Source organism: Panicum hallii, chromosome 4 (assembly GCF_002211085.1).
Source record: "Panicum hallii strain FIL2 chromosome 4, PHallii_v3.1, whole genome shotgun sequence".
Taxonomy (NCBI): domain Eukaryota; kingdom Viridiplantae; phylum Streptophyta; class Magnoliopsida; order Poales; family Poaceae; genus Panicum; species Panicum hallii.
The window spans coordinates 40,100,287-40,161,234 of record NC_038045.1 but is presented as its reverse complement, the minus strand read 5'-3'; the positions used below and the strand labels follow the sequence as shown (position 1 = coordinate 40,161,234).

General features: G+C 44.5%; 5 protein-coding genes across 10 annotated transcripts; 2 read left to right on the top strand and 3 right to left on the bottom strand.

Annotated features, from left to right (window-relative positions):
* Window positions 1-825: 825 nt before the first annotated feature.
* Window positions 826-3,861, bottom strand: LOC112890807. Its single transcript, XM_025957669.1, has 2 exons — window positions 1,857-3,861; window positions 826-1,172 (listed from the first exon to the last, which is right to left on the bottom strand). The coding sequence occupies exons 1-2, from the start codon at window positions 3,717-3,719 to the stop codon at window positions 1,074-1,076; spliced, it is 1,962 nt and encodes a 653-aa protein (XP_025813454.1). The 5' UTR covers window positions 3,720-3,861; the 3' UTR covers window positions 826-1,073.
* Window positions 3,862-9,616: 5,755 nt separating this feature from the next.
* LOC112890476 lies at window positions 9,617-11,380 on the top strand. The gene is made up of 3 exons (XM_025957359.1): window positions 9,617-9,646; window positions 10,662-10,863; window positions 10,942-11,380. The coding sequence occupies exons 1-3, from the start codon at window positions 9,617-9,619 to the stop codon at window positions 11,148-11,150; spliced, it is 441 nt and encodes a 146-aa protein (XP_025813144.1). The 3' UTR covers window positions 11,151-11,380.
* A 579-nt stretch (window positions 11,381-11,959) lies between these two features.
* LOC112889412 (nucleotide-sugar uncharacterized transporter 2) lies at window positions 11,960-15,827 on the top strand. Of its 4 annotated transcripts, none has more exons than XM_025956031.1 (7): window positions 11,960-12,216; window positions 13,392-13,539; window positions 13,623-13,831; window positions 13,938-14,031; window positions 14,160-14,326; window positions 14,404-14,574; window positions 15,230-15,827. In XM_025956031.1, the coding sequence occupies exons 2-7, from the start codon at window positions 13,525-13,527 to the stop codon at window positions 15,510-15,512; spliced, it is 939 nt and encodes a 312-aa protein (XP_025811816.1). In that variant the 5' UTR covers window positions 11,960-12,216; window positions 13,392-13,524; the 3' UTR covers window positions 15,513-15,827. The 4 variants fall into 4 exon arrangements, with proteins under 4 accessions (XP_025811816.1, XP_025811813.1, XP_025811815.1 ...); XM_025956028.1 differs by having other exon boundaries at window positions 13,388-13,539; XM_025956030.1 differs by having other exon boundaries at window positions 11,960-12,305.
* A 334-nt stretch (window positions 15,828-16,161) lies between these two features.
* LOC112889411 lies at window positions 16,162-19,150 on the bottom strand. Its single transcript, XM_025956027.1, has one exon. The coding sequence runs from the start codon at window positions 19,126-19,128 to the stop codon at window positions 16,324-16,326; it is 2,805 nt and encodes a 934-aa protein (XP_025811812.1). The 5' UTR covers window positions 19,129-19,150; the 3' UTR covers window positions 16,162-16,323.
* On the bottom strand, window positions 19,122-24,278 carry LOC112889410. 3 transcript variants are annotated; one of them, XM_025956025.1, is made up of 3 exons: window positions 21,185-24,277; window positions 19,488-19,532; window positions 19,122-19,131 (listed from the first exon to the last, which is right to left on the bottom strand). In XM_025956025.1, the coding sequence occupies exons 1-2, from the start codon at window positions 24,015-24,017 to the stop codon at window positions 19,525-19,527; spliced, it is 2,841 nt and encodes a 946-aa protein (XP_025811810.1). In that variant the 5' UTR covers window positions 24,018-24,277; the 3' UTR covers window positions 19,122-19,131; window positions 19,488-19,524. The 3 variants fall into 3 exon arrangements, with proteins under 3 accessions (XP_025811810.1, XP_025811809.1, XP_025811808.1); XM_025956024.1 differs by lacking the exon at window positions 19,122-19,131 and having other exon boundaries at window positions 19,400-19,532; XM_025956023.1 differs by lacking the exon at window positions 19,122-19,131 and having other exon boundaries at window positions 19,434-19,527; window positions 21,185-24,278.
* Window positions 24,279-60,948: the final 36,670 nt, after the last annotated feature.

Genomic DNA, 60,948 nt, shown 5'->3' with positions numbered 1-60,948 from the left:
CAACGTCAATGGCTTGTCGATGAACAGTTCAACAAACACGGAAATAATTAAAAGATACGCCAGAGTCGACCACCCAGAACATCAGCAAGAAGATGGAGACTAGTCAAAAAGGCAAATATTTTCATTAATAATAATCCAGTATGGCCTCTGCCATGTAGATTCTAGAGCAGAGACTTCAGATGAACAAGTCACACAAGGTACTACTAAGAAATCCTAATGAAGAAAAGTTCGGAAAGAACTTAATTACATTACATTCCCAGTTTTTTCCTTCTAAAGGAATGGCAACTTTTATCCACCCAAAAAGTTGTGTGTAACCGGAAACGAAGTTAACTCCAGAATTCTAGATCACTCAAGGACAAGAAAAGTTCATATCATAAGTAAAGTCACGAAGCTTTCTGGCTCGCAAGTTAACATTAGTACAGAACATATGATAAATCAACCCATAGGAACAAGTGAACATTCAGAACTGCTCTCAGGACTCGCAGAATTAGGGTGCCACGCAAAGAACTGAATGGAAAAGACACGGGTAGGTGCAGACATGCACAGACGAGAGTGTCAATTATCAAACCTGACCTGGTTTAGCTGTCTGAACTCCGAAGCCCTGATAGTTGCCTTTTGTAGTTCAAGTGCAGGGTACCTGGGTCTCTTTGCCTCACGGGCTGGTCCTGTTATCTCTTCCAAACCGTATGCTATCAGATCCTTTAAGGAAGCACAGCAGAAAACCGCCTAACATAGTATTACTTGTACTGAAAGTTTCAAGAGTTGGATGCATGTAAGCTATATATGAACCAATATGGCAAAAAAAAAAAACTGCACAACTTCAGGTTCAACTGGACAGAGAGGTCATTCAGCACTCAGCGGATATCAAAACCAAATCTATGGACGATCCCATAGATATTAAATACAGCTACAGAGATGGCAGGTTGCAACAAGAAGGAAAAGATCACAACTGCTGCAATAGCTGTTCATATACTCTGGTATGATACAGGAGCAAAACCATCAAATATAGCAGGTAAAAAATCCTACACATGTATTTCTCTCAAAATACGAGCAATTTAGCCTTGGATCTGATGCTAGCTGCTGGTCTCCTCTGCATCAGCAAGCACAAACTCAGTGTACAAGTTCTTCAATGCTATCACAACTGTCATTATAAGGGGACCTAATATTGCTCCCTGCAAAACAGCAACAAAAAAAAAACATCAGCCCAATTTGAGGTTAAGAAAAAGCTCCATATCACTATGTGAGGATTATTGCTATGCTCCAGCTCCCAAGAATCAGGATGGTGTTTGAAGCAATTTAGTGAACAACCGACCACAGAAAAGAATTCTCTACTTCCTATTTATAAACAGCTGTTGCATCTTCTAACTTTCACAAACACAAATTATTTACACAATTACGTAGCTGTATGACACATAATTTATGGAAAATTGTTCAACACGACAACATTGTTGCCAATTTTTTTGTAGCCTAGAAGAATATACTTGTAGTTCAGTGCAGGTAAGTATGTAGAAATGCAATAAGCAGAAAAATATGTGGAGAAAATATTTTTTTTCTAGAACACAACAATCTAGATCACAAAAAAAAGGGATGGAGAAATACACTACTATGTAGAACACAAAAGAAGTTTTCTATTGTATCTCAAAACGAAACAAAGAGTTGCAGAAGGGATTGTATCTCACAACATAAAAAAAGGTTCTTCTAATTGCATCTTGGGAAAAGATATCTTTGGTTCTAAACGGATGATGTAGCTTCTAATAGCTTTCGAAACATAATATGCAAGACAACTCCTACAAAATTTAACTTTTCATAAAAGCACTTTTCATGGCGAAATGAGTAGCATGCAACAAAATTAGTACCTCCAGAGCATTGGGAAACAGAGTCATGCCACCAATTATGCTGAGGCCGGTGAGATATCCATTGTACCCAGGTATATCCTCCAGAATGGTAGTTGTTCCATAATCCATCAGTGTGAGATGTATTACAGTTACCACCAGTGCAAGAACATATCTCCCTTCCATGAGCAGCTGCCCTGCAGCGAATATTGAAGACAGCCAAAATGGAAGTATTGGCACAAGTGCGCTGATGAATCCAAGCACAGTTGATGCATACACAAAGTGCACCTTGAAGAACTTGAACAAGAGCCATGTCAGGCCTCCTTGGAATATGGCAATCTTGGCAGTGGCCAACAAGACACTACTAATGGCATGGTCGATGACCTCAACACAGCGATCCTTTACTTGTTTTGACACTGGTAAAAGATCAATGATCTGCTCTGTAGCTCCACCTCCCTCTACTGTAATGAGGTAATACAACACCCACAAGAAGACCATCAGCTGCGATAAAAAATTGACCACCTCAGCCGCACCTGAGACAATGTGGAGAGCGATGGATAACATCAAATTAGCACTACCACCAAGCACCGATGTGCTACTCGACAACAGCCTCTTTGCGATCTCTGTTCCCTGCAAAGCCAGCTCCTTGGCCTTGATCACCAAATCCTCCCTTGTGATCAACAGCTCCCTAAAGAACGAGTCCAGCTCTCTGTAAATCTCCACCCACTCCCTTTTCTTCACACGCGCGGCAATTGATTGCAGCTTCATTGAGTATGGGTGCGGTCTGGAACTGATGAGTGCCTTGCTCTTTGGGTCAACTGATTGGCTGATCAAGAAATGTCGGAATCCGCTGGTGAAATCGGTAAGGTTGTACTGCACTGCCAATTGGTCCACCTGCTCCCAGACTGTGTCATAAATCTTGGCGGAGTACTGATCGATCAAGCCGGGGATGTCATTGTCGTCAAGCCACTTCTTGAGCCCAATCTTCTCAGAGTAGTTGCCATTCTCGACATGGGACTTGAGGGACATGACGGCGTCCTTGCCCTCGAGCCCAATCTTGTAGGAGAAGAAGATGCTGCCGGTTATGAACCCGGCGATCATGCCGAGCATGAGGCCGACAGCGACGAGCGTCTTGAGGTGGCGCAGGATGCCTCCAGTTAAGAGGAGGCCGCGCGAGGAGGGGCGGCGACCGGAGATGCGCGAGGAGGCGGCGCGGGTGAGCTTGGGGGTCGCGGCGAAGAAGGCGAGCGCGAGCACAAGGAGCAGCAGCGCGGCGGCGGGGCCGAGGCGCTCGAAGAGGACGAGGAAGAAGAAGGAGGAGACGAGCCAGCGGAGGAGGCGCGGGAAGGCGGGGGAGTGCGGGAGCGGGCGGCGCAGGAGCGCGGCGCGCGCGTCGGCGAGCGTGGCGCCGGAGGAGCGGAGCGCGGCGAGCGGGAGCGCGAGCACGGCGACGCTGAGCCCGCCCCGGAGCGGGGGCTCCCAGAAGGCGACGAGCGCGCGCTGCGTCTCCCGGAGCGGGACGGAGCAGAGCAGCGCCCACTGCAGCGGTCGGAGGAAGTCTGCGAGCAGCATGTAGAGGCCGTAGAGCAAGAGCAACGCCGTGGCGAGCCCCGCGTGCGCCATGGCGATGTAGAGCGCCAGGCGCGCGTCGGGCTCCAGCGACAGCCCCCCGATGTCGCCCCCCGCCGCTGCAGCCGCCTTGGGCTTCCCCTCCTTCAGAGCCGGCTTCAGCGCTCGAGGCGGCGGCTTCTTGGCCGGCGCGTCGTCGGGCTCCTGCTTGGGCCGGAGCCGCGAGGCGGAGCGGAACATCTCGGACCACGGCAGGCCGAAGGCGGCCTCGTCCTTGCCCTTGCCCGCGCCCGCACCGCCGCGGGGCACGAGCGCCATGTGCTCGAGGAAATGCCGCTGCCGCTGCTGCGGCGGCGGCGGCGGCGGCGGGCGGTGGCTGGGGCGGGGGCAGCGTCGCCTGCCCTGCGCCTCTCGCGCTGTCGGGGATCCGATGGGATGGGTGGTGGATTTGGGGTGTGATTAGTGAGGGTGGGCCAGCCATGGTGGCGATTAATCACGGGGGGAGATTAACCAGGAAGGGGATGAATTAACCGGTGCCCAGCCACCGACATGTGGGCCCACGTGCGGCGACGGCGACACGTGGCGACCTTTGTGACAGCCTGAGCGAGCGCGATATGGTGCGACAATGACAGCTACGGCGTGTCCCGGCTGTCTGAAGACGACTGGCCTGGGAAAAAAAGGACCAAAAAGACCTTACTGTTTGGGCTTCTACTCACGAAAAGATGAAGCCCAAAAACAGACAGTTACTGTTTGTACAAAATTAGCTTTTTCAAAAGCCATCTCCCCCTCCTTGTAACTGAAGCTAGAAGCCCGCAAGCTATGCTTCAAAAGCCACGAAAACAGGGTTGCAAAACCGTTACAACTTGAAGGGAGAAAAGTGGCTTTTTGCAAAGAAAAGCAACATCTCCGGGTCTAAATCAGTTTGTACTTGTTTTGTTTTACTTCTACAGAATAATCTAATTCATAAAAATATATGAGAATTAGACAAGTTTGTCCCGAAAGTAATATATTTAAAAGTGAATGTAGTATATACGAGCGCTTTCTGAAACCCTAAGTAATATACACTGGCATTTGAGAAATGCTCTAGATATAACTATTTGAGTATAATCATACATTAAACTAAATGATTGTTTGGTGTACTTCTAATGGTTTTTTACTATTTTAATGTGGGACAGATCAGCTCAAGAAGATGGCAAAACTTACCTTCGATCGTTATAAAAAAAAACTACTTTCGATTGGCAATTTACAGTACATAGTTACAAAAATCTGAAAGATTAATGCACGAAATGTTACCTACCGATCCAAATTTCGCAAGAAAAAATCTATAGCTATCAATGTTCACAGTCACAACCCTGAAACTATCTACCATCAACACTAAACAAAATGGGACATCTGCACATCAAGAAACCGAAGTTACATTCACACGGCATAAAAAAAAAAGGTTGTTGCCTTTGTTGAAGTCGGCTTAGTAGCTTCTCCAGCGCCGGATTCGGGAACGAGCCACACGACACGACGTTGTAAGTATTTTGTGAACAAATAAAAGCAATAGGCTAGGCCCCTGGGAAAGCTTACATACAATATTTGGGCAATTGAGCTATTGCATATCTTTCTATTTTTTTTCATGGAACACATCATCCACAGAGCATAATAAAATACATATATACATCCAGTGGGATCTTAATTTGCTCACTGACGTCTTTTCATTTAGCTAATGATTATTGTTATGTGTTTATTCTGTGTCGGTAGGGTGGATGTGAAGTCATTTTCGGGCAGACGAGAGATATGATGGAGCGGGAGCACCTTGTATGGGGTATGATTTAATTACTTACAATCGTGGCATTTTCTCACTATAATTGCCATGCATGCATGCACTTGGAACCATCAACTGATTTAGAACTGAAGTGCATGCTCTCGAAGTACTATTGACACGCCGTTATTTTTTTAAAAAGGAAAATTTTATTAATATCAAGTAGCGTTACATCAAGGTGATACAACAACGTTTGAAAAAAATTCCAGCCCCTGCTAGAAAAGCACATAACCTTTCATTTGAAGGGAAGAAACATGCACTGACCGTCAATCCGTAGACTAGACCGTTACCCATATGTATGGGTAAAAAAATCTTTAACCATTTGTGCCAACGCATGCCGGTTTCTAGCTGTTTATAATATGGATGCTCTTGAAGTACCAGTGACACGTCGGTTTCTAGTGATTTATATTACGGTACAAAAGCAATGGTTCAAAATTAATATCGAACCGCTATATACTTCCTCCTTTTTAAATTATAGGTTGTTTTGGCATTTCTATGTGCATAGTTTTTCTATATATATAGACATGGTGTATATCTAGGTGCATAGTAAAAATTATACACTTATAATACCAAAACGACCTATAATTTAGAACGGAGGGAGTATTTTCAAGCAGAGTGGAGCCAGCCATGAGCCATGGAGCCTACGGATCGCAGGGATCCTACATCTCAACCAGAAAAGTGTCAATTAGTCTGTATATTTCTCTTTAGCACCTCTAGGCTAGCTGGACCCATGCAATAAGAGTACATCTAAATATTATGTGATCCACATCTTCCTCTTTATCACAGAGCTTACACTGTTTGAGCTACTGCATATCTTTCAGTTTTTCATGGAACATCAACCACAGAAAGAAGAATGCATAGGTGCAGTCGCATCTTTGTTTGCCGATGTCTTTTCACTTAGCTAATGATTATCTTTAATGTGTTTATTTTGTGTCGATAGGTGGATGTGAAGTCATTTTCGGACAGATGGGATATGATTGCGCGGGAGCATGATCCGGTTTACAATCGTGTCATTTTTCTCGCTATGATTGCCATGAATGCACTTGAAAGTTGGAACCTAAGTGAACTGAACGCTCTCGAAGCGAATTGGTGAAACTCAGTGGAATTGCTGTCTTTTTTTTATCTTTGAAGAATATTTAAGTCGGTGTGCGCTATACTTTCAAGAATGCTCAAAAGTGTCCCGGAGTATGTTTGAGTGGCCCTTGAGATAAAAAATTAGCTGGATGGTCAAGCTAAAAATTTGCATACATGCGGTGTCATTTTCTTGGATTTTGGGCTGAAATTAGGGGGCCGGTCCAGCCCAACAATAAAAATCTCATCCCGATTTCTCAAAAAAAAAAACATCTCATCCCGAGCCTGCTCGATGCCCTGGTAAGATCGAGCTAGTTTTTAGCGGGTTGGATTGGGTGGCCCGAGTTGCTCCGCATCGGCCTTTTGCTTCACCAAACTATTCCTAAAATTGTTGGAAGTATCTGTGTTATTCTAATTCTAAATTTTATTTGAAGACATATTTCGTGGGGAAAATATATGTAGTGGAAACCTCAAAGTTCATGAAAAATCACAAACGCTCCATAAATCAAAACTCAAGCCTTAGTGTGTCCAAAAAACGAAACTCAGGTCTTAGTGGATCAGCCCTTGATTACGTATCCTATTGAAACTGAGTTTTCTATGTCCGTTACTTTGACAACGCAATCAATGACCGGACTTCAAAAACCCAAACTTATGAATATCTAATCTTTTGCAAAAAAATACACGTGAAACAAAAGTTTACTGTGCCTTACTTTCCAAATACTCTCCATTTTTAATCTATTGGACTTTTCAAAATCACGACAATATTAGTTGATTTCTTACAGACACACATAATACCCGGTGTTAGCATACACGGGCTACACTACCGTGTACATGCCGGTGTAAACGTTACACGATGGGTAGGCGTGCAATTTAAGCCGCTACAAACGGTATAATATTACCCATTACATGGTATTACACGGGTTACACGGTACGTACACGGATGAAACGGGCTACACGGCATGAAAAAACATCCTAAACGTGTCGTTTAGGATGAGTAGCATACCGTTTAGGAGGAAGAACATATCATTTGTAGATATCATTTAGGGATTCGATTGTAATTCATGCAAGGTGTATGCAAAACTCTCCAACAATCATTCTCACTTGTAATTATTTTTTAATATACTATTATCATAGTTACTTTTAAGCATATATACATGTTACTATATTTATATTTATCATACTGGTGTAGAGGCATGTGCCTAGGCACGTGTTTTTAAAACATCTAATAAATAAAAATTTTATATTAATAGATCTAGTAAATAATATTTTTATATTCATAGGAAAGTTTACATGCAGCAACAATGTGTTTTCAAAAATACCTAGTAAACCATTTTAGATTTAGTAACCAATAATTTAGCATCATGTAGGTTAAAATTATTTAGTAATTAAAAAACTTAACCTATCCTACAATTACTTTCATCCACTTCAAACAATAATAAACTGACAACATTTATAATATATATACATATATAGAAAAAATCCGTTGCTTTCGTTTTGTTTCTTCCCATTGCTTACAGTCATGTCTACGCAGGCGGAGTTTTTTTTTTAATCTTCTGGTGTAAAGGAAGTTTGTAAAACCTAGCCTTAGATGATAGGGAATTTAACAAAGATATTATAGGGAGATGACTCACTGGCAAAGATATTCTCCTTAGTTTCAGAAGACCATCTTGCATGTTTCCTTGGTCATCTAATGCTTTCAAGAGTCTTTTATGTGGATATTTGCATTTTCCAAGCAAACAGGTTAGACATTGATGGAGCACAGCCTGACCATATCATAAATGAGAAAGTGTAAGAAATCAAGCCTAAGAAAAAAAATGTATCATACAGAAGAAATGGAGCAAAGCATGTTTCTTTGTTTAGTGCAATCTATGCTCTTTTTTTTTCATGTTTGCATCCGAATTAATATAATCAGATTAACATCTCTATAGCTATGGAAAACACATTATTTGAAACCCGTCAGGAAAACAAAGGAAACATGCACCACATGTATGCTCTTCTTTTTTAGGAAAATGGTACCTCAGGCACTATAGATGTTGCCCCATCTATATTGTCTCATATAAAATGGAAAGACAAAAATTAAGTGATTTAAGCCAATAACTAAATCGTATGGCCATCTGAATATGGAATGAGTAGATGGACTGAACAGGAGGAAAATGCAGATCAGGCTTACAAAAAGAACCCATCATAAGACTCTAATTTCAATTCGTTTTCAGGATTTGTGGCTTGCTTTTTTTTTTTTCTCTCAACGTGCTTGCAAGAGATCGTCAATCATTGCTACCAACCTTAGCTATCCATAATGGGACAAATAGATTCAGTCTATCAAACAAATCTGATGAAAAGAGAACTTTCACAAAAATGATAATGAAGAGTGGAAAAAATATATGAAATAGATTATCAAGCCATCAAGGTGTTCACAATCTCTTGGGATTCCTTCCTACCGCTAATCAGAAAAATCCTTTTTTCTAAAACAAATAAAGGCTTATGATAAGATCCGGACTGATTTCATAATGTTTCGAACATCTCCTAATATTTCAAATTACTAAAAGAATTTCTGCAACATTTCATAGTATTTGGGAACATTTATAAATGTTCCAAAATAATCGAAAAAGTTCTGACCCATTTCGGAATGTTCGAAACATTTCAGGACGTTCCAAATATTCAAAAAAGTAAGTTCTGCAACATTTCATAGTGTTTGGATACATTTATAATTATTCTAAAATAATTGAAAAAGTCCTGTGCCATTTTAAAATGTTTGAAACATTTCAGGATGTTCCAAATATTCAAAAAATAAGTTACCCTAACCTGGGAATCGGGAAATGGAAATAGAAGGCGGAGGAATAGAAAGAGAAACAGATCAACCAGCTTAATATGGGCCATCCGGCTTAATGGGCCTCAGGTGCGCACGAAAAAAAATAAAAATTCTGCGACGGAAGGGCGAGCGCAATGAACAGACTCGACGGGTTGCTACGGGGAAAATACCGCCGATTCTGCGGAGCTGATTACGAAAGTACCCTTCAACTTCACTAAAATTACAACGAATCTGCCACCCATTCCGTGGCCCCGCTCGGTCTCTCCTCTCCCGCCGCCCGCCCATCTCCTCTCGACCTCTCCTCTCCTCTCCCTGCCCGCCGCCCTTCTCTCCCCCACCCGCCGCCTTCCACTCAGCGCCGGCCGAACCACCCGGCTGCGCGCTCCCGGAGCTCCGCTGCACGCTGCCAAAGAAAAAAAGGAAGGTAGAGGCGGTTTGTATTAAAACAAATAAGGAAATTAAGAGGCGGTTCGGGTTCGGTTGCTCGATTTCCTCTATAAGTTCAACAAGGTCGTGCGTCAGATCTAGATGTTCAACAGCCACCTCGCCGAGTTCGAGGTAGATCGAAAGGGAGGGAGGGAGGGAGGGAGAGAGAGAGAGAGGGAGGGAGAGAGGGAGAGAGAGAGAGAGGCAAGATGGCATCGGCTTGGCCGACGGGGGCATATGCGCCTTCGACCTCGCCGTCGGTGTTTGACTTGCTGCCGCAACTGTCCGCTGAGGAAAAGGCACGCTTCCCCCTACCGGGTACGCCCCGCTCCCCCCTTCTCCCAATCTGTGATTGCAGTGTTACTTAACTAGGTTTATGCCATGATTGAATTGATCCCTGAGTGCTTTTCGCTGCAAAAGTATTTGTTCTGCAAGATTATGTAGCAGTCCAATTTGTTGAGAGTGCATTGGACTGATGTACTGGCTCCTCTAAGATCCCTGTCGCAGAGGTTTCGACGCAGGGGAAACCATTGTAGTTCCCAATATATAATTTCTGTTTCATTTTACATTTGGCTCAGAAAGAATTACTTGCACTGAAACATTATGTTTCACTTGCCATAAGTTCTTTAGCTTATATTTGTTCATAGGGGAGCTTTGGCTCTGGTACCCAAAAAACTGATAGCAGCCCAAACACAAACCTTCTGCCTTTTGCTTTTGCCATGCACCGATTGAGGAATTCCCCAAGGAATACAGTTACAACTTCACATGTTTGCTCAAGTCTCATCTAATTTCTCGAAAGGTTCTTGCACACTGAAGAGCTGATTGTGGGAAGGTTCTTGTGAGGTCACCTATGGCTCATATTTTGTTGATGGCATGGCTTAATGAGAAGCTTGTTTGCACTCAGGAATAGAGTAGATTGATTTTATTTATGTGTATACGTATGTATATTGAAAACTAACTTATCAATCAAACTACTCCAACAGGATTGGATGCACTAGTGAAGCCACTAGCATGAGCACTGTCCATGATGCTCTCCGCCACTACAATGCTGGACACCGGTATGTGCAGTTCATACCTCATCAATTTCCTCACACATAATAAAGTTCTGCTGCATTTGTTTTGCATGACGTATATATAGTTTGTGCAGGGTGCTGAATTTGATGCTGTTAAGCCTCTGAAGGAGGACAGCGTGTATTTCAAGGGCAGACCGTGGGTCCACATCAACTTCTGGGCTCGCAGCTGCAGTAGCAAAAATATAAAGCGCTTCTTTGCTGAGGTGCACTACGAGCCACCCACTGATGGGCGGCCCTTCTCACTACTTCCTGTCGTTGAAGCATGCATAATCCTTGGTATGTTTGTAACCTTTTTTTCTTCACAACTAGTTGGTTTTGATTGATTAACTAATGTTAACCTGCATCTGCATGCAGATGAGTCGTCTAGCCAGTACAGGAGCAGCTGTGCATTCTGTCGAAGCGACCTGGACATTTTGCACCCGGTAGGTGACCATGACTTTGTTTGTGGAACCGGAAAGGACAAGGACTGGATGATAGAAGAATTGTTTGGGATGCGATTGATTCGCCGTGGGGATCTGGCCTCCTCCAACAGTGAAGTGGAAGAAGAGAGGACGGAAGCCTAAACCTGTTGGGTGTCACCTATTCGTCTTGTCTTTAATTCCAGACCATGTCAACTAGGTCAGATGATAGCAGACGTCAAATAAATATTGGTAGAAGTTGGCCAGCCATTGTATGTAATCTTGGATGCTGGTGCTGTTTGGTCATGGATATTTGTGTATGTGGTTACTTTGTTGTTTACATTGTGTTACAAATGTAATAATGGTTCTTTCATGTTTTATCCGTGAATTACCTAGCGTCGAGCAGTGTGTATTTCTTATGCATATTCCCCGAATTTCGGTAGAGATGATGCATTACTTCCTTGTCCATTATTTCGGCAGCCATCCTGCCACATGACTACTTCACTCTTGACATTGTCTCCATGTCATAGCAGAAGCATGCTCTGATTAATATGAGAAAAAAAAAATTCAGGTACAACCAACACTCAGTCATGATGTGACAAAGATCTGGACGGTTGCAGTGGATGGATCAATATTTAACTGGTGCTAATGAAAAGTAAAACAAAATCCAAATGCTTACTGACACTCACTTGGCCATAATGCTTACTCACAAACAATACCATAATGGGCGTACATTTTTTTCTTTTCATGAATTAAACTAAACAAAATAATCAACAATAGGCATTAGGCTCGTGGATTAGAGGATCATCAATGCTAATTGCTTTCAGAATCCACTTAAGGAAAATTTTTCTATATTAGTTTTGACTGAGGTGCTGCAGAGGTTATCCGTTGTGGTATATATTAATTACTAGTAGTCTAGTAGTAGCTACTGTTAAAGACGCTTCAGCCTTCAACTCTTCAAGGGGTTTAGATGGCAATAGTCCAGTAAAGCAAGGAACCCCTCGCACAGAACCGCGATAATCCCCCATCTCCACACCCGTCGCCATCTGCTGAGGAGTGAGGAGGAGCTCGAGCTCGAGCTCGAAGTAACCGGCGGCCCGGCCCAAGGACCTCCCCGTGCTCCACACGGGGGATCCGGCTGATGCGGCGGCAATGGGCGTCTGGGATTCCATCCTCCCCGGCGGCGGCCGGCGCTTCATCAAGCGAAAGGACAGCGACGCCGGCGAGGCAGGTCAGGGACTCCGACCTCCCCGCCCCCCCGGTCCGCACCCATTTCTCGTTCTCGTGCCCGTCATGAGGGAGCACCTATGGCATGGATTGGTACGAAATGGGTTGTCCTTGGAGATGCTGCGCCGATGTGGTTTCCTGTGCCACTTGGTCCTCTTTCTTTTACTTCTTGTAAACTTGTAAAGATCCCGGCTTTGAGTGCTTCAATGGTGGAATGGTGTGTGCGCGCGTGAGGAAGAGAGAGCTTGAACTGCTTCATTTTGGCCGTTGCTCCATGGGATGAGCTACATTGTGACTTAATCGTTCATAGTTTTCCCCTGCTCACTAGGCATTATGGTTTGGAGATCGGTTCTATCGCTTCTTCTTTCAGGATAAAGTTACCACATTGTGATGATTTTGTTCCTGGTGCAAGGTAGTGGCAGCCTTTGCATTTTAAAGGCGGGCTTACACAATTGATGGTGATATGTTTTAGTCTCCATGGCAGGTTCACTTAGTTTGATTATACATAATGATCTCTTCCTGTTCAAGTGAACATTTTTGAAGCTTGATTGCACATGATAGCTATTTCAACACTTCATTAACCATTTCATGAAATGAGTTGAGCTTGTTAATATGGCACAATTAATGTTGACTATTATTTGAATCACCAGAATTTTTAAGTGATATTAGTTAAGAAGCAAGTAATTAGCAACAAATATAGTTATTGTGATGCCATTGAATATGTTCAATATCATGATGTGTGTTAGGCTCGACTTTATGACAGGAATATTTACTACTCCCTCTGTTTCACAGTAGTTCTAGTTTTAGCTTCTTCTACTATTTTCAAAATACTTGTTATACAGCTCCAAGGCAACTTTGACCCATATTTTCCAATCCTGTTCCTACTTAATAAGTACACACTTCAGAGTGAGTTTGTATTTTTTGAAATCATAAATGCACTCTTTAGAGAGGATTAACTAAGTGTAGGATTATCCTTTCATTGCCCTCTTTAATTCTTGTGCCTATGGCTAAAACAAGTACTGTGAACTGAGGGTAGTATTTTTCCATTGACCTAGCTCTTGTAGTTACATTTTGGGTTATTTTAAAGATGTCTTGCATGGTGTTAAATGGTGGTATGTATAACTGTCTGATTCGCATTAGGTCTTGTCTCACACTCTCTCACTCATAAATATTAGGTAGGGCACTAGAGGAACTGAGGGGCGCACTGTATAATGACTTCCATACTTCGGAAGGGGCGAAGCGCCAGCAGCAAAGGTTCTGTGGCCCTATCGTTGCGCTGACGTTCAACTTTGTGGTTGCCGTTGGGATCATCATGGCAAACAAAATGGTATGGCTATCTTTCCAATCATTTTAGTTCTCATTGTCTGTTCTGTTTGTATTGTGTTCTTAGTTGTATATCTTTTCTTGTAGGTGATGGGCACTGTTGGATTTAACTTCCCAGTTGCACTGTCATTAATTCATTACCTTTTTGCTTGGGCTCTAATGGCTGTTCTCAAGGCATTATACTTGCTGCCAATTGCTCCTCCTTCTAAATCCACTCCTTTCTCCTCATTATTTGCGTTGGGTGCTGTCATGTCTTTCTCCACTGGGCTTGCCAATATCAGCTTAAAGCATAATAGGTGAGATGAACAGTTAGATCTTTGTTTAATGGATACAAGTGTCCTGCATTAAAGTTTTGCTCTACGAGATTGTCTCATAATGTACTCATTGTTTTTTTGTCTTCAGTGTAGGTTTCTATCAGATGGCTAAGATAGCTGTAACTCCAACAATAGTTGTAGCAGAATTTATTCTTTTCCAGAAAAAGGTTTCTATTCGGAAGGTAAATACCTTAGGAGCTTCATGCTTCTAAACTGTCCCATTCTTCAGTTGATTTGATTGTTAGCACAGCATTTTAAATTGATCACAATATTAAACAATTCAAGAAAGATGTACCTTTTTGGATTGTAGGTTATCACGCTGGTTGTTGTCTCATTTGGTGTGGCTGTTGCAACTGTTACTGATTTGGAGTTCAATTTTTTTGGTGCTTGTGTAGCACTGGCTTGGATTATTCCTAGCGCTGTGAACAAAATCCTGTGGTCAAATTTACAACAGAGTGGAAATTGGACAGCTCTTGCGTAAGCTTTTATTTTCTCTCTTTTGAGACAGCTCATATTTCCTATGCTTTCTCCTAATTTTCATGTTATCTGATCAGGTTAATGTGGAAGACGACCCCAATTACCATATTTTTCTTTATTGTTTTGATGCCAATGCTGGATCCTCCAGGCCTTTTGTCTTTCAAATGGGAATTCAAGAATAGCAGTGCAATTATTATATCTGCTTTGTTTGGTTTTCTTCTTCAGTGGTCTGGTGCTTTGGCACTCGGGTGAGTCATAAACTTTATATTATATAATTTTGTGTTTCATGGCAAGTCACATTTCTATGCAAGCTTGTTACTAGTTTAATGCTTGTGTACTTAAATTTGCAGATATCTATTGTCTTAAAAAAAACCTGTAATGCATGCTGACTTTGATACACATGGAAATATGAGCACATATGAAGCTATTTCTTTTTAAACATAGAGAAGAAAAATCTTATTGATATTGAAGTTAGTACTGATTTTAGTATTGTATAGTCATGAAATGATTCAAATAGGAATATACTTCTTGAAAAATGAAATGCCATTTATATATATTAGGTTGTATGAAAATTATATTTATGTCACATTTCCATGTTCTGACATTAATGTGATGAAATTTATCTGCTATGACCTAGAATGAAAATGAACTTTATGCTGACAAAACCTATAGAATTTCAGCTAACAAGAAAAATCCTATCTATTAGGTAAAATATGGAAGTTTGCAAAAGCTTTTGTCTGTGCAATTCTGTTATCTTTCTCTTGAAAACAAAATATTTCACATATTTGGGTACTGGAAAGGGTAGTCTAAAATGTCTTGGTCAGCCATTTTCTTATGTGGTTATCAAATTTGCAAAATTTCTGGAAATGAACATAACTCTCACTGTCTTTTTGGATGATGCAGTGCAACCTCGGCTCTCGCTCATGTTGTGCTAGGTCAATTCAAGACAATTGTTATTATGCTATCTGGTTATCTGGTATTTAACTCTGATCCTGGACTCACCAGCCTCTGTGGAGCTGTCATTGCCCTTGCTGGGATGTCAGTATATACTTACCTAGGGATGAAAGAGTCAGCCACCAGTGGTAAGAGAAATTCCTTAAATTCAAGGCAAAGTTCTCATTTGCTGAAGTCCAAGGTTACTACGGATGGAGAAAAGCAGGAAACAAGGACTGTCGATTCTGTATAAGTTGTAGAATTGCTGTCCTCCATGGTGTAAGAATCCATTGGAAACAGCACTGAGGCAGTAGGAGAACGAAAGCTTAGCACTTCGAGTAGCAGTACTTTGAGTCTGTGTTCTAGTACATGCTTAGAGTGCTATTATTCTTAAGGCAATATTGGTCAACTTCATTTGTCGGTGACCAGATCCGTTGTATGTAGGATTGGTTCTAGTTTTAGGAAATTTTGATCAATGTTCTACCCTTGTGTCGGCATGTTACATGTCTTGTGGATTCTATTTATTAGAAAATGGATGAACAATGGCTGACAGTGGGACCTGGTTGAATTTGATCTTATGCAATGCTGACCTGGTCAGATGCTAGTTTAGTTTGTACACTGAAGTTTTTGGACTCAACATTGTTCTTCTGGTAAAAAAGTCTCATGCTTACTTAAGACTAGTAATTAGTATCGACATTTGTTCATTCAACTCGTGCGCATACGCTTGGAAATGTGGCGGTTTAAAAAAACAAGAAGATATGTGGCCAAGGAACATGTACAACCAGCAAAGCAAAGAAAGCACAGACTCAGACAGTGAGATATCTCACATCTGCAGCAGTCTCTAAAGTTACTGAATTGCATGAATTGGGCAATGGGGTAAGCAGCAAAGCACCATGTTGAAGTATGCCAATTTATCTTATAACCAATAGTCCATGAAAAGATCACAAGTTTACAACACCTCAACCTTAACACAAGTAGACATAAAAAAAGTAACCTTAACACAAGCAGTAAAGGCAAACCTTTTTTGGAATACAAATGCATAGTCACTTAGTCAGAGACACCTCTCATGGTTCCTCCTCAGAAGACGGAAGATGGTTGGGAGGTTCAGTTTCAATGAGTGCCCACATCTTCTTCAGACATGGAATCCACTGTTCTCCAGTCTTCTTCACCGACCGTGCCATTTTATCGAAGGACAGCAAGATGTGAATGACTATGTACATAAAAACAGCAATGACGAGTGCGAAAACGTATATAGAAGTCTTCAGTTTCCTGCAGCTGCCTGCAGCATACGCCCCAAGCAGAGCAAGCAGGTCCAGCACCATTGCTGTTTTCATGGGAAGGATAGACCTCCTGTACTTGCTTATCGTGCTATTCAGCAGCAGGATGACTATGATCACCGATGCCATGAATGCTGTGGCGTTGCAGTAGAAGAATGCCTTGTACCGTGGTGGATCAGTGTCATGGAGGATCGGGTCGCCGATGAAATGCCCGTCCCGGTCATCAGGCCAAAGCCCTCCTGGTGGGAGCAGCCCAGCTTGGTATGTGACGCTCACTGCGAGGGTTCCAATCAGAATTAGATCTTTTCGCCATTTATGCTCAGGTTTTCGGCTGACCATGATGCTTTGCTTGCGATTCTCGGATGGATGTAGACTCTTGAAAGGAGCGGCAGAGAGCACCCACTCGAAGAAGGAACTCACTTTATCTTTTGCAAAGGTTAGCACCAGAACTTGAACCATGACATAGGCAAATACAATTGAAACAACTAGAATAGCATACACTGATGTTGATACTTTCCGGCAGCTTCCTGCCGCAAAAGCACCCATGAGACTGACCAGATCAAGTAGCATGCACCCACGCAACAAGTAGCCATTGATTCCCCTTTGGCATAACCTTTTGCTAACAAGCAACATGATCACAGCCAAGGAAGACATAAAAGCAGTGGAGTTCAGGTAGAAGAATACCATGTAACGGTGCGGAAACTCATCATGGAACATTGGATAACCTGCACGGTGACCATCGTTGTTGTCAGTCCAGAAACCACCTGGTGGGTTTATGCCAGCTTGATATGTGCATGATGCTGCCAGAACTGCAAGCAACACTAGAAACTTGCGCCGCTTCTCCAAATCTTTCGGTTTGGGGTTATCATCCATTTGCTGAGCTGATTCGTCAGAGTTTCTTGTGCACACGAAGAGCACAATTTGAACCATAACATAAGAAAAGGCAAGAATGACCAAGATTATCACATACAAAGATGTGGAGAAAGTCCTGCTGCTGCCAGCAGCATAAGCTCCCATCATACCAAACATATCAAAGATCATGGCTGTTTGCAGCACATATCGTTTCAAGGCACCAACTGAGATCAAGTTGCTCTGGAGTAGGGTGATTATGACCAAAGATGACACAAATGCGGTGGCATTGCAATAGAAGAATGTGTTGTACCGCTTCGGACTGATGGCCTCCAATATTGGGTCTCCAGCAAGATGGCCATCCTCATTGTCTAACCAAAACCCGCCAGGTGGATTTAACCCAGATTGGTATGTAATGGTGGCTGCTAGGATGCCAAGCAATAGAAGGTATGTGCGCAACTTTCTGATATCATCCTTAACATCACAGACAGTGCATGCTATATCATGATCGGATGGCTGCTGTTGATCTAATGGTAACCGCATCTCCTGCTCGCTGGATGTGCTTGTATTATCTGTAAGGAAAGATTTTAGCTTCAGAATCAGCTTATTTTTTTCTGCTTTTGCCCATTTTATGCACTTGCTGACAAACTCTGGCCTGGGCACAATAGGTGCAATCCATTGGATGATAAGGTATAGTAGGACTGCACCAACAAGGGTGAACACATATATAGATGTATGGACTTCCCTGCAGCTCCCTGCAGCATAAGCAGCCATAAGACCGAATAGGCTTATCAGAACACACAATCGAAGTGCATTCGACTCGACAACATGATCTGCTGCTGTGTTGCTGAGAAGCATGACGATAATGACAAGGGATCCAGCAAAAGCAGTGTCATTGCATGCCATGAATGCCTTGAAGCGACGGGGGTAGTAGTCTCTGAGTGTGGGATCACCAGCAAGATGGCTAGCACTGTTGTCAGGCCAGAATCCACCTGGGGGGTTTAGCCCTGCAGCATATGTCACTGTCGTTGACAATGTGGCAAGAACCAGCAACAAGCTGCGTTTCTGCTCCATTTCATCCTCTTTTTCTTTGATATAAGCAACTGACTCCTCTGTAGTGCTCTTATTTCTGCCGAACATGCATGCCAGATAATCCTTCCATGATCTCTGAACATCCGTCAAAGTTTGTCGAAGCCATTCAGATGCTAGATGCTGGAAGAAAACAACATGAAGCGCAATGTATGTGAAGATGCCAACAAGCAACACCCAAGTATACAAGGATGTTCTGATTTCCCTGCAGCTGCCTGCAGCATAGGCTCCCATAAGCCCGAGCAGGTTGAGCAACATTGCAAAATGCAGCGAGCGGAGCCAAATTGCATTGTGGCTGAGCTCCCTTACTAGAAGCAAGATCAGAACAATGAGTGATGCCATGAATGCAGTTGAGTTGCAGTAGAAGAATACATTATACCTCTTTGGGTATGTAGATTGCAGGACAATGTCACTGGCAAGGTGGCCATGCTGGTTGTCAAGCCAGAGGCCGCCAGGTGGGGTGAGCCCTGCCTGGTAGGTGATAGTTGCAGAAAGGATTGCCAGTAGGATCAAGTACTTCCGCAGCTTCCACACAAGCTCTGCTTCTTCACGAGGGCTTGGGATTTGGGCACCTTGTTGCTGTGGTTCTTTCTGACCTGTGGTGCTTTCAACCGCATGATCGTTTCCAGGCTGCAGTTCAACCTCCATGACCATAAGCTCAACAAACCAAAGAAAATCTCTGAGTGGTTAGCACAGAAGATTTCAACATTTGCTCTATTTGTAGGACTGCAACAATCTCAGTATATGCTAAGATTCTGGTCCTTGTATGTATCAGTGAAAGACAGGTGGGTAGAAAAAACCAATGTCATCAAATCCAATGCCGAATTTAAAAATGATAACAACTTTGGTTTAGCCACCAAGAAAGGAAGAGTTCTTGTAAGTCGGTACCCACCTTTGTTGAACATTGAAAGTATCTCTTGAAGTGGCATAAAATACACAAGTCAAAATCCAGTGTGTGTGCCTTAGGTTCATATTGTAGTATTATGATATATAAGCTCCTATTACAGTATTACCTGACAGTAAACCTTCAGTTGTCCTTGCAAATGATTACTACTGATCTGCATAGGATTCTCAGATCAATATCTATTTCATCACAGTAGGGAAGAATAATAAGGGCTTGATTTGAATGCAGCTAATACAGTGTCTGCAGGATACCAAACTCTTTTCCTTTTGTCATTTCTTCCTTGATATTATTTTTCTCTCGAGCACGCAAGAGAGCTGCGAGTAATTTCATTAAGGGTAGCAAATGTGCATAACACACCACCTAACAAACAACTTTAACATTTGTGCCACACTCTAATTACAAGATGACCACAATTGCCAGGGCAGTAGGACCTTAAAAGGGCACCGAAGGCCCTAAGCCCCGACACACCATAGGGCTCATTCCTCCTCTCCTGTCTGCACGACCAATTTCCCTTGTCTCTAGTTATTTGTTTTATTCTGTTGTATATTTTGAAAAGCATTGATTTTAACAACTACAGTTTGATTAAATATCTTAGAAAACAAGAATGTGAGAAATTAAAAGTTAATGACAAAAGCTATTGCCATTGTAACCGGTTGGTTTTAATTTTTTCACAATAACTTTTTTTTTACCATCTACCACTTGGGACTCGGAGTCCCACAACCAACAACACGTCCTATTTCCTCGGAAAAAAAACAACACGTCCTATTTATTCTTTAGTGCCAATCTCCTCTTAAAGTACAATAATCTGCTTTCAAATTACATACAGTGTCTAACAGGATGAATCAAATCTAGGTGTATTGTGTTGAACTGTAAACAAAATAATTATACCCAATCTCGCGTTAAATGATAGTAAGTATGGAAGGTATCCAAGTACCCCCCTTCGCCATGAAATACAAGACATTTTGGTTTGTCCTAAGTCAAATTGCTCTAAGTTTGACCAAATTTATAGAAAAGAGTAATAATATTTTGAATGCCAAATGAGAATAATTAGATCCATTATGAAATATATTTACATAATTTACTTATTTAATGTGTTAGATGTTAATATTTTTCTCTATAAATTTGGCCAAACTTAGACTACTTTGACTTAGGATAAACTAAAATGCCTTATATTTCAGGACGGAGGGAGTACACTTCAATAGGAGGATACACATTAACTTCAATTAGCATTGATCTAAGCATTGCCCTTTAATTGGTATTCATATAGTCATTGTCAAAAGTTGGTCATATTTGGCCAATGTAATAAAAAACTTTATGCCCTATTGACTCATCTGCTTGCTTCAGGACCTGCTGCAGATAGGTCAGGAAAATCCAGGTCCTAACATATTGGCACTCCTACAACCATATTTTATTAACAGCCAGGCCATTTTATCAAACCTCAATGGGGTATTACATCACCAATTTCTCTATTTGCACCTGTTATCCTATTAATAAGTTGGCTGTGTGGTTGTTTTGCCCCAACCCAATAGGTGGGCTACTGCCAATTAGCATCCTCCACATTACATTACCCTAGGCCTCTGATCCGGCACCCATTCAATGATTTTGTCTGGGCAGATTCTTTACTGAGAAAGAACTACATTCACAGCTCGCAGTGCAGATTTGTGCAAATGTAAAGAAACACATGGCTGAAGGAATAGCTACACCACGACTCTATGAAAATTGAAAAACAGAGATCCAAACTTTTTAATTTGTATATATCAGGCACATCAATTTTATAAATGCTACATCAAGACTATAACTACACACCTGGAGGTGCCTTTCCCAGTTGCCCAGCAGATGGCTGAAGGTTTGAAGGATCAGTTTCAATAAGTGCCCACATATTTTTCAGGCAAGGCATCCACTTCTCTCCCTTCTTTCTAACTAACAAAGCCACCTCATCGAATGACAACAACACATGTATTACAATGTAAATGAACATGGCAATGAAGAGTGCAAAAATGTATGCAGATGTCTTTAACTTTCTGCAGCTGCCTGCGGCATATGCTCCAAGCAGACCAAGCAAGTCCAATACCATTGCTGTCTTCATAGCAAGAAGGGATCTCCTATACTTGCTTATTGTGTTGTTCAACAGTAGGATGACCATGACCATCGATGCCATGAATGCCGTCGCATTACAATAGAAGAATACTTTAAACCGTGTTGGATGGGTATCATGAAGGATTGGGTCACCAGCAAAATGGCGGCCTACCTGGTCATCAGGCCAAAATCCGCCTGGTGGGAGCAACCCAGCTTGGTATGTGACAGTGACTGCAAGAGTCCCGATCAGCATCAAATCTTTGCGCCATTTGTGCTCAGTTCTCTTTTTAAATTGGATGCTTCTCTTGTGATTCATGGATGGATGTTGGCGCTCAGAAAGCCCAAAGGTGTACATTCTTTCCAGGATATTGTTCACCTTGTCTTTTGCAAATGTCAAAACCACAACCTGAATCATGACATAAACAGACACTGCAGCAACGACAAGGATGACGTACACAGATGTTGAAACTTTCCTGCAGCTTCCAGCAGCAAAAGCACCCATGAGGCTGATCAGATCAATCAAAACACATGCGTGAAGTGCATAGCCCTCAAGACCCTTGCTGCATAGCCTTTTACTAACAAGCAACATAATCACAACCAAGGACGACACAAAAGCTGTTGCATTGAAGTAGAAGAAAACTCTGTAGCGGCGTGGGAACTCATCATGGAATACTGGATCACCTGCTCGGTGGCCATTATTGTCGCTCCAAAAGCCGCCTGGTGGGCTCATACCAGCTTGATATGTGATGGAAGCAGCTAGAATTGCAAGCAACATCAGAAACTTGCGCCGCTTCTCCAAATCACTCCCTTCATCTTCATTATCCATTGCATCATTTTTTCTGAAACGATCTATTATCCTCTTCAGTCGTGTCTTGAGAGCCACAGATAGCAGAACATGTAGTACAACATACGTGAAAACAAGGAGGACCAAGACAAAAACATACACGGATGTTGAGAACTTTCTGCTGCTTCCGGCAGCATAGGCCCCCATAAGACTAAAGAGATCCAGAGTCATGGCTGTTTGCAATATGTGACGCTTCATGGCACCAACGGTAATCAGCTTGCTCTGAAGTAATGTTATGATCACTAAAGATGCTACAAATGCTGTAGCATTGCAATAGAAGAATGCCTTGTAACGCCTGGGGTGCATGGCCTCCAAGATTGGGTCCCCTGCAATATGTCCATCAGCAGTGTCTCCCCAAAAGCCACCAGGTGGATTCAGCCCAGCTTGATATGTGACAGTGGCAGAAAGGATGCCGAGCAATAGGAGATATGTGCTCAGTTTCTGTAGATCAACCTTAGCACCACTGAAATTGCTTGAAATGCTATTGTTGGATAGATGTTGTGTATTGGGCCTTGACAGGGTAGTATGCTTGTCATCATCTGGATTCCCACTCCCCTTCATAATGAAAGAGCTCAGTTTCTGGAGCAGCTCGGTCTTCTGCTTTCTGATCCATCCAATGGACTTTTCTACACACTCAGGCTTTGTCACAATAGGTTCAATCCACTGAAGGACTAGGTAGAGCAAAACTCCACCAACAAGGGAGAAGACATAGATAGATGTACGGACCTCCCTGCAACTCCCAGCAGCATAAGCCCCCATAAGCCCGAAGAGGCTGACTAGCACGCACAACCGCAGAGCATTTGACTTGACAACATGATCCACTGCTGTATTACTGAGGAGCATGATGACGATCACAAGCGATCCAGCAAAAGAAGTTGCATTGCAGACCAGAAACGCCTTGAATCGATGGGGGTAATGATCTTCCAGTACTGGGTCACCGGCAAGGTGGTTAGGCTTGTCATCAGGCCAAAAGCCACCTGGTGGGCTTAACCCTGCAGTATATGTCACTGTTGCTGCTAATGTAGCAAGAACCAGCAAGAAACTGCGATTCCTCTCCAGTTCTTCCATCTTGTTAGAATGCTCTTGCTCATCTGTTGTGCTCTGTGCATTCTTGAAAATGTTGTTCAGGAAATCCTTCCAGTATCTCCTTATATTCAAGAATGTATCACGCAACCATTCAGGCGCCAGATGCCGAAAGAATATGACATGAAGTGTGATATATGCGAATATGCCAACAAGTAATACCCAAATGTAAATTGAGGTCCTCACATCCCTGCAGCTCCCTGCGGCATAGGCCCCCATGAGCCCTAGCAGGCTCAATACCATCGCAAATTGAAGTGCTCTAAGCCAAACTGCATTGCGGCTCAGCTTCCTGACCAGGAGCAGTATCAGGACAATGAGTGATGCCCCGAAAGCTGTTGTGTTGCAGTAGAAGAAAACATGGTAACGCCTGGGGTAGCTAACTTTAAGCACAATATCACCGGCGTTGTGGCCGTTCTGGTTGTCTTGCCAGAACCCGCCCGGCGGAGCTAGCCCTGCTTGGTAGGTGATGGCCGCAGCTAGGATAGCCAACAGCATCAAGTACTTCCTCAGCTTCCACAGGAGCTCAACCTCATCGGCTCCAGGATTTTTGTCAGCTTGGCCTTGCTGCAGCGCATGTTGCTCATCAGGAGAGTTGCAAGCCATATGGCGATTTCCAGGCTGCTCTTCAGACTCCATAGGCTTGATCTCAGATCAAAACAAATCTCTATTTTGTTTGGGAAGGTTGTAACATTTGGAAAAGGTGTATGAGAATGAGCTATATGCAAAGCTTGCTGCCTTTGGATACACCTCCACTAGATAGAAGGAGAAGGCACAGAAGACCAAAAAAAAAGAGAGAATGGCAACTCTGCAGACGTATAAAGAGTCCAAAGTCCCAAGTCATATATGATGGCACAGAAGACCAAAAAAAAAAGAGAGAATGGCAACTCTGCAGACGTATAAAGAGTCCAAAGTCCCAAGTCATATATGATGGACCGCTTCAAACAGAGAGAAGTTTCAGCCGTGAAAAAAAAGTGAGATGCAGTGGACCACACAAATAGCCTTGACTCTAATCAATTCTGTTAGGTTCACATCACAAATATCTACATTTCCATTTAACTGTGAGGGGGAATTGTCTCATTATGACATAACAACCTACAGAAACATCTAAAAAATGTTCTGTATTGATCACAGAATACGCGTTTCACTGTAGGATTTCAAGTCTGGTTCTTTTCTGGCCCTCTTTCTTCTATTTCTCAGTTCATCTTTAACTGAACTTTTCCTCCAAAATGTTCTTTAATGAACTTTGAGAAAATTCTAAGACGTTCTTTTCCTCCATGATTTCCACTTCTCAATTAACAAATGTGAAAGCTGATCACCAGTCTGCAATAATGCATGAGGTAGCTGAACGTGCAGACTTGTCTTTGTCCTTTTAGTTGACCTGACTTGGGAAACATGGCCTTGTTCTTATTGTACCCCCAAGGTCCTTGTCTTAAAACCATGAGTTGCCCTTTCTGACAGCCTTTTAAAATTGCCAGTACGCAATAATCATGACAGAATTTGAGGTTCAGTTGGCTGTTTATGATGATTGATAGATCAACTTGCTGCCATGAAACTCCCCAGGTAAGGAAATGCATGCTCATATTATAACAAGAGTAAAATGCACCAGAGGTCCACCAACTTGTAAGGGTGTGTCGTTTAGATCCACGAATTCCAAAAGTGCATTTTTAGGTCCATCAACTTGTAATTTGTGTCACTTAGGTCCATAAACTTTGAAAACATAGGTCCATAAACTCTGAAAGTGAATTTTTGGGTCCATAAACTTATAATTTGTGTCACTTAGATCCATAAACTTCGAAAGTGTATTTTTAGATCATGAACTCATCCATGAGTAGTCGTGTGGCTACAAACGCGCCCACAAAGGTTGACCCGATATCGCTATCCATGAATATCTTTCAACCTCTCACCGAGAACCACTCTGGGTTGACCCAAGTCTAATGTCGTCACGAGATTTTTCGCCACAACACCTGGCGCCACCATATCCAGCCACCCGCGCCACGGAGGACATAATATCCCCTACCACGGTACACATGTTGTTGAGTCCCTCTGTGACCTCCGCCTTTCCCAAGCCATCACCCCCTCCTCTCCACCCATATTATGAGGTCGTATCTAGATCTAAGCTCCAGAACTCACCAATGGCAGTCCATAAGCCCCCCTTTGAATCATAATACATGTCAATAACCTCCAAGATAAGTCTTTCATTCCTCCTCTCTCCTCTCCCAATGCACTTGATTTGAAGTCGGGGACTCAAATTTGACCCTTCTGGCGAAACTCGAGCAGCGTGCGGACACCATGTAGATTCATATTGGTGCGATATCAGTGCATGAAGACTAGGTGGAGGGGTATGGACCTAGGTGACACAAATTACAAGTTTATGGACCTAGGCATGGACTTTCAGAGTTTGTAGACCTAAGTGACACAAATTACAAGTTTATGGACCCAGAAATGCAATTTGGAAGTTGATGGACCTAGGTGACACCTTCTTAGAAGTTGATGGACCTCAGGTGCATTTTAATCTTATAACAAAGCCTGACGAACTATTCAAGTAAAGCCTGAACAGGTGTCAGCTTAGGACAAAAATTTATGGAGTAGTTAACTATATCAGATGGGTTTGGGTACGTAATTAGTTTATAACCCTCTTACTAGGATATGGCACAACCATGCCTCTCTGGCATGTTCTTCAATCGTGATCCTCCAGCTATTTTAGCACTGTACATAGGTCGTTGGAGAAGTTGGTGGATCTCGCTGGCGAGACTCAAACTGATATTTTTCTAAGTCCACGTGTATTTTGTGCAAGTTGGCCCAGTGTCAACATCACAAGTAGCCCAAGCTACATTATTTCATAGTAAGTTAATGCCGTTTGGAGCACCACATGGATGAAGACTGGATTAGTGAATTGTTTTATAGTGATAGTGGAACTGAAGTGGTGACCGGTGATATCTTTGCGTTTTTTAAAAGATCAAAGATAGCTTTGGGTTACAGACTTTCTAATCAGACTCTTCCTTTGTATCCCTGAAATTCTAACAAGAAATCCATGCCTAATTTTTCCTTTTCCAGTCCACCACACGGAAATAGGAAGCTTCCAACTCGGTAACGTCCACGTCGAAGCACCACCATCAGAAGCATGTGCAGAAAAATGGCAAGGCAAGGTGGCAGCTGGGCAGCGAGCACACACCTGGTACAGTGGCAGGCCCGCGCGCAGCTCCGTCGGTCCAACATGTCGGCATGTGCCTGCTGCCCTCCTCCAGCATTGCGCCGCGCCCGCTGCGGGCGTGCACGGCCCGCGGCCTCCGCCAGTCGCCGCGCGTCGTGAGTTGGGGTCTCGAGCAGGACGGGCACGCCATCTCCGTCCCCAGGATGGCGAGCTGCGCGCGCGTTTCGTCGAACACCGGTCGGGCAAGGCAAGCCAAGAGCCAACTTGCACGGGCATTTTGCCGAACATCCGCCGTGCAGCAGCTCTCCTTCCTCCCCCAAGGGGGGCGGCGCGAACCTTCGCTAAGCCCACCGAGCACCTCTGCCAGTCCGAGACGGGCAGGCAAGGCGTCAAGGTCTCTCCCGTCGGCAAAGCTGCCCTTGCATTGCATAGACCATAGAGCTTAGTCGCGGCGGAGGCAGCGAGGAGAACGTTTCCTTTCTTTTCAAGGGAGGATGACGTTTTCAACGGGTGCGCATCAGAGTGTAAGGCCGATGTCCAACAGTTGTAACTCAAAGGCTACCCAACTCGATCGAATCATCGATCAATCTTGCACTTGTGAATCATTTTAAGATTTCAGTCACAATAAAATCACAGGAATACAATTATCTTAATTTATATATATATTAGTAAAATATGCCTTGCGTTGCTTCGGACGAACGCTATATAAATATATTATCAAACTATAGTATAAACAATAAAACAAGACACGTGCTGTCGTTGCAGCGGGGGCTCAGCCCATACCGTAGTTGCTACAGGCCAGTTCAAGCAGGTCGCTGATGCGGCTGCCTTGCCCACGAGGTGCGCGCAGGCCCAGTTGGTGTCGCGCGCGGTAATGAGTCCGTTAGAGCGTGAGAACGAGGGGTGGGAGAAGCGGCGGTCGTGGTCTCGCGGGGGCCACTCTTCCTCACGCGGAGGCGATTCGGCTCCAAGGATACCGGTTTTCTGGGGACGTCTATATGTAACGCGAGCTACTGGCCGCCAAATCCAAAAAAAAAAAAAAATCATCGCAGAACGCGGTGGCTTCCACTGCTGCCCGTGGCATATTCCATATGTGTGCCTGGGGCACTGCCAAATCAATTTTAAGGGAACAAATGTTCCAGATTCAAAAATAAAAACTGTTCTGAAACAAATAAAAATGTTCCATAAAAATTTATTCCTTACAAAAATAGAATATAGTTTCGGGAACAAAATAAAATGTTCCAAGAACCAGATAAAAGGTTTTAAGGAAAAAATTGTTCTAAAACAAATACTTTGGAAAAAATAAAAATGTTTAAAAAACATCGATCAAATGTCATAAACAAATATTTTGGTGGAGATCCATTTGATTTGAATTCTTATTTAATATAGGCACTTGCTGATTGCCTGGTGCTGACCAATGAGATAAAAGATATAAGAAATGGGGCAGTACATCATGGTGGGCCGTGCAATGCAGGATTGGGCTTCTGCGACACCTTGCATGCTAGTAGCATGCGCAATGAATAGATTTTTCGGATTAAGGATATCTATTGGTAACGCGTGCGACTGCCGACTGCAGCCATCTCTGTTGCAGAAGGCTATCCACCGGTGGGCTGTGCGCATGTGCGGCCATCTGTACATAAAACTATTAAAGTACATAGTATCTAAATTCAAGATTAAAAATGTTTTAGAACGCAAATAATATTTTGAAAATATCATTCCTAAGAAGATAAATAAATATTCCGAAAGATTATTCTAAAGATACTTTTTTTACTTGTCATATTTCATTTTTGAAAAACGTCGGGAAAACATGTCGTATAATTGTCCGGTCCTTAATCCTGCAGAGAATTGAATCGGCGTGCAGATTTGCGTCCTGGCGCAAAGTAGCGATGGCAGATTTGCATCCCGACCGCAAACTAATGGACGGAGAAACCGAAGCACTCATTAATCGCAGGAGGGAGAAACCGACGCACTTTTAAGCGCATGTACAACCCATTGTTACAGCTGTCTCTTGAGGGGTTTTAAATGGGTAAATGAATAAAATTTTAAGAGACAGACTCTTCGTTAAGAGACGGTCTCTTACACATCTTTTTTAAGAGTAAGAGATAATACCCAGTCTCTAGTATGTACAACCCTATAAATGCTTGTTTTTTTGCGAGTCTCTACTCTTAATCATTTATTAAGAGATAACTAGTAGAGACCTTGGGCTGTACTTAAGTGTCTCTTGGTGTCTTTTATACTTTAAAAACTGTACAAGGAGTCTCAAAGCTGTACATGAGATTATGCGGTACTTAACCACCTCCTTGGTCTGAGTGCCGGAGGATTATACAACAAGTAAAAAAACGGAGAGAGTAAGATAAAGTATTTCTAAAAATAAAATTAAATGTTCTAAGAATAAAGAAAAATATTCTAGAACAAAAAGTTATTTAGAAAATATTTTTTTAAATGTAGACAAGTGTGGTCTAGTTTCGAAGATCTCAACGCAAAGATCACTACGGTGTAATCAAAATTTAATTTAAATAATCGGTTAGTGAAATATAAATTTTTTCACTTTGAATATGTACATTGCACGTAACCCAAGACAAGGTAGCTGCAGCGGGAGATCCTTCTACGACGTTTTAGCGTCCACTCGCGATGAGGCCATGTACAGCTTTGAGACTCTTTGTACAGTTTTTAAGGCATAAGAGACACTAAGAGACACTTAAGTATAGCCCAAGGTCTCTACAAACTATCTCTTAATAAATGATTAAAAGTAGAGACTCCCAAAAAGACAAGCATTTATAGGGTTGTACACACTAGAGACTGGATGTTGTCTCTTACTCTTAAAAAGATGTGCAAGAGACCGTCTCTTGACGAAGAGCCTGTCTCTTAAAATTTTATTCATTTACCCTCTTAACACCCCTCAAGAGACAGCTATGACAATGGGCTGCACACGCCGTGAAAAAGATTTCTTGGTTTTAAGAACTTACGCACGTGCAGTCCAGTGGTTTTCCTTCGGTTTTGCATGTCAAGCGCCGGCTCTCTAGGGTTTCAGATTTTACTGATCGGTTGTAAGTCGGTTTCGACGGACAAAAGTCAATTGATGACTAGAACCGTCTGCATTTTATAAATAGGTAAAAATAAATATATTGTTGCGCACGGTAATCCGTTTCGTTAAGTCTATTGCGCGATCCGTCGTGCCGCTGCTGCCCAGGATGAAAATATCAGCGATGGTGATGGCATCGAGCAAATGTCATTGGCAATGGGAGCCCACTGCCTTTGGTGCATTGTCTGGCATCTACATCAGCGGTAGTGCAAGCAGTGATGGAAATTAATTATGTTGAAACAGAGAATAATATAAATGTTGCTACACAATTTAATGCATAGTACTAGATATGACTTCATTGATCATTATTGAATCTCGTGAGAAAGAAATTCTAGCATATTGCTATAATTCCTGACAGTGATTAATGCCTCTTGATTTGGTAATAACTAGCAAGTGATATTGTGGCTTCACAATAACATTTCATCACTATTATGTCACTCTGTTCCAAGCTCCTCTCTTCAATGTAGCATTCTTCTCCAAATATAGTCTGCCCTTGGATGGTTCATCAGGATGATGACTTCCACTTCATGTTTATTCTCATCACTAGCGTGATTCTCCCACAATATATACCGTTGGATGGTTTGGATGTGCACTTGTTGCATTCCTGATGGAAGCTGCAGCAGCCTTGCTTTCATAAGATGTAGCACCCTTTGTGCCAAGAATAATTTTTGCATATTTTAGACATGGGAGGTGCTCAATTCCTAAATAGAAGCCACAGCCTTTTGCCATAGATACTAAAAAAGGCAGCTTAAGGGCATGTCTGGTTTGGAAGATTTATAATAAGCCCCATCCAAAATAAGCCCTATTCCGTCCAAACACCCGAGCTTAAAAGGTGAGGCTTATTATAAGCCTCTCCATAAGCCCATAAGTCCTTAAAGAGGTGCTTTTAAGGCTTATTTTCTGTGGATCCTATCAGAAAAGCAACACTTTCCAACCCCTACCCCTCCACCGTATCCATTCAGCCCATACATAGGGGCACAATGATCATTACCTACTACAAAGACTTGTTATAAGCCCATATAACCAAACATCTATTTGAGCTTATTATAAGCCTCTCCACGTGAGAGGCTTATAGGTTTATAATAAGCCTCCCCAAACCAAACAGGCCCTAAGCATCTCGAGCTTTGGCAATACTCCAATTTCAAATATAAGATATCCTAAAGCAAACATCTATTTGGGCTTATTATAAGCCTCTGCATGTGAGAGGCTTATTGGCTTTATAATAAGCCTCTCCAAACCAAACAGGCCATAAGCATCTTGAGCTTTGGCAATGCTCCAATTTCAAATATAAGATATCCTGAACCCCTTAAACTCAAAGGATGGCGGATGACATAGAACTCCTTCAAACATGGGAATCCCCTGTCATGGACAATAAGCCTTTCTTTTGGATCTGTTTTGAACCACAGCTCCAAAGAAAGTAAGGTATGGATCTATTTCAGTCAAGTTAATGTTGAGGTATGCAAGGCTTGTGAGTTCTGACACGGTCCAATTTGGAATTTTCAAGAAGTAACAATCAGCAGACATCCGGAATCTTTTGAGGGAACGTGGCAAAGGGGACCAATGAATCTAAGAATTCCATGGAACCAGAATCAGATGAATGGATCCTTAAAGACTGAAGTTTGCAGTTGCCTAGCTTGCATAGTGAAGACATTAGCACCTCTTCATGTCTCTTGTTCCTTACATATCCTTGAACATTCAACTGTAGATGGCGTTGCTTCAAAATTGTTAGCTTACTTAGATCCTCCACGGCAGTTACTGAGCTCTTGCTAATATTAAACCCTGAGAGTGTATGTAAGTTCCTCATGTTGCCAATCCCATCAGGTAACTTCGTTGGCCCTTCATCATATTTTGCGGTGAGTAGATTCTGTAGGCTTGTGAGACGAACAATCTCAACAGGCAATTTCTGATGGTAGCTTTGATATCCTTGTATCACGAAAGTTCAGATACTTTAGCTGCGTGAGTTTATCTATATTGCTCAAATCATACTCCTCCAAACCTGTGCAACCTTCAAAGTCCAATACCCGCAAAACTTCAAACCGAATGAGACGAGGCATGTTTTTCATGACATTGAAGGCTGTTAGAGAATGAGCATGGGATACATCCTTTCCTTCTAGAATTGGCGTGACATCTTTGTTAGAGATAGATGTTGATCATGTATTCAGGTTGTACTTCACGGGAGTCCTAGGTGAGTTTGGGTGCTGTGTTTATCTGTAACAAACTCCTGTATACCGAACTAATCTAGGATTGAGTCCCTATCTTGTACGCCACGCCAAGGGCTGTTCTTGGCTCATATAAATACATGCACGCGACCTCCTACGGAAGGTGTGAACGCTTCCCTAATATTCTGGTTGCTTTCAATATTGGTGTGTTGAATGGACAGTCGTCTAATGTTGCAATGTGAATATGCCAGGGATTCTTGTTTGCCTATTATAGTAATGAAATTCTCTTTTGTTGCCTTTGAAATAATAAGCTCAAGCATTATATCATGTACACGGCAAGCACGGGCCTTACCATCATAACCAATAATATCCGTTGGTTGAACCATGCTCCTGTTGATGAGTTCATAGAAATAGTTCTCGGCAATATCTTGCAGGTTCTGTCCCCGCTCTTGAGGAACGAACCCTTCTGCAATCCATCGATCGACTAATCGTCTTCTTTCAATATTACTATCCTCAGGAAATATGCTCAAATATAACAAACAAGTCTTGGAAGATCATTGTAGCTTAGGGTTAATATGGCTTTGATGCCTTCGAGATTTCTATGCCTCTCTAAGGAAAAAGCAATGGAATTTCTCACTTTCTCCCACTCTTCCTTCATAGCAGGTTTATTTGCCAGCAAGCCAGATATACTAATGATTGCCAGTGGGAGACCTCCACATTTCTTAAGGATTTCATCAGAAACCTCTTGTAATTGAATGTAGCATTCTTCATAACCAAATATTCTTTTGAGAAATAACCTTTTCGAGAAATGGTAATTTAGTCCCTTCATTTCATAGACCCATCCATCTATCCATGAACAACATGACCTTGCCACATCAATAAACGCGTAGCAGTTATGATTTTACTACTGCAGGTGTTCTTTGGAAATGCACATTTGATAACATCCCATGCGGATATGGACCACAAATCATCTATTACAATAAGGTACCTAGCAAAAAAGTTGTAGATGTTAAAAATATCTACATGGAGTACTTGTCAGCTAAAAATTGGTGACTAGATGATTGTAACAAAAATACTTTATGATACTTAATGTGGTGTGGTGCTTTTTTTCTTGTTTGCAATGTAGAAGAATCATGTACAATAAACTAGCCAGCCCAAGATATATATGTGAAGTTGTGAACACAACCCATCTATTCATTGGGTGAGTACGTGCATATAGTTGTATGCGAGTGTCTGCTTCTGTATTGTTTTTGCAATAAAAAGGGTAAGGATGAATTGGAAATATGTTGATCATAAACAAGTTCCTAGAAGGGTAAACAATAATGAATGTCCACACAATGAAATTTAAATAATCAAGTTAAATTTAAAGATAAAAGTTTAACATGATAAGTGAATGCGTGAATTAAATCTTGTATGCTGAGCTTAAAACGTTCATAAAGGAGTAGAAAAGAATGAGTACTAAGACACATGAAAATTTAAACACTTGAATTTAATTAAAGATGAAGCAGATTAAAATTGATGAGCGAATGCATGATTTAAATTGTGTAGGCTATATAGGTTGAAACAAGGTCATAAAGGAGTAGATAAGAATAAATGTAAGCATGCATGTTAATTTGTACGCTTGAACTTAAAAAGCAAAGTATTCAAGTTGCATAGTGAATGAATGAATTAAATTCTTAAATTATTTGTTTAAAGGATTATATTATATGCCTAACATGAACTAAATGGTAGCCACGTTGGTAGATCATATCTATGGCTGTGGCTGGAAATAGGGGTAGTCAATTTTTTTCACAGAAATTTTACTATTTTTTCTCCTTTATTATTTTCTATGACTTCGGCATATTATCTATAATTCTTGCCAATAAGAATTGAGGCACATAACATTTTATCCTAGTCAGCTTTGTAGATCAGTAGGTGTAATGCACACACTATTGGAAACATACTGTCAATATTTGTACAAATATCAAAATATGGTATGTGGCTATTTTTTTTTGAAACATAGCGGTATTTGTTATTTCGATGAACTTCAGAATCACAAAGGACTACTTTAACCATTATAGTCGTGTATAGTCACTCTGTCAAATGAAGAAATGACAAAGACTATGTGTTGAGATTATTATAGTTTAGGTAGGTGAAATCCTCAATAGTCTAGCAATTCTAGCTTCATATATGAACTCTACTTTAAAAAATAATATAGGGACAATAACTATGAAATTTTAAATAGTTGTAACATTCTATGCACAAGCATGAAGGCTTACTGCTATTATAGTACCCTACAGATGGTAAGCTGTGTTTTCGCAAGAAAAATAAAAGCAAAGAAAAAGAATAAGAAAATGATAGATTGGTGATCTAATCTAGTATACTTTTCGAGCATGGAGTTCGATCCCTATCCTAGTACTCTTTCTTACAGTTCATGGGAGAAACTAGTACAATAATCTTGTAAAATAAACAGTTTATTAGTCGGTTATCATGATGGTTATCTTTTGTGTGCTAGGTATTCTCTCATCTCGGCGATGAGTGTGTTTGTCCTAATATCCGCTATGAACCTGTTGCCATCACATAACTGAAGCAGACAATCCCTTAAAATTCTCTTTAGATCAGGTTTCTGTACATTGACACAAAAGCCTTGTAGTCGAAATCGCCACGAATCTTGAGGTACACTTGGTTGGCGAGCGTCGTCTTGCTGAGGCCGCCAAACCCTACGATGGACACCACCTTTGGGTTCTTCCCCGACCCATCACCCTCTTCCGGCAAACACCTCGCGAGCTCATCTCTAAGCCATCAATGCCCTTGAGGTATACACAACATATCATTGCAAACGTCTCATCACCATCTGTCTAAATGAACCGGCGGTGATAGTATGCATCACCGCCAGTTCATATTACGACCCGACGGTGATACCAGGTCATGGCATCACTGTCGGTTCGTATTATAACCTGTCGGTGATGTCGTTGTAATACGAACCGGCGGTGATGCCAATCACCACTCTATTTTTATCTCTCTCCCTTCACTCTCTCTCGGTCACTCCTCTCCTTATCCCCTCCCCGTCGCCTCCCCTACCTCTCCCCGGCTTCCCTCCTCTGCCCTGCCACCGCCTCTCCTTCCTCCCCCTAGCCTCCCTCCTCTCTCCTCTCCCCGGTCTCCCTCACTGCTAGAAAAATGAGCTTTCATCCATTCGGTTAGTACCGGTTAATTTTTGGTCCGGTACTAAAGTTGCTCTAGAGCTATTTTAGTACCGGGTCCAAATTTAAAAGCTCCCGGAGCTATTTTAGTACAGGACCAGGATACCGGCCTGTACTAAATGGCTCATTTTAGTATCGACTAGTGTTTTGGCCCGGTACTAAAATGGCATGACCATTTAGTACCGGTCAATAACACCACTCGGTACTACCATTTAGTACCGGCCGGCGTCTTGGTCCGGTACTAAATGGTCTTCTACATGTTACATCAAAAGAAAAGCATCTCCTACCCAATCACATGTGATGCATAGGTGGGATTGTAAGGAAGCTACACGCGAGGCCGGAGGTCATGGGTTCATCAAATCCTCGCGACCGCGTACGCGCATTTACGCGTGAAAAATTCACATGAATTGTGACTTGCGTGTGCGGGCCTCCCGAGGATCCGTAATACTTTTTTTCTTTATTTTTTGGGCGTGAAATCATTTAGTACCGGGCACCGCAACCGGTGCTAAATGCACGCCCATCGGGCCAGCCTGTACCGGGCGAGAAACCAGTACTAACCGGTAGTTCCCGCCCGGTACCAGTGCTAGGATTCCTAGCAGTGCCTCCTCTCCCCCACTGCCGCTCCCCTTCTTTTTCTCCACCGCCGCCGTCTCCCTCCGCTTCCTCACCCCTGGCGCGGCCTCCTTCCTCTCCCCCGCCTCCCCTCTTCTTTGGGATGCTGCGCGAGGGCATGGGGCTGCGTCGTTTTTTTCATGAAAACGGCTTCACCGCCGGTTGTAGACCTGGTGACCCATCACCACCGATCCTAATCCAACAGGTTTTTAAACCGGTGGTGATGCCGTTTTTGATCGGGCGGTGATAGGGACTAGGGCTCATCCGTGAAGAGGGCGCACAGCCATGGATCCACGCCCGACGAGTAGCTGGTGCTACTGCAAGCGAAGTCGTCCAGCCTATACCTCTCCCTGCGGTCATCTGCCTCGATGGCGCGGGCCTTGAGCGTGTCAATCTGGCTGGCGAATTGGTGCCAGGACCGGAGCGTTCGGAGGAACCGGGTGCACCGGGAGAAGTCCCTGATGCCGCCGCCATGCCCGGAGGTAGCACCGGCCAAGGCGAGGCATCGCCGGTGCTCAAACGCGTCGATGCAGTCCACGTCGTAGGCCATTTCGCTCACCTCCCGCGCCCAGGCCTTCGTCTGGACGTCGAGGGGACCCTCGTCCTCCATGGCCAACACCTTGTGGAGCAGAGCTTGCATGCTGGCGAGCTCGGCTCTGAGGAAGCCGATCTGCTTCGTTCCCCACTCCCCTGATGCTGGAGCACTCGGTGGCGAGCAGCTGGAGCTTCTCCAGCACGACGCCGAGGGAGCCCTCAAAAATGTTCACCGCTGCCGCCATGGTGCCGCAGCTCCTCCTTCCCCGCCTCCGTTTGCGTGGTGTGCGTGTGCGGTGAAGTGCGTGTGTTCGAATATAATGGTGAACTGGAGCTCGTCTGGTGCTTCGCGAGTTCTCTGATCCTTGTATCGGTGTAGGATCGTCCACTAGTGTTTACAGTGGGCTCCTACTCAGCTTATGGCCTCTTGAGCTTCTTTTTCTCTGTTGATTTTCTATTGAAAAGACGTTTCCTTCACTGTCCAGCTGCATAAAGCTAAGCATTTGGAACTGATCAAAACATTTGCCCATCTGCCGTTTTCGTGGAATCCACCACTCCACAAAACTATGAACTTTGAACCCCGACTTTAAGGATCCGATATCCCCTACTCTACCTATGAGCTTTAAACCACCCATTTCCATAGACGTACTTTGTAATACTATCTAAAAGAGCTACCCTAAAGTGGGTCTCTTGAGGCGTGGCGTGGCTGGTGAAGTGTCGGCATAATATATTATCTATTACATTTGAACATTGCAGCATCTTATTTCTCACATTTGTGCCCATTTTAGCCAATGTATCATTTGTGTAATGAAAAGTAGACATTGATCAGCAGTACTTAATATTCTTACTGATCGTATAAGATTTTTTCTACATGAAATTTGGGATTTTCCTTGAATTTCCTTCTCTTTAATTAGGTCATCGAATTTGATTGATTGGACTGTTGATAAAATCGACATGTGTTATGTTGCATGCACAAATATGTGGATTTTAGTTTCCATACCTCAACTCTCATCACTATTGGAAGTACAGTAGAAATTTCCCTGATTCAAAACCGTTTGGGAAATAGGCAAAAATGATAGGAAAAATTGAAACACAATTTCCTATATGGTGAACTGACAAGGCAGCGCGGCATGGGAATAAAGTTTTTCTGCTGTAGAAATAGTTTCGCTGACAGTTTTGAATTCACCGGGAAATTTGTAGCCGTCAGGTGTATGTTTTTTCCCATCAACAAAACCCGATAGAGAATGATACCTATATCGCTGTGAAATTAATATCCCTATCAGTTTTATCACCCTCAAAATAAATTACGTTTCCGTCGTTGTTATGCAGTCAGGGTAACACATACACTGTCATCATTACAGCAAACAAGAACATGTATTAGCAGACCGGGAAATTAAAATTCAAAAAATAGAACCTCAAATTTAGTTTGAATCTCCGTATAGGAGCTAAATTCATACAGTAAGTTTCATACATGATTCCAAATGGCATCTTCAAGTCGACCAAAGTCCAGAACACATCAGTTCACCATCACACATAAAACTATCTACAAATGTTTGTTATCAATATAACAGTCAATCCTTCCCAAATGCTACAAATAAGGTATCCAAATATTTGGCATCAATACAACAGTCACATGTCTTTCTAAAAGTATCATTTGGCAAAAGAATTATTGTACTATATATATAGCTAGTAGGTTAGCAAATGGAGTCATATCACCACATTCTAAAGAACATGATCTACAGTACCCTCTTCACATTTCCTTGGGACGTGTGCCAAGCATTACATGATGTGTAGGAGACGAACCAGTAAGAGCGACAACAGACAGAAATACATGATTAATGTTAAAAAAAATTCTTCCTTAGAAAAGTTACAAGGGAAGGATGCACTAGATAAACACGATAAAAGGAGTTGGCAATCATTTCGAGATGTGTACATAACTACATATGGCATACGAAAGAGAGGTAACTTATTATACCGAGCATCCTCCTAAAATTTCTGGCTGTTATATCCTGAGAGCAAACTGAATTGTCAGCCAAAAATGAAAGGTAAGGAAAGCTAGTTGTTTCAGACTAGCTACAAGCATCTTTCAATAGCAACCATGTTTAACGGTAAAACAATGAGTTTGTGCTTCCTTAAGAACACTTCACATGAAACTGGAGGAGTTGCCACCCAATTAGTGACCTAAGCAGCGTTCAGTCATCCTTTCCTGTACAGTCATTGCTATGTTAGTATCGCTTCTCAATGGATTTTATCATGTTTACAAAAAAATGGATTTTATCATGGAAAAATCTATTGGTAATGTACGTATTTGTCTTGCTGTGTTAGCGTTCAGTCATCCTTTCTGCAGTAAAAGTTGGAATCTACATTACATTTTTCAATGAAATTTGTTGTAACTATGTTACCACAACAATAATTTAGAGAAAAGCACAAAGACAAATATGTCAATGACAGAGTGGAGCGGTTGCTGCCAGGGCCTACCTTGTGGTTGTGGCCGTGCCCGCCATGCATGGCATGCCAGGGAGGGGAGTAGGCAATGGCTATAGCAGTAAGGGGGCGCCGCGAGTATTATTATTCAGCCACGCACGGGGACTCAGCAGCGCTGCCTGTGGATGCTCTCGCTATGTGGCACAGGCGGTGGTGGGAAAGAGGCTAGTGCGGGCTCTATTGGGGGGCGGGCCGTGCTGCAGGCGGAGGGGCAAAATGGCAATGATTTTTCAGGAAAATACTTTCTCAGTTTCATGATAGAATTCCATATGAAATATTGAGTACATATACTTGCTCAACACCATATGACAATATTAAAATGTAAAACCTTTGACTTCTCCGTGCAGATACAAGGATCAATGGTTTATACTCAACGCCAACGGAAAGCAGTGAAATTGATACGACCTGGTGCCCTAGTTGAATGGGAAATGTATGAAACATGGCCCATTAGGTCATAATTGTGATTTTGCTAATTGTGTAATGACACAGTCGATAGGACTAACAAGTTTGTCAGCGGTCCCATCGATGAAAGTCCAATCATAGTCAATGTGTCCAAATCGCTATCAAGGTGTCCAAGTTGAAGTGAAAAAACTAGAGGTAGAATATATTTGGGGTGTCCAAATGACCGCAGCGACGATTTGGACAAGATGCAGCAGGAATCGGTCGACCAGTTAAACCGACGGCATGGAATTTGAACTGACCGATGCATTGGAAATTGCAACGGCGATCAAGTGCAAGAAAACTTAGTACTACAGGTTAAACCGACGCTATGGACAGTAAGCATAGGTGCAATGTCAGATTGCTCTAGTGATGTGCACAGAAGCTGTCGGTGTTTTATCGCCAAGCCCACCGAGGGATACCACCGAGGTGGTAGGTTGTAGGTAGGGTGTCGCCGAGATCTAGAACTCGAAGGTGCAAGAAACATGAAACTTCAGACATGTTCGGGCTGCTGAGAGCGTAATACCCTACGTTCTGTGTGGTGATTTGTATTGCCTTAGATGTGGATTGGTTTGGAAGGGGTCCCTGCCCGCCCTTATATAGTTTGGGAACAGGGTTACAAGTATCCTGGCTAGATACGAGCTTAGAAGTCCTACCCAAGTACTACTCGGGTAGTTTTTTTCTGTTCTGACTAGTCCTATTCGTGGCCGAGTAGCCTACAACAGGTATAAGGTATGGGACATGCTCCATCCTTTTTCTAGAAAGTCTATGCTATGTGCGTAGTCCCGTGGCCTGGTGACAAGTCCCCGAGCTCGTTGTAGCCGAGTACTGCAGGCTTCTGAGTACTTCTAAAGGCGTCTTCGAGTTCTCCCGAACTTCGTCTTGAAGGTGTCTTCCAAGTACTTCCTTGGCTGCCTCGAGGATGTGAGGTGCTCATGCCCCGAGTAGTCTTCTTTTATATGGATCGCCATGAAAATCGCACTCCATATGGAGTAGCCCCGAGCCTTAGGTTGAATCGAAGAATTAGGCTGAGGGTCAAATTAGTCTTGAATCTGGTCTTTACCTTCCAAATAAATTCGAAAAATAAGCCATTTATAACATGTGTCCTGCAGCCCCGAGCTTTGAATCCAAATCCCAAGGTTTGGAAAAATGATTCAAAAGGTCGTGGCATGCATTGTAAAATAAGTTCTAAGTTTGAATTGATGGTTAAAGTGGGAAAATTGGTTCAGAAATTCAAAAACCTCTTTTTTCGGAATGACATCCCTGAAAAATGGTTAAACAAATAGCTTCCCCAAAGGAGCCCTAAATTACCGCTCAAATCCAATCTCATCCCAAGAAAAACTCTTTAGCTTCTGCACAATGACCGTTGGCCTTACACAATAGCGTCCTCTGGTTATTTAACCGCGCGGTAAATCTAGGGTTTTCACCCCTTCACTTGCTTAGCCTTCTTGCCTTTGAATTTTAGATCTCCGTTAGCAAGAAACTTAGTGCCGCTGCTAGTGACTTAGATCCGCCAATCCTTTGCAAATCCATAGTCGTTCTTCTGCAATCCGGGTCCACGCTAGCCATTAGCCACTTCTCTGTGAGCCCCCAAGCGTATGAGCGAGAAGCGCCTCGTCAATTTCTGAGCGAAGATGCTGAGGGCCAGCATTGCAGGGAGGGGCGGAATGTCACACCCTAAAATATTTAATTTTAGGATGTGAATATCTTTTACAGTATGTTCATCTATCAATAGGATTTTCCGAGAATTTTAAAGATTTTTCTAGCAATTATTCTATTTATCCTAGAGCTAGATCCATTTATTTTATTATTTGAAAAGCTCTAAAATTCTTTTTTTATGAAGTCCAAATATTTTATTTGGATTCCTCGTGGTCTAAAATTACCTCCCAAGTTTTCCTCGAAAAATTTTGGGATTCTTCCGGATATATTTTTCTTGGTTTGAAATATTTATCTGGACTTTTCTAGATTTATTTTAAACTTAAAAATATGTTCTGGACAATATTTCTATTCTGATTCTCATCGTAGTCGGACCGAGCCGTATTTTGCTGTACATCCTTTTAACCTTATCCTCTCAGAATCTTTAAGATGTTCCATCAAGCTCCCGATCCTCTAACCATTCTCCTCGATCAGGTCATACTTGAAAACGACGCGCGTGGCTCGTCTTCAGTGTTTTTCCGATGATGTTCGATCACCGTCAGCCCCAACGACTTAGCCTGATCCTTTCCTTCTCTTTTCCGCGCTCTTGAATAACTCGTTCATGTTCAACTAGCACAATCAGCTCGTTTTCATGTTCGGCCCTCACCCGAACCTGTTTCGGCACATAACCGAACTCACTCGGTCAATCTCGTTTTCTCTTTCCGTTACCTCTTCTTTTTGCTCGCTAAATTGTGGAACCTGCTGGTCAACCTAATCTCACCTTCCGTGGGCAATCCGGACTCAGGAAGGAGTCCCTGCTTGCCGAATCTCAGCTCCCTGCGTACCGTGTAAATCTTGCTCGCAGCATCTTTCTGCCTCGCGTTCCTGCACAGCCGCCGTCGCCCACGCCGTGCCCCTGCTGCATCGCATCTCCCTGCCGAGCGCCACCATCGCATCCTCCTGCCGCCCTGGTTCCTGCGCGCCCAGCCCTGCCCCCTTCTCCGCTCGCCGCCCCTGGCCCCTGCGCGCATTCGCTCCCTGCCGCTTCCCCCCTGCAGGCCGTGCTTGCCGCGCCGCCCCTGCCCTTGTGCGCACCAGAAACAGAGGACGTCGACGAGCAGGACCGCCGTCGCCCGTTTCATTGCCGCCCCGGCGCCTCCATCAACCTGTGAGCCCGTGAGCCCCCTCACCCCCTGCCTGCCTCTCTCCAGCAGCGCCGCCGCCCCTACCCAGCACCACCACCAGGAACAGGAGCGCAGCTGCCCAGAACGCCATGAACAGACCCGCCTCCACCTCTTCCTCCGCGAAATTCAATCACCTCGATACGTCCCCGTGGTAAGTTAGGTATGGAATGGAATCCTCTCGTCGTCCTCTTTCATTTGCCCCGCTTCCTGCGACCTCTCGTGCCCAAAATCGACGGGAATTCGAGCTACAGTACCCGCCGCCACCATTGCTGCCAGTTTCAAGCTTTTTGCGATTAGGTCCCTGGAAGATTATGTAATTACCGTGAAAATTTCTGTGTCTTGCAAAAATTGTAGGAAACCCCCTAAATCTTTTCCATCTTTTCAATCCAGCCCCACCATTGAATTTTTTTCAGATCTAACCCTAATCTTTTCCTGTTTATCAAGCACTATTTTCTGTGTCTTGTATTTCTTTTCAGCTAACCCTTGAAGTCTATAGTTAATTGCGTATAGGTCCTTGCAGCCCTGTTTTATGCGTAGTTTCCGCGTTTTAGATCCGTTTCGATCCGTTCTTTTTACGTTAGTCTTCTAAAACCCTAAGCTATTGTTTAGTAGCGTTGTTGTGCCGTAATTCCTGTTTTTAAAATTAGATATCAATTTAATTTGAATAATATCCTCTCATCTAGTTTTCCAAAATAAAATCCAATTAAGTCTTTCCTCCGGTTGTCATAATTAATGTTAATTTGATTAATATCAACTTAAATGTGTTTGTAATTTAATTTGTTTAGTTCAACACGAATCATAAAGTTCGACGTTTAGATGCTCTCACCAGTTTTCTTTTCTATTTAATTATTTGATTAGTGTAATTTATACATAGAGAATTGTATATAAAATTTGACTAAGTTCTTCTTCGTCTTTATAAATGCAAATATAATATGAGTTAATTATAATTAGGGATATTCTCTTTTGAATATCTTTTACATTGGTTTTCTAAATTAAAATAAATGAAAGCCTATCGTTCGTTTATTCTTTTATAATATAAATCTCCCGATAGCTGTATCTTTTCAACCCTAGCTCCATTTTCCGCGTTTCTTGTGCTCTCGTGACCGTAGCAACGAGCCCTATTCTTTAGTACTCTCTTTTAAAGCTTTTCTTTTGTTTGCTGTATTTGTTCTTAGTCGTTCTTGTTTGTTTGCTTGCTTGTATGTTTTGGGCCCGTTGTTTGTGTGACGTTAGAAGGAGCGTGATCGAAGAGTTTTGAAGATTTAGAGTTTCAAGAACAAGAGTTGAAGACTCTGAGCAGCTATTCTCTAAAAGAAAGACAAGTGTTTCCTTGATCATGCTTTTATCCTAATAATCACAATAAATATAACTTTTTCTTTATGCATGCATGTGTCCTAATTTTGATAGATCCTAATTAAGGATATGCCTAGTCTTAATGATCATTCCTTGTCAACCTGGGTTTTTACCTTTATGTTGGGTAGCTATTGCTTAGTTGCTTCAACTGATTATGGTTTGGGAATAATATATAATCATGATGACAACAATTATGATGTTACACCTGTTTTATCCATGTTCATGCTCGTTGTGTTGTTAATCATGAGATTATATGTTTTAATCGGAACATGGAGAACCACCCAGGAAAACAGTGCAACCATAATACTATATGGCTCTGGTCTTGGCTAATTAATTAGAAACTCTAGCTTGTGATGATCTTACCGAAAGGGCAAGAGGGGAGTGCGTTGGTGGGGTATGGCCCGGTCCTCTTGAGGCGTAGATATGTTCCTGGGTAAGGCGTCTTCCTCATTAGGGAGGGTTATGACCACTGCGGCCTGAAACCTTAGCGGATTGTCATAAGTTAGGGAATCTTTGTAAAGGCCTCGTAGTGAATCCCTTGCCACTCACCTCGGAAGTGTTTAAGAGGCTAGCTACCTCAGGCAAATCGGGAGACACGAATTGTGGGTAAAGTGTACAACCTCTGCAGAGTGAAAACTGATATATCAGCCGTGCTCACGGTTAAGAGCGGCTTGGACCCTCACATGATAATTGAATTTGAAGATGAATTAAATCGTGGACCATTGTTATGGTTATGGTTTGTGGACCATGTTTATGGTTCTGGTTATGCTTATGCTGTATCTTTTCTTTTTCTTTTTAAGTGGGTTTTGGTATAAATTTATACCTTAGTAATCAGGTGCTAATAAAACTTGACCAACTAAAATTGCTTATCGCAGTAAGCCAGTCAGCCTTTCCTTAATTTTGGCCTTCATGTCATATATTCCCCATCACTTGCTGAGTACCAACCATAAGTGTACTCACGCTTGTTATAATTGCTGCTCAGAGGAGAAAGTGATGTGAAGTCTTTTGAAGATGCTGCTGAGTTCTAGGCCTGCGCAACTCCCGGTCGATTGCCTGTGAAGTTTGGAGTCTTCGTTTCCAGGATAAGCTGTATGACTCTGATAATCTTTATAGTCTTTTAATTCTCTTTTCGTGATACTGTTGCTGATTATTCACTGATGAAGTCACTATATGTATAGAACTTGATCCTAGCATACATATAGTTATGCATTCGGTTTTGTCCTTAAAAACCGGGTGTGACACGGAAGCAAGAGGAAAGCTCGCGATGAGCAAGGCAATCAGGCCCCGCCCTCCAAGGTGGGTAATCTGAAGCTTGCAGAGAAGACACCTCGAGGCGGTCCAAACGCTTAGAGAAGGATCTTCTCTGGCTAGTTGCAGAAGGACTTCTTCAGGAGAAAGAGATGGTGCAATGGCGTCCTGTCGATAAGGATGAGTCTCCTTATGAACTCACCGGCGAGAGGGTGATTTTTGCTCATTTTGTTGAACTAGGATTGGCAACCCCCCTTAACTTCTTCCGTGGCCTCCTCCACTCCTATAAGTTGAAGGCTTTTCATTTGACTCTGAACTCCCTTGTTCATATTTCCATTTTCGTTCACCTTTGTGAAGAATTTCTGGGCATCCAGCCCCATTTCAATCTTTTTTGCTAGTTGTTCCAGCTGAAGCCACAGCAAGATGCCAAGTCTCCAAAACTAGTCGGCGGAGCTGGGTTCCAGCTTTGCCATAATCTTGCGGACAACTGTCTAGAGTACTCAACTTCGGGTAGTTTGTCAGGGTGGCATGCCATGTGGTTCTACATAGGGAACCACAAGCCTGGGCTGCCAGAGAGGGTCAACACCCCTCCGAAGTATGAGCCTTTTTGGGTTGAAGATCTTCCGATGGCCAACCTTATCGACATCCCCGAGCTGGTCATGAGGATCCGTGCTCTTAAGGCCAAAGGAGTCACCGGGGCGTTAGTCGCCTACTCCTTCTTCGAGCGCCGCATCCAGCCACTCCAGAGGAAGGTCACCTACGGGTATGAGTACCGTGGGACTGCGGACCCATCCCGGATGGCCAAAGATGTGCCCTCAATGGAGGAGATTATGCAGCGAGTACAGCGCATCCTTGACAAGGTGTACTCAGAGCCGTATGTTCCGAAGCTGTTCTGCTGAATGCGGTAAGTATTATTGACTAGTCGTCATGCTTAGTACTCCTCACAATGTCGTTCTAACTTGTATTATTGATGAATTTGCTAATGTAGGATGATCTAGCGTGGTTTATCTCACACCCACAATTCCTAGAGGATGATGAGCCGGCCGCCCAAGAGACGCCGAGCCCCCCTTGGGATGAGGTGGTCATGAGCCCGCCACGCCGGCAGCGCACTGCCTCTCGAAAGTGGAAAGCTGTCACATCTGCTACCAGCGACGCTGAGCAGCGTCACGATGAGAATCTTGTCAAGTTGATGATGCTTCTATCAATCTTCTTTTCTCCCTGAGTACTGATTTGTGTGAAATTTGCAAAGTTGACGCTGATAACCCCGAGCCTCCAACGCAAGGGGTTGAAAAGGAAACTAGGGAAAGAAGCCTACCACTAGGACAGGATTCACCCTTGGTAGCCAAGGAGGTTACTTCCCCTGGCCCGAAGATTATGACTGCGCCCAAGGGACTTGTCGTTCCAAGGGCAATTCATTTGAAGAAATTCTCAGGGTAAGTATCTGAGTAGTGACTTTTTTAGGCCTGTAAATGTAGCCCTGACAGATCTTGACTTATTTCTGCAGAAAATCCTCTGCCGGCGAGAGCTTGAAGAAGTCTGGCATTGAGCCTGCAAGCAGGGGTCTAAACCCTCTGCCTCATACTCAACCTGCCTCGAGTACTCTAGCCACCAAGCTAACGAAGCAGATAGATGTTGCAGTGCTGGGGGAGCCTACCCACGAGACCGCGGAACCTGCACCCATCATGACCGATGAAGCATTGATCAATGTGGGTGCGGGAGAGGACAGAGGAAAAGATCTCACGGTGGCTAATCTAGCGGCCAAGTTGCCAGCCCCTAGGTCTTAGGACCCCGGTCGAGTACAAGTATCTCCGCCCGTGCCTGCAGATGCCCCTAAGGCAGGACTTGCTGTAGCAGGTGCGACAGAGAACCCGGAGAATGAGAAGGAGGCCGGGCAGCTACAACAGAACACATGAGAAAGCCCTGGTGCTGCTGCCTCAACTTCTGAAGGTAGTTATGATGAATTTTTGATCAATGATGTTCCTGATCCAACTTTGGAGTTGGTTTTAGATCCTCTGCTACATCCGGACAAGGTGTCCTATACGATGGAGTTTGGATGTCGCTTCTTTAAGTACACCAAAGTAAGTAGTCGTATTGTTTGTAGTATAAATGTTATTGATAGCTGTACTCTGATACTGTGTCGTCTGCCGAGTAGGATGTTGTCCTGTGCTCCAAGGAGAAGTCGCAAATGTTGAGGGCCGTCGGCGATGGACTTCATTGTGCTGAGCTCCTTAAGAAGCAACTTACTGAAGCGAAGCAAAGGAACTCCCAGCTCTAGCAGCGACTTGATGACCTCATATCTTCGCATCAAAACTAGATCATGGATATCCAACAAAAGTATGATGCTTCGTTGAAAAAAAGTCAAAGAATTGGCTGCCCAAAACAAAAGTAAGTGAATCCAGCCCATCTCCAAGTTGTGGTCTTGTGTAGAATAGTCATTTGTTGTAGTCTAGCTGAGTACTTTGCCCTTTTACTTTCCGCAGAACTTAGTAGAGTAGACAAAGCCCTTATTGACTAGAAGTGTGATATACGTCACCTTTCAGATGACATGGAGCACCTTTAGCAAGCCTTTGAAAGCTTTCAAATGACTTATGCAGATCTCGCTGAAGAGCACAAGACTGTGACCAAGCAGCTGCAAGAAGCAGACAAGCATCTGGTGGCCAATATGCAGCAGATCAAGTTGTTGAACCGGGACAAGGAGCACAAGCAGAAAGAAGTCTACGAGCTTGAGACCACTGCATGGGCTTTGGTTGATGTGGTGGATCCCACCGTGAGTGGGCGTACCTTGCTAGAGCGTCTACGTGATGCTCCATGAAGTATTACTAGTTATGCGGCTGGGATAGCCAAAGTTGCCCTGGCGCATGTCTTGGCGCTTGTCAAGTCATATATCCCGACAATGGATATGAGAGTGCTTGTCGACGGTGCTGCTGCTAGTTGCACGGAGGATCAATTCAATGAGTATCATCAAGAAGTTGAACCCGTGGCTCATCAGTCGATGGAAGACTTTAGTAAGGACTTGTTCTGAATGTCTGTGTGGCAAAAACAATGATCCTATCTTGTAATATATGGTGTGTTATGCCTGTTGATATGTATAGAGTACTCTCATGGTACTTGTCAATCATAGGACTTTTTAGAAGACTCGAGAGTGTGGGTTAAGCTACATAGAGTGCAACGACTCTTGAAGTAGGCAGTAACTTGGCGTTCGGTTGTTGGCCCCGCATAGGGACTCAAGCGAATCAGGGTTTACTCGCATCGCGTGATACTCTAGATTGTATAGGTGTAAGGACCTCTTTGAAGTTCTTGTAGTGACTTAGCGCAATTGGTTCTGTTGAACCGTGTAGGCGAGTACTTGAGGTAGTCGGAACATGCACAACTAATCTTTGCCACTTTGGCCTTAGCAGCCTATGGAGAGAAGTCATGCGGAAATTACTCGTGGCGGTAGCCCTAGAGCATTTCCAGTGACATTTGCGTAGTTAACACATTGTTATTACTCGTGGCTAGAGCCCCCAAGTTCTACAGTAAGCTTGGAGACAAAAGTAGTCATTTGGGAACCAAATCAACTCCTTATGGATGAAGAAATGCTGCGCTGCAGCTGACAACTTTGAGTAGAAGTTATCTAGGGGTAGAAGCGGCATAGGTGCTCGATGTTCTAGGAGTTTAGAACCTCCTGGCTGTTAGAGTCTTGTAGTCCCCTGGTCTTGTAACTTTGGAGACAATGAAGGGCCCTTCCCATTGCAAGTTGAGCTTGTGTAGCCCGGTCTCATCTTGGATGCGACGGAGAACCATATCTCCAATACTGAAGGACCTCTGCTAAACATTGCGGTCGTGGTAGCATCGAACGCCTTGAAGGTAGTGGGCTAACTGCACTAAGGCATTGCTTCTGACTTCTTCTGCAGAATCTAGCTCTAGTCATCTTGCCTCGTCAGCCTCACCTTCTTCGTACATCTCCAATCTTGGAGATTGCCACATGATATCTGCAGGGAGAATAGTTTTGACCTGTAGATGATAAAGAAAGGTGACTGTATTGTGGCTTTGGTTGGTTGGGTGTGAAGCCCCAGATGACTAGTGGTAACTCAAAGATCCACTTGCCTCCCTTTTCGCTATTCTCGTCGTAGAGTGTCTTCTTCAACCCATCAAGAATCAAACCATTGGCACGTTCAACCTGGCCATTGGCCCACGGGTGAGCCATCGACACGTATTTGACCTCCATGGTGCTGTTTTCACATAATTCCCAGAACTCATGAGAGTGAAAATTTGATCCCAGGTCTGTGATGATAGTGTTGGGGAAGCCAACATGATGTAGAATGTCGCAAATGAAGTCGACTACTCGGTCTGCAGAGAGTTTTGTAATCTTTGTGTACTCGATCCACTTTGTAAACTTGGCGATGATCACCAACATGTGAGTAAAACCTCCTGGCTGGCACTGTTGTCAAAGGCCCAATCATGTCCGGGCCCCAGCAAGGGAACGACTAGGAAGGTGGTATGGTAATGAGGTTGTGCGCTGGGACGTGAGCTTGCTTGTCGAAGAACAGGCAGTTAGTACACCGGCGAACGAGATCTTTGGCGTCTGTCAAAGCCGTTGGCCTGTAGAACCCTAATCTGAATGCTTTCTCGACTAGTATCCTTGATGCTGCGTGATTGCTGCATGTTCTGTCATGAATCTCCTGGAGTATCTCTATGCCCTCCTTGGTGGGGACGCACTTCATGAGTACCCCAGTTCTTGATCCACGCTTGTATAGCTTGTCACCGATTAGAACATACCCTTTGCTCCGCCTGATGACGCGTGCAGCCTTGGCGCTCTTTTCGTCAACGCCAGGGGGTAGTTTTTGACCTCTGATGAAATCGATGAAGGGAACCCGCCAATCAACCTTGATCATCATGACCTCTCGACTAACTTGTTGTGGAGCCTTTTCGATGATCATTGGATCTGCTTTCTTGATGGACAGGTGGTGTAATTCATGGATGAATACTCCCGGAGGGACGACTGCTCGGTCAGAGCCCAGCTTCGAGAGTACATCCACTCCCACATTGTTGTCTCGGACCACAAGGAGATTTTCTAGGCCCGAGAACTTGTTCTCCAGTTTGCATATCTCCATGACATACATATCCATAGTGTCTTTGTTGATGTGTCACTCCTTGTTGACTTGTTGAATGACTAGCAAGGAGTCACTGTAGAAACGTAGTCGCTTGATTCCAAAGAAGACTGCTAGGTGTAGCCCATGCAGTAATGCCTCGTACTCGGCTTCATTGTTGGAGACCTCAAACAGTATCTGCAATACATATTTGAGTTGTTCGTCTTTCGGTGAGATGAATAGAACTCCTGCGCTGTCGCCTCCGAGCTTGAGGGAACCATCAAAATACATGACCTAGTGCTCTAGCACGCTGGCTGGAGCTGCAACTTGGTTTTCCCACCACTCTGCCAGGAAATCAACTAAAGCTTGTGACTTGATGGCTATGCGTGGCTTGAAGTCAATGCTGAGAGCCCCCCAGTTCTGCTGCCCACTTGGATATGCATTCAATGGCATTCCGATTGTGGAGTATATCCGCCAATGGGAAATCAGTGACAACTGAGATCTTGTATTTGTCAAAGTATAATGGCAAAGCCTCCTGGATGTGATGAGCGTAGAGAAGTTATGAATTGAAGGATAACAAACCTTAGATTCAGAAAGAACTTCGCTAACAAAATACACCGAATGCATGCCCTTCGTCGGAGAGCTCCACCACAATGGCTGTGCTGATGACGTGAGTAGTCGCGATGATGTATAATAGTAGATTCTTGCCTACCAGTGGAGCAATGAGGATGGGGGGCGACTGCAGATGATGCTTGAGGTTTGCCAGTGCCATCTCTACCTCTTCGTTCCAGTGAAACTTGTCTTGCCACTTTAGAAGCTTGAAGAAGGGTAGTCCCCATTCCCTAAGTCTTGAGATGAATCTGTTTAAGGCCGCCATGCACCCTATGAGCTTCTGGACATACTTGATAGTCTTTGGAGCCCCCATATTGGTGATGGCGGTGATCTTCTTCAGGTTCGCATAGATTCCTCGGTGACTAAAGATGAAACCGAGTAGTGTCCTTAACGGTACGCCGAAGACGCACTTAGTCGGGTTAGGCTTCCACCAGAACTTGCGCAAGCTGCCGAAGGTTTCCTCGAGGTCTGTAATGAACTCATCATGGTTTCTAGTCTTGATGATCATGTCATCCACGTAGGCTTCAACATTGCGATGTTGTTGATCAGCGAAGCACTATTGGGTGGCTCGCTGGTAGGTAGCTCATGCGTTCTTCAACCCGAAGGACATAGTTATATAAGCATATGCACCAAACGTGGTGATGAACATTGTCTTGATTTGGTCTTCTTCCTTGAGGGCAATCTTCTGGTAGCCCGAGTAGCAATCAAGGAAGGAGAGCAGAACACAGCCGACTGTGGAGTCAATGACTTGGTCGTTGCGTGGGAGCCCAAAGGGATCCTTCGGGCAATGCTTGTTGAGATTAGTGTAATCCACACACATCCTCCATTCTTTGTTATTCTTTTTCAGATTAAGTATAGGGTTAGCTAGCCACTTTGGGTGGTACACTTCTTTGATGAAGCCTGTAGCGAGTAGTTTTGCTAACTCCTTCTTGATGGCGTCCCTCTTGTCTTGAGCGAATCGGCGTAGTCGCTATTTTTTTGGGACGGCTTTGGAGTCAAAGGTTTAGGGAGTGCTCAATCAACTCCTTGGGCACCCCTGGCATATCCGCTGGTTTCCATGCGAATATATTATGGTTGGCCTAAAGGAAGCTAACGAGCATGCTTTCCGATTTGTCGCCCAGCCCTGTGCCGATTAGGGCTGTCTTGGATGGATCGCCCTCCTGCAGGTGGATGGCCTTCACGTTGACGTCGCTGGTGGGTTTCACCAAGGACTGGCATGACTTGGTAGTCGGAATCACCATCTCAGACTGAGGGAGCTGTTGTGCGGCCACGAAGACTTCGGTGGAAGCATCTAGCACACGGGTAATTGAGGCACACTCAATTGCCTCTTGGTCGCAGTCATACGACCTCTTCATGTCACCGTGGAACATGAGTACCCCTGTCTTTCCTGACATCTTGAGGAGCAGGTAGACGTAGTGGGGCACGGCCATGAATTTGGCTAGAGCAGGCCTTCCAAGGATGGTGTGGTAGGATGACTCGAAGATCGCCACCTCGAACTTGACGTACTCGGTGCTATAGTTTTCCTTGGTCCTGAAGGTGACTGGTAGGGTCACCGAGCCGATCGGTGTGGCTGAGTTCCCTGGGATGATGCCGTAGAACTGCGTCTTGCTGGGGTGAGCATGTTGGTGATGTCTAGCCCCATCTTCTTCAAAGTACTCGCGAAGAGCAGGTTGAGGCCGCTCCCACCGTCGATGATTACTCGTGTGAGTTGGGAGCCTGCCACTATAGGTTCCTGTACGAGCGGGAATTTTTCCGGCTTGGAAAAGTTGGGAGAAGCTGTGCCTCAAGGGTCGCTGTATGGTCGGCCCGATCGCCATGATCTCGTGCAGGGTGAGCTTCTGTGCTCGCTTGGTGGAGAAGTTGGAGTCACCACCGAAGATGATGTTGATGACGTTCACAGGGTGTTCATAACCCTGTGCCTCCGACTTGTCCCCCTCGTTGTCCTCCTTGTCCTTCTTCATTCCGTCTTGATCGGGAAGAGGCATGTTCAAGGACTTGCGGAGGCTGATGCACTCGAAAAGAGTGTGCTTGGACTTCGGGTGTTGGTTTCCCGACTTCTTGCCTCGCGGGTAGCGGTCCATAGTCGCGATGAGATTGTCAGACTTGCACTTTCGAGAAGATCTCGAGTAGTCCCGCTGGCCCTTGTCATTGTCACGATGGTTGTCATTGTTTCACTTGCCCCCTTTGTTGTCACGCTTGGGGTAGCGGTCACGCTTCTGGTCTTCCTGGTCTGCCCATCGCTGCATCATGTCGTGGAGTTCCATGATGGTCTTGGGGTGGTTGCATCCAAAGTCGAGGTAGTGGTGCCGCTGGGCGAAGCCGTTTTGGAAGCAGTCGATGACGTCCTCGGCAGAGATGTTGGCGATGGTGGCGCGGGTGTCAAAGAAACGCCTGGTGCAAGACCTCAAGATCTCGTTCCGCTCCTGCTTGCATTGAGACAAGTCATGGCGAGTACCTGCTTGAAGCATGGAGCCCTGGGAAGTTTTCGACGAAGACCCGCTTCAAGTCTTCCCAGGAGTCGATGGAGTCTGGCTTGAGGCTTTCGAGCCAGGCAAGTGGTGCGAGTTCCAAGACCATGGGAAAGTTTATGGCCTTGGTGGTGTTGGAGCTGCCTGCGATTTCAATAGCTGTTGAGTAGCGACACAGCCATTGTTGTGCGTCTTGCTTCCGTTGTACTTGGTGATGGCGACCGGCTTGAACACTATTGGGTGTTGGGAGATCATTTGAGTGAACGCTGGAAACCGGTCACTGTCATCGCGGTTGCGAAATCCCCGACCGCGCTCCTGACGTATCAAGTCGATGATGTTCCGAGCGTCATGGTTGTCGTTGATGACCTCTCGCAAGCAGTGTGGACCTAATCACTAAACAGTAGTCATTTGGTCACCCCTCGAGTAGTGAGTAGGCAGTGTACATGTCGTGTAAACGATGTGTACACAGGCTACATGGTTTGTACAACAGAAATAAAATTCATATATTTATGCAAGTGAATTTCGGAAAATCTAATATTTTAATAGCCAAACATTACAAATTACCAAGCTTAACTGTTAAATAGACCAAATATGTAATCATATGCTCCTTATCAACTGATCATTCTTATGTTATGTGACAAATCACAGTTTACAAATAACAAATGTCATACCATTTATAAAATAAGGCATAGTTGACACTTCTCTATTGCCTAAATGTTGTTTTAAATGGTCTACTCGTCGTGTAAAACTGTGTAGTTGCCTTTTTTTACATCGTGTAGGCTATGTAACACTATTTTTTATCGTGTAAACAATTGGACAATGTAATCATTGTTTAGGCCCTAAACTGCATGATAGCTTATTGAGTAGCGTGTACACGACGTGTACACGGGTTACACGGCCGTTTACAGCAACATTGCTCGCAAGTCACGGTGGCCTTGGCCTCTCGGAGGATGGTTTCCGCCTCGTGGTCTTGCGAGTTGTTGGTTGCCTTGTCCTTGTGGGGGTTGATGAACCTCCTGGTTGCCTCGGCCGCCCGCGAACTATTGGACCTCCTGGTGGCCGCGGCCGCCCTGGCGGTCATTGTCCCTTCTAGGATTGGCTCTACCTCCCGTGTACGATTAGCCTGAGGGGCGACACTCGCACTCCTCGAGTGGCTGTGATGTACGGATGACATGGGGTTTTGCTAGTCCAGCTAGATGAGCACGTGTTGAGCCAGCTGGATCACCCATTGTGTCTCCGGGTTTTAGGGTAGTTGTTGGAGCAGAATCGCGGCTTCCGTGATATTTCTGAATGGGGTAGCATACTCGCGGTCGGCGGCTACCGTGAAAGCACCGTTGAAGTTGCGCTGGGGGCGTTGTCGGGTGTGGGCCTCTGTGTTCTGCCTGTGCTTGGGTCGCTTGGCGTTCTTCGCCCTACGCGCCCTCCTGAGCTCCTCATCTTCATCTTGAGGGGTGTTCGCTGTGTTTTCATTGCCGGAGATGTCCACGAGTAATTCATTATCATATTCTCTTCTGGGTTCATCATCTTCTACATGGTCATGGATCGAAGCCATGCAGACTTGGCGCTCTGGTGAGTACTCGCTAGAGCTGGAGCTATAGTCAACAAACATGGTGCGACCCTCTCCCTCGGTGATGGAGGCGAGGGGCCTGCCCTCCTGGTAAGGAAGCTCTTGGATGTAGGCCCCAAGGCGGGTGCTGTCATTGAGTAGCTCTGAGGGCTCCATGCCCTTCCAGTACACGAACGAGCCCTGCGGTGTAGATGTGATCGTCAGACCCAGATGACTACCCGTAGAAGGGTCAGAGTCGTCATCTGAATCTGAGTACTTGTCGAAGATGAGAGCCTCCAGACAGGTGGTGCAATCCCCCTCTCCGATCTTGAGAAGGCAATCCAAGTCCTTCTCCAATGTAGAGAGGGTTTCGAATCGCATGGCCTCTTGGTAAATAGTGGCCGCGTTGCCTATCCCGAACGGGAGTTGGGTACATGGATCCTCAGACTGAATCAGATCTAGTATGAGGAGTCCTGGTGCAGCACGAGTTGAAGTTGCGTCGAAAAATGGACTGATCTCCCTCTCTAGGTCAGGGAGCAGCATCTCACAAGGGTAGTCGATGGACTCGTTGAGATCGTTGCGTGAAGTTGCCGCTGGAGTCTCCAGCTTTGAGTTGTCGATGAGGCATCGACGAAAGCTGCCTCCGCCATTAGTGACGCAGGCCCACGAGCCAAAGATGAAAGTTGTGCCCTCGTCGAGCACGACACTAGTGAAGTTGAATGTTGCCATCGAGTTCTCCTGGGGATTGTTGATGATCACCCCTACCTGGCGTGTCAGCTGTCGGTGTTTTACTGCCAAGCCCATCGAGGGATACCCCCGAGGTGGTAGGTTGTAGGTAGGGTGTCACCGAGATCTGAAACTCGAAGGTGCAAGGAACACAAAATTTTAGACAGGTTCGGGCCGCTGAGAGCATAATACCCTAAGTTCTGTGTGGTGGTTTGTATTGACTTAGATATGAATTAGTTTGGAGGGGGTCCCTACCCGTCCTTATATAGTCTGGGGGAACTGGGTTATAGATATCCTAGCCAGATACAAGCTCAGGAGTCCTAACCGAGTACTACTCAGATAGTTTCCTTCTGTTTCGACTAATCCTACTCGTGGCTGAGTAGCCTACAGCAGCTATAAGGTATGTGACATGCCCCATCCCTTATTGTAGAAAGTCTATGCCATGTGCGTAGTCTGACAGAAGCTCTAGAAGGGTTTGGGCTAAAGTGCCTTTAGCACCGATTGAACTGACGGTCAAAAAGGAGGCGTCTGTGCATTGGTACTTCAATGTTGCAGAACGGTTTTTGGACTTGGAGATGTCTGCTTCAGTAAAAGTCATCAGCACCGGTTGAAATGATGGTGCATCAGTTGAAGGCGTCGGTGCAGTGATGCAAGCAAAAGAAGATGTGGCAGAAAGGAGATCAATAGCTAGCATGCAACTTCAGATGATCGGTTAAACTGATGGTGGCGACCGGTTTAACTGACGCTTTAAGCTTATCAAAAAAATATGCAACGGCTAGGAGTGGATCTCTAGCCTATATAAGGCGTCATCCCGGATCATTTGAGGTGGCTAGAGTTCGTGTGAAGCACCCATACTCCAAAGGAGTTCTCCAAGCCATCCAAGAGCTCATTGATCAAATCCTTAGGTTTAGCACAAGTTTTGTGAGTGAGAGTGTTAGGTTACCTCTAGTTAGAGTGAGAGAGCAAGGTGTTGCTGCCTTGTGCATGGTTCTAGAGTGAACCACCACTGTAATCTTGGTGTGCCAGCCACTTAGAGTGTGTGTGGCTTGTCGGCAAGTTTTCGATCCTCTGGCTTGGTGGGAGCGGCAACGACAGCTTTGCGCGGGGACGAGGAGACCCCTCCTACGTGGGAAGCTCTGTAGTGAAGGCGGCATCAAGGTAACCGGGGGACTTGGCGTGAGCCTTAGTGGCTGAGCTTTTATGGCAAGTCAAGGGGAGTCCCGGAAGAGACTTGGTGACCGGAAAGCGATACTCTTTGTGAGTGCTTTAACAACGTGGATTAGGGGTAGATTAGTACCCACCGATACCACGAGATAAATCCTAACGTCAAGAGTTTGTTTCCTCTCATCCCCTCCTTTATATTTCCATATTTTATACTTGCAACTTGTTTACCTTTAATTTCTTAGTGTAGTATCTCGCAAAACTTGTTTTGGGATGAGGGTTTCACACTAGATGAACCTTAGTTGCACATCTAGATAGTTTGCTTAGTTTAAGTTTTGTGCAAACTAGACGGAGAGCATAGGTTAAGATTTTAAGTTGGCTAATTCACCCCCTCCCCCTCTTAGGCTACGACACCGATTCCTTTCAGAAAAAATTCAGAGAAGATGCAATATTAATTATCGTCGTTGAGAGGTTGACCAGCCATGAGGCTAATTTGGTCCTCGACTCCTTCTAGGCCTTCCGTTTACAAATATCCATGCTAGCGCAATTGCTGTTACTGGATTGGCCTGGCGTGCCTTGAGCTTCTGGTGGAAGAAAGACATGGATAGATGGATTGCAATGTAGAGCAGCACAGCAGCGGCATAAGCACCGAGGAGGCCGATCATATCAATTATGACTGCGGTGTGCTTGGCTCGGATTAACTTGGGCCGATCCTTGTCTTTCAATCTCGTGTTCTGATCCCTGTCTCTTGTTTCCTCGGAGTCCAATTTTGCCGAGTGTTGCCGCTGTTCTAGTAGTAGCAGCGCCATGACGACAACGGAAGCTGCAAAGGAAGTGGAATTGCTGTAAAATAAGATGTGATACCGGCGGTTGTTGTTGATGTCACGCAAGACTGGGTGAACTGCAATGGGTTCTTGTTTCTTGCGTTCGAATGCTGGTGGCTTGCAATGGGGTGTTTGCAAGCGTGCATAGTGTGTGTATGTGTGTGTGAGTTGAGAGATGAAAAGAGGCCCAACTCCTCTTTTTCCAGTCCTGTGGGCTGGGTTACAATTAAGAATAAGGGGTGCCTCACCCCGGGGTTAACATCCCGGTGAGGAGGTCGGGAGCTCTATACGTGTCCTAGCTAAAGCCTCCTGGTGGTTGCGCTTCGTTGCGTCGTGATGCCTGGCCCATCGGGTCAGCGGCGTTGTCCGGCGTGGCAGGTCCCACTAGCCCGCCGCGCCCCCCTCCCCCGCCCTAGGCCTAATGGCGGAGGGCGACATGTTTCCATCTATCCCATCACCTTGACGGGATGGGTGTAGACGGCGTTGGTGCTGATCCGCGGCGTAATGATGGTCCGGCTGACCAGGGGTGCACGGACCGGAGGTCCGTAGATGGTGCCTCTATCCTGTTTGTCAAATAGTGCGCTGAGCGCGCGTGCGCGTCACATCGGTCTGGTGCATTTAATACTCTCCATCATGATTGTTGTAGCAGATCGAATTAATTGTTGCTGTTTATGTAGCAGAAAACTATTGTCATAGCGTATACTAGGTGATTGCCCATGCGTTGTTATGAGAAATATATTGTTTTTAATGAACAAACAGATCAACGAACGGGGTAAAATTTATTTTGTCGCTGTTGAAATACCGATTCAAATTCCGTAAAGTTACGTGAGCACACTAAAATCCTTATGGTGCTTACTGGTACATGGACTTCGCTGTGCTGAGAAAGAACGACATAATACTCTGAATATATTTGGAACTTATAGCGCAAGGGGCCAACTTCAGTTGGTGCAAATCCAACTCTCAAGAAGTCGTATGACTGTCCTTCCACCAACATAGTGTTATAAATAATAGACTGGTCGCGACCGTACGCCACGGCTTCCATCTTAGTTCCCTGTAGAGTTGTCAGAAATCAGCTAGCAAGTTTCCTTGGGAATTCAGTATAAACTGATACAATTATAGACAATCATATAAGTGCACCTCCTCATCCACTAAAATAACCCGCATGTAATTGTGCACACCATCATTACGTATGTTATCTTTCCAGAACACCATGCAGCTTACATCCCGCCGCCTAAATAAGTGTTCCCTTTCAATCTCATGGAACATAACCCATCTGCAAATCGCTCATATAGTAATATAGTAATATAGTAACAAGCAACAATTGGGTATCGTTATGTGAGAGAAATTTGCACGATAAGATATGATCAAAAGTAACCTGTATTCTCGGTTATAATATGGATATTGCTCATTCAACCTCGGCAATGGTGCTGTGGCGTACACCCTTTTCCTCAACAAAGATTGGTAGGCGGAACCCATCACGTCAGGTAGTAATCTTGTTATGCACCTATGTGAAGATCGAACAAATAACCCTTCGTTAGTTACTATGATGACTTAATTTAATTAAGTGGACTAACGTGACGGGCATGCTAATATTACTAATTTGGTAGTATAAATCGTAAGTTACAAAGACTGAAAATTAAGATTGGCACGCAGATGATAAGTTAACTGCAATTCCTTCAGCCGGCAAACGCGCTTCCCATGGCGTTGCCCCCACGCTAATGACAGAGCAGCGCACAGGCAGCAGTGGTGACAATACATCTCTACTACAAATGACGCAGTGGTGACAATACATCTCCTCGCATATACCTCTTGTCGATGCTTGTTCAGTGCATCCTGATGCTCTGCTGTCATGCCACTCGCATGTTTCCTCTCCCTCTGTCTTTTCAACTCTTTACCATCAAGACACGTCGATGCCTGAGTACCTGCAAAAGGTTGTTGAACCTTGTCAACACACACCCCGGAGATGCAACTAACAACACGAGATCACTAAAAAGTTAGACATTATCATGGGTATTCGTTACATCCCCAAATGGTACCCTACCACATCCTTTTATCATTTGACTCCATGAATAACAAACTGCAACCATATTAGTTGCACACCAATGTACGTGAGACATGATTTCCGATGAAACAAAAATGCTATATTTACGAAAGCAACAAACCTGGAATGAGCACACCAAGGAGTTGTGGGAGGAAGATGGACAACATGCGCCAGTCGTAGCAACGCCCTCCCCGTTAGTCCTACTTTATGGTCTAGTGCATTAGGGTTTTGCGAAAAGTCTCAGCGACAACGGGAGACCGCTGCCAGCACTGGAAGCCGGCTGGCAGGGTTTTGCATTAGGGTTCTGGGAAGTGCAACCAAAGACGGACTCCGCGGGGCTGAAAAGCTAAGGTTAGATCTGCAAAAGACCATGGGTGAGGCTGGACTGAAAAGATCTAATAAATTTAGGAAGTTTTCCGCAGAAATCGCAAGAGTCAAGAAAAATATCAGAATAACACTGTTTTTCAAAGGCTACATAAAAAAAACTCTGGCTCCTCCCCATGGCTGGCAAACAGGAGCTTGCTGCCAGCTAAAACTCTGGCGATTTAGGGCATAGTACAGCTGGAAAAGTGGTGAAAAAGAGAGAGGAGGTTGAGGGCGTTCCGTTTTATACCTTACTCACCGCGGAGCGGAGATGTACCTTGGCGGTCGGAATTCGGACGGCAAGGTGGTGGCGGTGAGCGAGACAACGGGTGGTGGCACTGGTCTGGGCAGCGGAGCGATAGTTGTGTTCCCGATCGGGCAAAGCCCTAGACCGAGCTGCCTTCAAGGGACGGTAGCGCTCGACCAAATTCCTCGACCAGAGTGTTGAGGACGACACCGGTTGAGGTGCGTGGGGACGGCGACCGCAACTGCTCGCCGAGGTTCGACGACGAGTGACAGGCGCGTTCCAGGAGGATGAAAAGCACTGGACCAGTCGTCCTGTGAAGGGCTGCAGCGCTCGAACCGAACCCTAGCGACCAGAGCGCTGTTACCCGCGGCGTTGAACTCGGAAGGCGCAGTCCGGGGGCGCGGCGGTTGTTTTGCCCGAGCGAGGATCGCTACTTATCAAGTGGCTCAAAAAATTGATAGCGGCAGGACGATGCATGGGAGGGGGTCCGTCGCCCTCTCATAAATATTAGTACTAGAAATTATTTGAAAAAGAAAACGATACAAAAGATCTGCTAGAGCACTATTTTACACCAACACTCCTAATATAGTAGTTGGATTAGAGCTACTACTTGAGATGCTCCGCTCCATGCCTGGTACAATATAGGCGGTGCCCATCCGGTGTTCAAAATTTCCAAAGCAACTTGGTTGCGGATACATTAGTTAGAGAGAATTGCTAATTTAGGGACCTGAAATCGGCCAATGTACTGTAGGAAAATCCTTTGGCACCCCTATTCTTTCCATGTCCCGCGAGCTAGGCTTCACAGGAACACCTTGTCGTGTACACTCAGCACTCACCTACCTCAAATGGATAACATTCAGATCCTGTTTGGATGTAGATATTGAGACATAGAATTTGGAATTGGTAGTATGCATCTAATATCTGTGGTTTAGATGATTTTGAAATTGGTATTGAAAATCTCCTCCCGTACCAAATGGTATGTTTGGTATTGGGCACCCCATCCCACCCTCTCCCACAATTCCTTCCCTTCTCCCTCCGTATTCAGCAGAATCTCTCTCTCCCAATGTGCCGCCCCTCTGAGGCTCCGATGGTGTGCACGGTGCTGCCCCTCCAACGACCGGCCGGCCGCTGCTCCCCGCGCCGCCCCGCCCCTCCGACGCCGGCCGCGTGTCGCTCCCCGCGCCGCGCTACCCCTCCGAGGCAGGCCGCGCGCCGCTTCTCATGTCGTCCTGCACCTCGGCCGTTGGCCGCGCATTGCTCCCCACGCCGCCACGCCCCTTCGACGGCGGTCGCCCGCGCTGCCCACGCCGCCCCGCACCACCCTATTCCTCCGCCGCCCACTGCTCCCTGCGCCGCCCCACCCAGCCACTGGCGGGCCGCCTGCTTCTCCCGCGCTGCCCCGCCCCTCCGCCGCTGGGGCCGGCTGCTGCTCCCGCGACGCGCCACCC

Coding starts and splice junctions, on each gene's coding strand:
- LOC112890476 (XM_025957359.1), top strand. CDS start 9,617: ATGTTCAACAGCCACCTCGCCGAGTTCGAG. Junction 9,647..10,661: donor GCCACCTCGCCGAGTTCGAG/GTAGATCGAAAG, acceptor TAGTTTGTGCAG/GGTGCTGAATTTGATGCTGT. Junction 10,864..10,941: donor TGAAGCATGCATAATCCTTG/GTATGTTTGTAA, acceptor ATCTGCATGCAG/ATGAGTCGTCTAGCCAGTAC.
- LOC112889410 (XM_025956023.1), bottom strand. CDS start 24,017: ATGGAGTCTGAAGAGCAGCCTGGAAATCGCCATATGGCTTGCAACTCT. Junction 19,528..21,184: donor ACTGGGAAAGGCACCTCCAG/GTGTGTAGTTAT, acceptor TATGCAGATCAG/TAGTAATCATTTGCAAGGAC.
- LOC112889411 (XM_025956027.1), bottom strand. CDS start 19,128: ATGGTCATGGAGGTTGAACTGCAGCCTGGAAACGATCATGCGGTTGAA.
- LOC112889412 (XM_025956028.1), top strand. CDS start 12,138: ATGGGCGTCTGGGATTCCATCCTCCCCGGCGGCGGCCGGCGCTTCATC. Junction 13,540..13,622: donor TCATCATGGCAAACAAAATG/GTATGGCTATCT, acceptor CTTTTCTTGTAG/GTGATGGGCACTGTTGGATT. Junction 14,032..14,159: donor AAAAGGTTTCTATTCGGAAG/GTAAATACCTTA, acceptor TTTGGATTGTAG/GTTATCACGCTGGTTGTTGT.
- LOC112890807 (XM_025957669.1), bottom strand. CDS start 3,719: ATGGCGCTCGTGCCCCGCGGCGGTGCGGGCGCGGGCAAGGGCAAGGAC. Junction 1,173..1,856: donor TGTTTCCCAATGCTCTGGAG/GTACTAATTTTG, acceptor GCTGTTTTGCAG/GGAGCAATATTAGGTCCCCT.